Source organism: Mirounga angustirostris, unplaced genomic scaffold (genome assembly GCF_029215605.1).
Source record: "Mirounga angustirostris isolate CCGP_5_RB_7025 unplaced genomic scaffold, mMirAng1.0.hap1 SCAF_8, whole genome shotgun sequence".
Lineage (NCBI taxonomy): Eukaryota > Metazoa > Chordata > Mammalia > Carnivora > Phocidae > Mirounga > Mirounga angustirostris.
Genome location: NW_026991716.1, coordinates 37,785,190 through 37,854,250, shown reverse-complemented (window position 1 = coordinate 37,854,250; position 69,061 = coordinate 37,785,190). Strand labels below are relative to the sequence as shown.

The following is a 69,061-nucleotide window of genomic DNA, read 5'->3' as shown; positions in this document are numbered from 1 at the left end:
TTCCCCTTTCCTTCCCTCCCTCTTCCCGGCCACCACTCTGATCTGCCTTCTCACACCCAGGCCTGAATAAAACAAGCAAAACCAAACAAAAGAATCTGCCATGGTCTTGCCACTCCCTGCTCAAACTTATTTTGTCTAGAGTAAAGAGTCCAAATTTCTGAGTTGGGCAGGTAAGTTTCCACAATCGGACTCCAATCTGGCCTCTCCGGGCCTAATTCTCCCGCCACTTGCCGGCGTGGTCACTCGGAACACTCTGACCCCCTCCTTGGACTCTCCTCGCTCTGGCCTGTGTGCCTCTCAAGCCGCAGCTGAAATGGCAGCCTCCGTGTGACGCGCAGCTCCCTGCTACCCCAGGGAAGTCGTGTATGCCCTTCCTGGGTTCCCAAACTCCAAAAGAGCGTTGTATCTGCTTACGGATCTGCCTTTCTTTGGGTTTTTTGAAGGGAGGGACTGTGTCTTGGTCATCTTGTGCTTCCAGGGCCTAGCTTGGTGCCTTGTGTGTAATAAGTTCTCAATAAACGTCCAGTGTCTGTATGATTGACTGTAGAGAGGCTTCATTATCTGTCTATGCTGCTGGCTCATTAATCACAATTTTATAAGAAGAGCTTTTTATTTTTATTTTTTTTAAGATTTTATTTATTTATTAGAGAGAGAGAGATGGGGAGAGAGAGAGCACAAGCAGGGGGAGCGGCAGAGGGAGAAGCAGGCTTCCCCTGGAGCAGGGAGCCAGACGCGGGGCTCGATCCCAGGACCCCGGGATCATGACCTGAGCCGAAGGCAGACGCTTAACCGACTGAGCCACCCAGGTGCTGCAAGAAGGTCTTTTTAAATAATTGAACCCCTTGGAAGTGTCATAGGAAGGATCTTCCCTATATCAAGGATTGTTGCGGGCAAAAGGAGAAGAATATGCTCTTTTGCATGTTGCCTTATCTTGATTTCTTCTTTTACTTCTTTATGTCTTGGTGTTCTTTCAGCCCCCTGAGGGCAGGGACTGTGCCTGGCTCTTGCTTTCAGTACCGAGCACTGCGCATCGAAGGGCTCAGTAAAGATTTGTCGCTGGACCGTGTGGGCTCTGGTACGGGAGGATAAATGGGCCAGTTTGGGGTGACTCTGGTACGGAGGCAAAATCAGGAAGGCCAGCTGGGCCTGGGTCAGGCTTGGGGGGTGGTGGGGGGTGACAGCGAGGACCAGAGCAGGGGCAGGGAGAGGGCCTCTGGGAACAGCCCGTCACAGCCAAGTGTTCTTTGGGAAGCAGGAAGCAAGCGGAAGATGAGGAAGGAGATGGTGAGAGAAGAGAAAGGGGGTGAGTGGCAGTTGGGGGGGTGGCAAGTGCAATGGGGGGGAGGGCTGAAGTAGGTGGGAAGGCCTCACTCCAGGGGCTGCTCAGCCCCAGCGTGTCCCCCCCCCCCCCCCGCCCACTGCCCTCCTCCGGCTCCCTTGAGGATTTGCAGCTTGCAGGGTGTGTGTGAGAGCCACCCTTGTCCTCAGTGTGCCCAGTCTTCCCTTCTCCCCCTGAGTGGCACCAGGGCCGGGGCCGGGCACAGGCCTGTGCTCTAGGATGGGAAAGGATGGGATCCCCACATGGGAGTTCCACGACTGACTCCCCTCATCCTGATTGTCCTGAGCAGCTGGGCCAGAATCCTGGGGGAGCTAAGGAGTAATGAGGAAGAAGGAGAGTGAGGATCGCCTTGTCTGATGGAGGAGGGAGGGTGCGCTCTCACACACATACTCACTGGGGTATACAGTTTGAGCTTCTTCTGCCCTCTCCCCTGCTTAAAAAGACTCAACAATAGGGCACCTGGGTAGCTCAGTTGGTTAAGCGACTGCCTTCGGCTCAGGTCATGATCCTGGAGTCCCCGGATCGGATCGAGTCCCGCATCGGGCTCCCTGCTCGGCAGGGAGTCTGCTTCTCCCTCTGACCCTCCTCCCTCTCATGTGCTCTCTCTCATTCTCTCTCTCTCAAATAAATAAATAAAATCTTTAAAAAAAAAAAAGACAACAATACACAAAATCATTAGAAAATCAATAAGAAAATCTCTTGGGGTGTCTGGGAGGCTCAGCCGGTTAAGTGTCTGCCTTCAGCTCAGGTCATGATCCCAGGGTCCTGGGATCGAGCCCCGCATCGGGCTCCCTGCTCTGCAGAGAGCCTGCTTCTCCCTCTGCCTGCCACTCCCCCTGCTTGTGCTCCCTGTCTGTCTGTCAATAAATAGATAAAATCTTTAAAAAAAGAAAAAAAGAAAATATTTTCTTGGCATTCCACGCTGTGTCCCCCTCCCCTCCGCCTCTGGGGGTCCGCTCTCTCCCCTTGCTACTAAACTCATTGGAAGAGAGACCACACCTCTGCCTCCATCCCCACTCCACACACTGGCTCCTGAGCTCATCCCTGTCCTTGGAAACTGCTGTCTTAGGTACCAGAGGCCTCCCGTTGCCAAGTCCCGTGGTGGTGGTGGTGGGGTGGGAGTTTCCTGGCCCTGAAGTCCACGGACCCCGCAGCCCCGTCACTGCCTCGGGACTGCCCTCCCTCCTGGCTCTTCCTCCTCCTTGCCCGCTGACCATGTCCACCTCCCTTCACAGCTGTGCGTCTTGCCCTAGCTCCAGATGTGAGCCCCGATGTGCCCCATCAAGGAAGCTCTCTCTTTCTCTCCAGCCCCTCTGCACAGGGGCAGCACGATGTCCTGCTCGCCCCAGCAAGCCCCGTTGAACATTTGACCTCTTCCTTGGCCCCATCTTGAGCCCAGAGGGGTTGCAAGGATGAGTTCTGTGGTACAAGATCCAAACCTTGGGATCATTCTTTTCCGGGTTTGTTTTTAAGTGAAATCTTCCAGCTGAACCAAAGATACAGGGAACACGAGGATGAACTCCTGTGCCCCCACCCCAGCTCAAGAATGAGTTCTTATCAATATACCTGAAGCCCCTTGAGTACGCCTCCCCACTGCATTCCCCACCTGCCCCAGAGAGGGAGTGACCTGGGTTCGTGCTCTCTCAGTCCGACAAATTATTTAAATGTTCGCTACATGTTTGCTATACGTGAAATACGGCATTGTTATGCCTATTTGCAAGCATTATGTAAACGGCAATACTCTGTATCTTTCTTCCACGTACTTTTTCTTCCCTCAAATGTATCCTGCGGATACAAGCAGCTCTTACGTATTCCCTTTCTGTGCAGCATAATGTTCCAATGTGAAAACGTGCCACACTGGGGCGCCTGGGTGGCTCAGTTGGTTAAGCGACTGCCATCGGCTCACGTCGTGATCCTGGAGTCCCAGGATCGAGTCCCGCATCAGGCTCCCTGCTCAGCGGGGAGTCTGCTTCTCCCTCTGACCCTCCTCCCTCTCATGCTCTCTTTCATTCTCTCTCTCTCAAGTAAATAAATAAAATCTTAAAAAAAAAAATTTAGAAAACGTGCCACAGACCTTTAGAATACGCTCAGTGTAGGCCATTCGGGAACTCTCTTCTCTCACACAGGCACCCTGTCTCATCTTGTACTCTGTGGTTGTTCAATGAGCCTCCTGACATTCTCCAAAGCACCCTCCCTATCTGGGACTTGGTCACCTGCCACCCAACAATGCAGGCGGCCACCTGGCCGGCCCCCACCACCCTACCATTTCACCCAGCCTGTTCTCTTCACATCTACTTTCCCTCCAAACCTAACATCCATCTGTCACTGCCTTGCTCTCACCTCTTCCTGGGCTCACTGCCCCATGCCCCTGGCTTGGACCCCACGTACTTGGCCTGTGGGCCCCCCAGCAGCCTGGCTCCCACCTCCCCAGTGTCATCTTCCTGTCCCTCAGCCCCTCATGGTCCCCCCCACCCCTGAACATCCTAACCGGTCCCACCCCTGCCTCCACTCCCTTACTGCCCCACTTGGCAAGCTCTCCTTCTATCTGATCTTTCCTTCCAGGCTCCTCGTCGGCCTCATCGTCTCCACGAGGCCTGCTCTGAACACTGCCGAGGGCCAAGCATGTGGTGTTGGAACCACTTGGAAGCCAAGCCCGCTATGTTTATCTGAACACAAGACTGTCCCCCTCTGGGCGCATGGGTGGCTCAGTCGGTTAAGTGTCTGCCTTCGGCTCAGGTCATGGTCCCAGGGTCCTGGGATCGAGCCCCGCATTGGGCTCCCTGTTCCGTGGGAAGCCTGCTTCTCCTTCTCCCACTCCCCCTGCTTGTGCTCTCGCTCTCTCTCTGACAAATAAATAAAATCTTTAAAAAAAAAAAGGCTGTCCCCCTCTGATGGGAACACCTCAGGGACAAGGGCCGAGCCAGGAAGCCTCTCGGGCAGCCTCAAGAGCACGGCGCTTGTGGGGTCCTAGCGGGCGCCAGCCTGGGTTACATGCTTCCCATCTGCTGTTGCTCTGATTCTCCCCTTCATCCCCTGCCTGGTCAGGGCTCCTCATCGCCGCGTTAGAGATAAGGAAACCCACCGCAGTCCCCTCCCTGAGGCCTCCCCAGTACCAGAGGATGTGAATGCGCTTTGGCAATGACGGTGGCAGGCGGGCGGAGCTGCCAGCAGCCCGCGGGACTCCCTGCCCCTGCCTCTCCCGCCCGGATTCAGCCCTCCGTCCCCGCCGCAGGAACCTTCTCCGAGCACCGCTGAGGCCCCTCTACAGGCCTGAAATGTCTCTCCTCTCCCCCAGCATTTCCCCTCCCTAGCTCCAGCCCCTCCTCCAGGGAGTCCTCCCGGAGCGCTCTGGGCCCCCACCCCATGTGGTCATTGGTCTTGTACACCCAAGACTACATTTTATTAACAGCTATTATGTGCTGTGGGCCTAACACGCGCCACTTTTTTATATATCATTATTCCTCTCAGCAAGCCAGAGATGATCATCCCACCCCAGTCTACAGATGAGGAGACGGAAGCCCAGAGAGGTCAAGACGTTTCCCTAAGCCCCAGAGCTAGCACGTAGCAGAGGGAGGACTTGGGCCCTCGTTGGGCTGACTCCCGCAGGGCCCGAGTTTTCTTCCTCGTAGCCCTGGGCACTCGGCCCATCTCCATCAGTTTCTCAGCCAGAAAACCAGCTCTCTGAGAGCAGAGACACGTCCTGTAGTTCTCTGGTGTCCGCCCGCCCCTACGCACCCCTGTGCTTGGCCCGTTCCTAAGCCCAGGCAAGTGGCCTGATGTAGACGATCTGAGCTCTGGGTTCGAGAGCAGGAGGGGCACTGACCCCTAGCGGGGGGAGAAGCCTCCTACCTAGTCTGGGCCAGAAGCTCCAGGGTGCCCATCCCCCCTCTGCACCCGCCCCCCACCCCCATTAATTTGGCCCATCACCCCCTGCACCCTGGCCCCGGCCCCTCCTGGCTAGGACAGAGCGCCTTTCAGCCCAGGCTGCCACCATGACCTCCTTCTCGGGAGGGGCTGTTTTTCTAAACTTCAGATCCTGAGGTGGAGGCCGACTGCAGGTGCGGAGAGGTCCTGGGCTTGTGTGATGGGATGGCTCTTTGACCACCGCGTGCTGTGTCCCTGCCCTGGGTGTCCACAGCTAATTGCGGGCTGCCAAGCTGGAAGAGACCTCGGGGTGTAAACAGAGCCCGAGTAGCGAGCAGCACGTGTGCGCGCCCGTGTGCGTGTGAGCACAGGCTCAGGTGTGAGCTGGTGTGTGGTCCCTGTGAATTCCCCACCTCAGACAAGGGCCTCTTTGTCTCCGCCGCTCTGACGCTCTGCTCCGTCAGAAGGCCCCCGCTTGCTTATTTTTATAGGGTGTTCCAGCCTTCTCTCTTCAGTTCCCTCTGTCCCACAGTGACGATTCCAAACCCCGACTTACCTCATCCTGCCGAGAGGAGGATGGCCGCTGGGGAGCTCCGAAGCCAGGGCCTTGCCCCCGGCTCTGAGGCACTTTTACCTCAGTTTCCCCATTGGGAGTCTTCAGGAAGGGATGGGGGGAAAAGCCAAGGTAGATAGTGTCGCTACAACGCTAAGACTAAGCCACTGAGCCTCCCTCTTCCGTTTCCCCACCCTAAGCCACAGGTTCCTCATTTAACGCTTTATCTGTTAATCTCTTCAGTTCCTGTGCCTCATCTTCCTCATCTGTAAAGTGGGGATAATGATGGCATCTGACTCAGAGTTGTGAGGATGACATGAAAGATAAAGTGCCTAGAACTGTGTCCACACAAGAAGAGCTCATTAGCTCATTAAATGTTAGCAATGATTACCATCGAACATGTTTATTGAGCCCGTCTGCCCGCTGTACTTGTCTTCAGAGACCACTTCCTTCCAGATCACTCTTCAGCATTTCCCCTGCCTTCTCGAGACCATTTCCGTTCAGGAGGCTTCCTAGGTCACCGTGTTGGAGAGGTCCGGGAAGCCCCCAGGCAGCAGAGGAAACCCGTTTGTGCACTGGGTCCTGGGTTGAAGGGTTGTAGTTCTCACAGGAGGTTGAGTCCCTCCTCCCCTCACCCTCCTCCCCACACCCCACCTCCCCTCCGACCGGCACATAAGCTCAAAGGAGGAGCCCAAGGTCCGCTTTGTCTGTAGCGCCCTCTGCTGGCCGTTGGCAAAAGACCTTGGGCAGGGGAGACCAGTTAATGGTAGAGGGAGAGAACTTTCCAAATGTGAGAAGGGGGACTTCTGTCCCGGGCAGAGCCCAGAGTGCTACCCTCTCAACCCCAAAATATCCGACTTGGAGGAGCCCTCCTTTTTTGCCAGCCTGAGAACAGGTTCAGCGGAGAGCCTCCCTCTCCCCATCAGGGCGGAAAGGCTAAGACCAGGAAAAGCTGCAGCCCGCACTAGCCACCTGCCCCCATCCCCAGGGACAGCAGTAAGAGAGAGAGACGAGACAGTAGGCAGAACTTCTGGACAGCAAAACATGACGAGGGGGCTTAGGGGGTTGGTTCTTATTTAGAGGAAGGTCATGGGACAGGGTCCCCCATGGAACCTGTGAGATCAGTAAGAAAAATGAGTTATGGAGTTGTAAGCCTGGTGCACTCGGAAGGTGGTGGCCCACAGCAGTTTCCTGTTGCTTATATTACAAGACTCCTCTCCTCCTCAGTCAAAGCCCGAGATAGATCCTCACTCCATGTCCGAGTGCACTGACCAGACATTTGCTCTGCCTCTGGGGAAGGAATTAAAAACAAAGACCAAAACCAAAACTCTAGTTGAAGCAGGAGAAACTGAAGTTAGACTGCTGAAAGGACTGTCATGAGAGTGAGGCTGGGTGTCGTCTCTGGTGCAGGAGGGACGTGCGTGAGGCTAGGCTGTAGACCAGAGATCTTCTTCTCCTGGGGCAGAGTAAGGGAACTGGAGCTTGGCAGCAACACCTCTGGATTTGGGGCTTTGGAGCAGGCAGGTGGGTCCCCCAGGGGAAGTGGTGGCAGTGAAATCATAGGTAATTGTTTTATTACATTGCAGGGGATGCCACTGTCCACACAGATGATGTGCAGCTAGCTCTGTAAGGGCCAGCAGCCTCCACACAGGGCAGGGACGGCCAGCCTGTGGGTGGACGCTTGGGGGGTACTCAGGCTCCAGGCTGAGCTCCCCAGGCCTGACCTGGCCGGGCCCTCTGAGATGCTCTGAGGAGAAACCGGGAATTCACCCCAGGCCCGTGCAAGTGTCTGGAGGATTAGGGGGGGAGGGGGTGGGGGAGGTGGCGTGGACAGGGGTGAGGCAGAGAAATGGGAGAGACACAGAAGATAACAGATCCTGATGGAAAGCAGTAGGAAAGGACAAGACAGTTCTGAGACGGAAGTCAGCAAAGACTCCCACTTTCAGGTCCTGCCCCGTTTCCTACCTCACTTACCCCTCCCCAAGTTTGGTTTTTGGAAAGTTCCAGCAGTTTGGTGATTTGGGGGAAGGGTGACTGATTCCAACTGGGCTGCTTTCTCCACACCCACCCCTCTACCTCCTTGCTTCCCCCCAAGGACACACGTTCTTTCTGGGGGCCCCTGCCCCAAGATAGAGGTCTGGGGGCCGTGCCCTTGAGGAGGAAGTGTTTGGAAGGTGCTCGAGGTGCTGGAAGAAGGGAACTGGCAGGTGACGCTGGTGGCTGATGGCCTCTGGACACTGAGGTGGGCGGGGCTCCCCTGTTGGGGCGGGGCCCGGAATTGCCTGGGGATGCAAGGCTGAGGGAGGTGGCAGGACCCACCTTTGGTTTAACAGCTTAGGCTTCCTCCCTTCCTTCTCGCCCCTAACTGTCCAGGGTGCCCCTACCCGCGCATTAGGGTAACCATTTTCTGACCCTGAGCCCAGCAGTACAACACCGACCCCACACTGGGCGGCAGGCGCGCACCCACTGACAGCCCCATCCCCACACGCAGGCGCATACACACGCCCCCATCCACGCAGCCCCCGCTGAAGACAGCGCGATGGGCCCAGAAGGGCACCTGGGCCTGCAGGCAGACACACGTCTTCAGGGGTGGTGGCCCCGCAGAAGGAACCCTCTCCAGCCCTGAAGGAAATCTCCCTGCTGAACACACCCTTGCAGGAAGGGGTGGGGACTGGCAAGAAGGAATTGTGACTTCGGGGAGAAGGCAGAATGACCCAGAGACCTGGTTTGAGAGAAAATACCAGAGAACGTGGGTGACACTGGAAGAGGTGGGTGGGGGGGGGTGTCTGCTCCTGGCCCACTCACGCACTCCCAGAAAGCGCCCCCACGGAGCCCCCACTGTCTGCAGGGGCCTGCTGCCTTCAGCTCCCCAGAGCAATCTTGCCACTTTCGTGTCCTTCCCCCCTCACCTTGGTGACACACGCAGGGCCCGGTGAATAGAGGACGTTTAATATTTCTGTGCTGGTCAAACAGAACACAGGTGGGGAGTACACAGGGGAGGGGGCGGAGGGCCCCCTGCCTCTCAGGAGGGGTGGCTTGTGAAGGGGTGTGTGTGGGGGGGGGAATTCTTGGGTAATAGTCCAAGGAGTCTTCTCAGCAAAGGGGCCTGGCCTGGGGTATCATGAGCATCCAACACACCCAGTCCTTGGCCTAAGTTGGGGTCCCCCATAGGGGGTCTGTGGACTTCTTTTTTTTTTCCAGCTCCTTTGCTGGAATCCACACTCCCAGCATGATGGGGGACTTGGTCCTAGCGAGGGGTCTGGAGAACCCCCAGGAAGCAGCCCAGGGTTGGGACTAGGGCTCGAGGCCCACTGCCCAAGAGGAGAACCCCTTGGGGTGCTGAGGGCAGTGCGCCTCCTTCCGTCTGCCCTTTTTCCTTCCTCCAGGCTGGCCAAGAGCAGAGTGGGGGTGAACAGGGCCGCCCGCCTCTACTGAGTCCCAGGGTCCTCAGGGTGGGTGGAGGAAGGGTGGAGAGAGGGTCTGGGCCACCAACAGACACTGTAAACTTTGGTTTGAAACAATAACTTAAGTGGAGGGAGGGCTTCCAGCCTGGGGCCAGGGTCAGGGAGCAAGGAGGAGCAGGGGGTGCAGGAGGCGACAAAGGAAAAAGCCAACAAAAAGTTTTGGTTTTTGCTTCCGGCATAAGAAAGGTCTTTGGTCATCGGTTTAACTGGGGTGGGGGGGTGGTGGTGGAGAGGGGTCAGGGAGGGGTGCTGAGGGAGGACTACAATGGGGGACCTGTAGGCTGGGGGTGACCTGTCGGGGTCACGGCAACCACCTGCCCCTCAAACCTGGTTTCAGCCTGGCCCTTCCTGTGACAGAGGCAGGATGCTTCCTGGTGGCCCTGGCCGCGCCTCTGACCCCAGCTCCAGCTTCAAGGGCAGCGTGGCTCCCTCCAGCGGCACCCCCCTCCGTTAGTCCACCTGGCACGGACCTCTGTGAGGAGGCCGGCGCTGGGCCTCTTGCTCTGCTCCCGGTTGTGGGGGGCAGCTGAGGAGCACCCAGTGAAGCGGGTAGAGGCCCGGTTCAGCCTGGGTTCTGTCTCAGGTTGAGGGCAGGGGCTGGAGCCGGGCAGCCTGGCTCCCACCGAACCCCCAACAGGGCCACAACTTGTCCCGCCCCAGCTGTGGCCTTTGAGTGGATGTGGCCTTTGAGTGGACGCAGCTGAGGGGGCTGGTTTCTTCTGGGGATGGTCTGAAACTTCAGCTCCGCTGCCCTAGGCCGGGGCAGGGGCGGGAGTTGGGGGCAGCGGGGAGATTTCTTCACAGTACGGAAAAGAAGGTGGAAGGGAGCACAAATTAGGAAAGTGGGGGCCTCTGGCCAGAACACACTGCCAGAGCCAGGTGCGAGGGGCCCTGGGTTTGAGAGGGGTGGCTTAGCCCCGCCTGCGGGTCTCCATGGCGCTGAGGGGCCCTGTAGGGGAGAGCTGGTGGGGGAGGAGGGCCCTGCTGCTGCTGGTGGTTGGGGGGTTGGCGGTATTCAGATGTAGGGGAGGGTCTGAGGAAGGGTCTGGGCCCTCCGTGTCCTCTGCCGGTCCCAGACCAGGGGTTCTGTGTCCCCTCGGGGGCGGGGCCGTCCCCGCCCCCGAGCGTCTGTCAGTCAGGTCACATTGGGAGTTGCTGGCCCAGCCCCCCCATCTGAGTCCTGGAAGTGCCTTGAGGTTTGGGCGGGGCTGAGGAGTGGGGGTAGGTGGGGCCTGGGTTCCGGAGGGAGGGGTCTCACCCCTGCCCAGCCTGCCCCTAGAGGCCCTTAGGACAGTTCCTCTCCCGGCAGCTCCTCCTCCAGGTCCCTGTCTTCTGGAGGCCCCGCGGTGCTGGGGTTGGGGGGGCCCAGGGGAGGGCCCGGCCGCCTGTCTTCCTCCGCCTCGGCCGGCTCCTCTTTCACCTGCACCTGGTGGCTGTGACAGGAGCGATCGTGTGGGCACCCCAGGGGCCTTCCCTGGCCCCCCCAAACATCCAGAATTTGGGGGCACAGTGGGGGCTATTCCCATCTCGCCTCCCCAGGACCGCATCATCCCTGACCCCCTGGGGCCTGACGTCTTGGGTCTGCTCTCCCCAGGAGCTCTCCTCTGACGAAGGGGGAGGTTGGGAAGGGGAGAGGTTGACTCTGGTAGGGGAGGAGACAACAGTGGGAGAGGAGGAAGGAGAAGAGGAAAAGGAAGGAAAGCTGCGGCAAAGAGGGGAATAAAAAGGGGGAAGAGGGAGGAGAATAAGAAGGGAGAGGGGAGAGAGAGAGGTCACTTGTCCTGGGAAGACAGGTGTGTGTGTCTGTTGGGGGGGTGGTAAGAGGGGGATCCCACCTGCAGGGGCATGGGGGGGCACTGGGGGGGGTTCCATGCCGCGTGCTCACCTGTACTGGGGCGGGGAGAGGCGAGGGGGGCTGCTGCTGCCATTGCTGGGGAGTGGCTCCACGGGGGCACCCACTTCGTCGTGGCTGAGGGGCAGGAGGCTGCCGGCGGAGCCAGGGTTCAGCACGCCAGGGCTGCTGAGGAGGGGGAAGCTGCTCTCGGCCAGCGCAGCCTGGAGGGTTGGCCCCGTGAGCTGACGTCCAGGGCATCCCTGCCCCGCCCCCAGCCAGCCCTTGGGGGGGGGGGGGGGGTCTCTGTGCAGACGGCCTTGCCAACAGCACAGCCCTCCAAGGCCAGATCATGACCCTGACCTGCTGCCACCTCCCAGCCTTCCTGGGAGCCTGGACCTGACCTATCCCTTCCCAGGAGGCAGAGGACCCCCAGACTGACAAGAGGGAACGGGACCCCATTGGTTATGCCAGCCTCCCTCCTTGCTCTCTGCCCCGCCTGAACCCAGCCTTGGAAGTCAGAGGTGGGGGCCGAGCCCGGAGCTGGGCTGGGGCAGAGGGCTGGGGTATGGGCCACCCAGAGTGGTCTTCACCCTCCTGCCCCTCCTCTGACAGATGGGCCCTTGGCAGGGGAAAGTGGGGGAAGGTCAGTGTGTGGGGGCAGGGACGCAAGGGGCCAAGACGAAGAGGGCTCCGGTCAGGGTGCACGCACCTGGTAGCTGGCATTAAGTGCTCCATAACTGAGGCCCGAGATCATGTTCTTCACCAGGGTGGGGCTCCTGGAAGACAGAGAAGGCACTGTCTGGTTCCGTCATTCACTTACTCCTCCTTTGCGCCCTGACCCTTACTAGGCCCTGCTCTGTGCCAGGGACTGTTCCATTCCCGATCCTAGGAGGCCAGGGCAGGGTGAACACTGTCTGCTGAATCTTACTCAACCCTCACACTGACAGGGCACGGCCCCTTCACAGCTCCCGTGCTGAGGCTCTCCGGGGCTCTGCAGCAGGGGGAACAGGGATCCCTCCCCACACCTGTCTTCACATCATGCCACCCCAGCGGGTTTTCTCTGCTGTTTCCAGGGTTCGGCAGGTCCAAGCTAGAGCCCTGATAGTCCCACATCTGTAACACCCACACTATCTTGCCATCCTGAATTCTGGGACATCTAACAGCCATGGGCTCAGCTGGTCCCCATATGCGCTCCACACCAAAGGCTTTTCTGCATGGGAAGGTGTTCAGGAGTTGGGTCGGGTAAAGCAATGGCTCAAGGCTGTCCCTCTTCCGTAAGGATTAATCCCCCATCTTCTATTTACAGAGCATCTATGAGAGGTTAAGGAACTGGCCCAAGGTCACACAGCCAGGGAGCAGCAAAGGTGCACTGGAACCCACGTCTTCTAGCTGCCGTCTGCCCATGTCCCAGCTCCGACCACGGCTACTTTGGGTCTCCGTCTCTCTCTGGTCCCAGGCCCTCAGGCTCCTTCCCTCAGTCAGAAATAGGGACAGAAGAAGACATAAATGTCCTCTGTCTGATCACCTATCACTTCCAGATTCTGGGCTCCCCTGGGTTCCTCCATCCCTCTTCTCCCCACCTCACCCCAAAGTGGGAAGGACTGGGTACACAGGGGTGTCCTGGAGACAAATGGTGGGTGCCTCTGCTCAGGGCGGGGCCCACATACCCTGTCATCTTTGGTGGCCTCCGCTTCTGATACTCGCGTTCGTCCACAGTCCACACGGCGCCCTTGACATTCTCCACGCGCACGAAGCACTTGTGCAGGCTGAGGTTGTGCCGCACGGCGTTCTGGGGGTGCAGTGACAGGGCGCATGCTCAGAGGCAGCCTGCTCGGCCCCTTCCCCGCTCTGGCAAGCTCACACAGCAAAGTCCCTGTCCCACAGTCAGTCCCACTGCGTCGCACCTCCCCAGGCCCAAGGCCACGCAGGCTGCCACAGGGAGGAGTCCCCCTGCCTATCTCCTGCCCTGGACCCAGGGACCACCAGGGTCTTCGTTGCCGACAACCCGTTTTATGATCCGCTCCCCTTCTCCCTGCCGTGTTTTGGAAAACTGTCTACCAACTGAACACTATCCAGGTAGGAATCATTTGTTTTCCCGGCAGCACTGATCAGACACAGGTAGCTGTCACTTGGGGCCCCTGGTTGCCATGAGCCCACACTTGGGCCCTGGCCCATCAGCGAGCCTGGGACCTGTTATCTCAGGTGCATTCGGCTTTACAAGTTTTGGAAGTAAATCAGGAACCCTCGCTGCAACATTCTTCAGCCTCTAGGAGTGTGGGAGCCATGGCTTCGAGAAGAGACAGCTTAAGAGCATGAGGTATAGAGCAGGCCTCTCATATATACTTGTTGAAATAAACTGGGAGAAAGAAGAGCACGGGTTTAGTAGCTGTGAGGCAGGAAGAGGAGAGAAAAGAGGGAAAGTCACCTTGTCGCTCCCACCTCCTCCTGGCAGGGTGACTTCAGGAATTGAGGCCATCTGAATTGTAGGACACTTGGGTAAGGAGGGAGGGCTTGGCTCCATCCCCCCCGGGGGGCCTCGATGAGGGCCCGAGTCCACCCACTCCCTCCATGTCCCTCAGTCCTGTCTCTGTACTCTCCTCTCTCAGCTTCACGCCCCTCCCCATCAGCTGTCCCTGTCCCTGTTACCTGTCCTCCCTCAGCCTCCCCCGCCTCGTCCCCATCCTTGTCTCCTCTTTACATTTCTAAACGGGGAAGAAAGCCGGCAGGGCGGGCAGCCCGTGCCCCTGGAGATCCCCTCCTCCTCTCTCCCTTCCAACTCTTGCCACTTGCAACTGGCCCGATTTCATTACCAATTTTAATTTGCCTCTAATTAAATCCTGTGTATTTTTCCGACTCGCTTGCTAATCCACGAGGGAGGCGGGCGGCTGGAGTGGAATCTCTTGGAGCGATAATTACAAAGGGCCTAATCACGCCGGGGCTCCTGCCTTGGAATAAATTTGCCCGCATTACGGGGCTCCGATCCTCCGCTTTGCAAATGAGAATGACCCCAATTTCCGAGGATGGCCTCACCGGGGCTTTTTTCCCTCATTTCGAAGCCTGATTCGTGATGAGAGACTAATTCGTTACGCTGAAACATTAACGGCAATTTAAGGGGTCTGGCGGGGGCTGCGTAAACAAAAGGACGGGCCCACAACATGGGCCCTGGGAGGGGATGGACACAGAGGGAGGGCTGGTGAGGACCATCAGCTTGGCAGATGGCAGCTCTGTCCCCGGATGAACGGCAGCTGGCCTGGCCCATGCTGGCTCCTGAGCCCTTCTGCCCTGGTCCGAAGTGGACAGCATCTCAGGCTGTGGGCCAGAGAGGGTGAAAGAGGGAGGATGGAAAGAGGAGGAGGAGTTGAGGAGAAGAGGGACCTCAAGGGGTAGATAAATGGGTGGATGGTGGAAGGCGAACAGTTGGGTGTAGATAGGGTATATTTCCCAAGAAACATGAAGGAAGCTTGGCTGCAAAAATCCTGACGGTCGAAGTGGACCTCAAGCTGAGACAGATTCTGCTGTGCCACAGGGAGGAAGTCGCAGAAACAGCAGGAGAACGCTGCTCACTAGGGTGGTCACCTGCTCATTCAGCTAGTGTCGCACCGGGACCCACACGAGGTGAGGGGACGTGGAGGTGAAGACCCGGGGGTGAGAGATACACCACTGGGATGACCCTGGCCGGGCGACCACCGAAGGTGGCATGGAAGGCCAAAGGGGCTCAGCTAAACGGGAGGGGCTTTCAGGACGGTCCTTGAGGGGTTTAAGGAAGTCACCCAAACCAGCTCCTCCTGATCTCGAGAAAGGAGGGAACAGGAAAGGAGGGTAGGTGGGTGAGGGACACTCTGCCCCCGAGGAGGAAGCTGTCTTGGAAACAAGGCTGTCTAGTCTCACCCCTACAGGTAGAGAATTAACCTGCGTTATGAACATAAACATTAGATAACAGCTTTAATGATCCTTTATGTTTGTAGAGGACTGTCTCACTTTCTAAAACCTGGTACCCAAACTGGCCCGGAAGGTTGGAGACTGGACCCAGCGCCCCAGCAAGGCCCTGCTGGCTCAGGGAGAGGGCAGGACCAGGCTGGCAGGAAATGACATCACTCACAGCCAATCAGAGTAGCTGCCCCAGCCTCGAAGCCTCTCTCCCCAGGGCGGGGATAGGGAAGGTCGTGGAGCAGTCTCTCCTGCTGTGGTTAGCACGTTTCAGTGCAGAGGAGACTGGGCCCTGTGTAGACCCCACCCAGCCCGGCACTGGTGGGGAGGGGGCCTCAGTGACACTTGTTGAAAGCTGGCCAGGAGGTGGGGGAGCTTGTTTTGCTGCAGTCTCTGAGCTGCCCAGCAGGGGGACTCATGAGCCAGGGATCCAATTAAGGTTCTGAGCTAAGGACTCCTTCCCCCGTGTCTAACCTTCCCCGCAGGGCGCCAACACTCCCTTCTCCTTCCCTCCACCCCCTCCCAATTTAGATATCCCTTTCCACTCTGCTGCACAGACACTAAGATTCTCACCCATCAGACAGACAGACAGACAGACAGACAGACACACACACACACACACACACACACACACACACACACACCCCTCCCCTTCCATCTTGGCTATGGGAAAACAAATGGCTGAGTGCCCCAGTCCACATCTCTGTGTCCCATTTTTTTAGGGTCCCTCCCTTCCTTGCCTCTGGTCCCCTGAGAAAAGTCTATGGCTGAAGGTGTTGAAACGACTAATTGGATGGAGACAATTATCTTCCTGCCGCCATGGCAGAGCTGGGGAGAGGGTGGCAGGCCTGTGGTTATGTCCCAGTGCTCAGTCCACGTGTCCGCGCCTGCACACTGCCCACCCCACCCCCCGGCTGCAGAGCATGCACCTTTAGCCAAGGTACCCAGACCCTTAGGGTCTCTTGAGAATGTAACCCAGGCCTCCCTAACAGGCTCAGGCATTACGGACTTCTGGAGGTCCTACTTCATGGGGCCTATAGGGGAGCACTCCAGGGAAGGGGAGCATTTCTTGCCAGAAAGAAGGCAGCACAAGGCTGGAAAGAAGGAGCTATTAAGGGGCAGTTAGAGAACATTCCATAGCCCATGATGAGAGTGGAGGGGCCCATGGTGCGGCCCAGGCCCTACTGGGGCCATTTCTGCAGAACTGCCCCTCTGAGGGGACTAAATGTGACGCAGCCTTGGTCTCAAGGAGATGTGGAGATGTCTGAGGGTGACTGGGGCCCTTGGCAAGGAGGAAGGAGCATGCCTCACCTTCCAGGTGGCAGTGTTTCTCCGGAAATAGGCGAACATCCTGGTGAACCAGTTATAGATCTCATTCAGGGTCAGCTGCCTGTCAGGGGTTTCCAGAATGGCCTGTGGGCCAGAAAGAATCAGAGGGACCCTCAGTCTGGGCCTTGAAGGGTCACAGGCCTGTGCTCTCTCCCTTCTGCCTGGCCCCCGACTCTCAGCCCTGAGAACAGAGGATGCCCACTACAGAGGCTTGTGGACAGGAGGACTGGTGGGTGTCGTCGATTCCCTGCATGGGGCAGGCTGCTTATGGCCCAGCCAGAGGCTGAAGGAAACACGAGCCTCAAGGGCTATGTATTTGTGCAAGGAGCACATGAACTCCTTCTGGAGGGGAACTGGCGTCAAGGGCCCCCGCCCTGGAAGGAAAATGAAGCAGTATTCTTGGGAGAGAGATATCCATGGGGTGGGGGCTGTTTGCAATTTATCCTGATTTTGGCAAAGGGTGCCCTAAGCATGAGGTGGGGTATGTGTGCATATATAGGGATATGTATGAGGATGTGTGTGCCTACCTGGGAGGTCAGAGCAAGAGGACATCTGTGCAAATGCCTGTTCATATGAATATTAGTGAGCGTTAAGGACGTGAGGGAGGGAACAGAGGAGAGTTTGTGTGTGTGTGTGTGTGTGTGTGAGAGAGAGAGAGAGAGAGAGAGAGAGAGAGAGGGTTGGCGGGGAGGGAGGAAAGGAGGGGCAGGCGGGTAGGTGGCAGCCAACTGAGAGTGACCGTAAGTCTATCAGAAAATAGTCTCCCAGGAGCATTCGTACATGGGAATGAGAGAATGAATGACACAGTGGGTCAGCAAAACCAGCGTGTGTGCCCTCAGAGGGACGCCCGCACAAGCAGCGCACGGACTCAGACGGAGCCTGGGCCAGAGGCCGTCCAGCCGGGAAGGAAAGCCCTTGTGCCCATGGGAGAGGACAGGTGTGGGAGGGGAAGTCTCTCTTCCGGCCCCAGGACCCTCATGGAGGCTGGGACACTGAGGTGGGGGTGCAGCCTGGGTGCCCTTCCCACCCCCTCTGTCTACCTTCCATGCCCACCTGGCGGATGAGGGAGGCGTAGGTGAAGGGGGGCCTGACGTCGGCGTTTTTGTAGAACTCATGATTCTGGGCCAGCTCTGTGGGAGAGAGGCAGAGGATGAGGTGGCCGGACCGGGGGGTCCAGCTTGGGGGGAGGGGATGACCCTCCTGGCAGTCCTTACCTGAGGAGATGGGGGAGCAGAACTTGTCACTGCTCCTCCGGCGGGCGGGGCCCCCGCTGTGCAGGGAGGCAGAGCTGAGGCCAGGGGGCCGTAGGGGGGTGACAGGGGCAGCGGCCGAGGTGGGGGGGTGCACGAGACCATCTGGGAATGAGTCTGCTGCAGAGACGGTCACCTTGGAGAATGAGGAGCCGGGTACCGGGTTCAGCTGTGAGCAACGGGGAGGGTGCTGAGACCAGCGCCAAGGGTGGGAGTCCCAGGGGTTCTGGGAGGGCCACAGGGAGGGGAGAGTCACTCACTGGCTGGCTGAAGGGCTTGGGCTCGGAGGGCCGCATGTGCAGGTGGGCCATCATGGCCTGTAGCCTCTCACTCTCCTTGGCGAGCTGTGGAGAGGCGGGATGTGGGCAGGGGCTAAGCCCCCGAGGGGTCCAGTCCTCTTCCTCCTCCACATCCCACCTCTCCCCCACCAGACACCCAAGAAAACCCCTCTTCCCACCACCCCTCTCCTCCACACATCAGCATCTGGCTTCCTCTGTCCCCTGCTCCTAGAAGGCCTCAGCTCTGCTCTGCCCCCTCCTACCCTTAAGGCCAGGGCCTGGGGTTGCCGGCTCCGTGAAGCCCTCCCCACTTCTCCTCCAGACCGTGCGTCCCAGGCTCGAGCTCAGCTTGCTGAGCTACAGGTCAGGGGCCCCCTTGCTAACAACACATGCTTTTTCTCCCCATCGAAGGCAGAGGCTGTGGCTGAACAACACCCAAGTTCAGTGGCACTTGTGTGTGAGAGGGTCCTCGTGCAATGAATGGAAACACAGGAATGGATGAATGATTCATTCACCCCCATTCATAAATTCAATAGGTCTTTCACAACTACCCTCTCATGGCAGGGCGCTCTGCTAGGTGCCAGAGGGAAATGCCAGACTATCCTGAGTACTACGTGCTACAGGGTGTAGACTCGGGAGCCAGACAGCGGAGGTTCTGATCCTGGCTCTGCCGCCCACTAGGGTGAGTGAGCAGAAGCAAGTCACTTCGCCTCTCTGGGCCTCAGTTTTCCGTATCTGTAAAGTGGGGATGAGAATAGTACCTGCCATATACCGTTGTTTAGGACTCCTGGAATTCTATAGGTAAAGTATTTAAGTCAGCACCAAGTAAGTGCTCCGTACGTTAGCTGTTGGTATTTTTATGGTTTTTATATGGATGCTGCTCTTCTGGACCTCCCAGCAGATACACCCCAGCCTTGGTTTGCTCCTGAGAATCTAACTGCAATCACCTCACAACCTTGGGACTTAGGAGCAAGAAAGCATAAGATGGCCCATCCTCAAGACCCTCTCAACCCCTCCTGGAAAGTCAGTGCTGAGGGTGGGGCAGGGCCTGGCGTTCCCCACATCCCTCCCGAGCACCCTCAGAGCCGCACCTGGATCTCCAGCTGCTGTACCACCTGCATCTGTACCCGGCACTGGGCTGTGCTCCGGTCATCCAGGGCGTGCTCTGTGTTGAGGTGTCTTCGGGGCAGGAGGGGGCAGAGAAGAGAGTTGGCCCTACTTTGTCTGCAGCCACCACCCTCCCATCCCGCCCACAGCCTGGAAAGCAGACAGACCAAGAGATACAAAGGGAAAGAGGTGGGGGGAAAAAACAAAACAAAACAAAAAAACCGGGGCAATGGGGCAACGAAGGAAGCTGCCTTCTCATCAGCCTCCTTTGATGTCTTTGCTAAAATCCCAGCTACAGAGAGATCTAATTGCAAATGAACTAATTAAGTAAACCTCTGACGAAGCGTGAAAACAATTTGTTTGACCCTGATGCTGCAAGGGTCTGGGAGACAGCAGAGTTAATCAGTCAGTGACAGAGCCTGGCACGGCTGTGGCAGCTGGCCGCCTCCCGCCCTGCCTGTCCACCAGCCTATGGCCTGTCACTCGGCCATCAGTCTCCCGGGCTGAGTCTGGGGGAAGCCGGGGAGGGCAGCGGGGGTGTCCTCTCCTGCTCCTCACACCCCTACCCTGAGGGGCTCTAACAGCCTGGGGACGGAGTTTATGAAGCCTGCAGGTCCCTGCAAATATAGATGGGGGGGGATCGGGGAGCTGGTGGGGCCAGGGAAGGAGCTAGGCTAGGCGCCCCAGGGGTGAGGACAGCAGGACAGCTGGTGGCTGAAGGACCAAACAGAGGCAAGCTAGGTGGCCGGCTGCGGAGGTGAGGGGCCCTGTGGAAAGGCTGCTGGGGAGGGGAAATGGAGAGTGGGGGCAACACTTACTTGATAAACTGGCCCAGGTCTTCACACAGGGTCTCACAGCCTGGCCACTTACACTCTCCGTGTCCGTAGAGGGGGTGGGAGCCTGGCGTCTCCTCGTGGGAGGAGCTAGGAGAGCAAGAGGGAGGCAGTGGTCAGGGACCGTGAAGACCCCAACAGCCCTGGGGCCCGTTCGGCTTGGTTCCCCTGCTGGTGATGTTTCTGTCCCTAATATGGGTTTCCCAGAGGCTGAAAACAATTCTGTGTGCCCTGGGAGAGGGGTAAACTTCCGGGTTCCCGAGCTCCGCCTCCCCCCCCCCCCCCGCCATCCCTCACCACGGGTGCCATCCCTCGGGGTCCCGGGGTGCCCCTGGGCAGGTCTGCAGTGCCCTCTCCCCGCCTAGGCTTCGCACCTGTCTCTCCGAGGTGTGAGCACAGTGGGCTGTCCGTTGGGCAGGGTGTGGTGGGAGAGGGGGGGTGAGACTTTGGGGGGGGCGGCAAACGAGGTAGCGGTGGTGGCTGAGCCGGTGAGGTCCAGCCCCTCCTGCTTGACGCTGTCCTCGGCGGGCTGCCCGGGGGCACCCTCGCCCTTCCACAGCTGGGGCAGGTCCGTCGGGCACACGGCTGCTGTGGGAGAGAGAGGCAGGAGGCTTGCGGGGCCTCAGGAACCCACGGGGCCTCCCAGCTGGCCGCGGGGGGGGGGGGGGGCGGGGAAGGGGGAGGGGGCTGCAGGCCGGGTCTGGGCTGGCGGGGGTGGGGGGTGGGGGGTGCACTCACCTTGCGGGAGGGTCTGGAGGGGCCCTGAGGCTTGGCTGGGCTGCAGGCTGACCAGCCCCTGTCTCTGCAGGTTGAGCAGGTGCTGCTGCTGCAACTGTTGCATTTGCAGGAGCTGCTGCTGGAAGGCCAGCTGCTTGTTCCCCAGTGCCTGGTGGGGGGCCCGAGGGGGCGGGCAGAGAGGGGTGCCATCAGCCTCGGGCACGCCCTCTGGCCCCCACCCTGCAGCCACCCCCTCCCAGGGCCTGTCAGCCCCCGGAGCTGTCGTGGTGGTGTCCCCGGCTGCAGCCTCTCTGCTCCCGGCCCAGCTTCCATAGGGCTGCATGCCTCCTCGCAGTAAACACACGCACGCACGCACGCACGCCCGCGCCCGCGCGCACGCACGCCCGCGCCCGCGCGCAAACACACACAGCGGACCCAGACGCTCAGCACGACGCCCTCCTGCTCCCGCCCCCCTCCTTCCGCTGCCTCAGCTCCCCGCACCGCAGCTGTGCTCGCCTGGAAAGGAGGGGGGCTCTCATCACAATGATCGATGAGCCTGTCAGACTCCGGGGGCCACTCCCGCCTGGCAGGCACCCTTCCCACATGCCTGGGTGCCCCCCTTCTGCGCTGAGGAGGGGGCCTACCCCCTCCAGCTCCTCTCCTCTCCTGCTTCTTAGATACAGGGAATCAAAGAGTCTGACGGGACCTTAAAAGATCAGCATCAGCTGGTCATCGGGACCCAGGCCCGGGGGAGAGTCACAGCTCTCCTGTTCAGGCGCACACTTGCTCACTTGCTCGCTGTAGGTCTGGAGCTCTGCTCTCTCCCTGTCTCCCCCCTTCCCACACCATTCAGTTCTTCACACAGGCACTGACAAGTCAGCCCGTCAGCAAGTCTTTTCTGAGCCCCAGGAGCCAAGCCTGTCCTGGGTGCTCGGGAGGCAGGGACGTTGCTGGCTGCCTGCCTGCCCTGGGGGTGGGGGGTGGGGGGCTGGCTATTCAATAAAGCCAGCCTAGAGATAATGCAGGGAATGCAACAATGACAAGACCTTGAGGGGGAGGCTGAGGGCGTTGGGAAATGACTGGGCGTCAGCAGGGCAGTCTTCTGGGAAGAGGCAACTCAGGACTTGGCTGTGGTTTGGCCAGCAGAAGGGAGGCACGTGTCTGGGACATGGAGGGGGAGCCCAGGGCCCTGGTATGGAAGCTCAGGAGGCACTGTGGCCCAGGTGAGGCCGGGGATGTAGGCTGGGGAGTTCTCTGGAGGGGAAGGGCAGGATATTACAAGAAGTGGCAGAGGTTGGGGCAGGGTTGGGGGGAGCAGTGCAAATGGTTTGCTGAGGGACTAGCAAACAGCGGGGGCGGGGGAAGGGCGCTGAGGTGCTAAGTCAGGCAAGTGGGCAGGAAAGGGCCAGACAAGGCAGCTGGTCATGAGCAAGGGCCACCAGATGCCCGTTCTCATTAATCCGACAACACGAGGCAAGGAGAGAAGGACAGAGTGGGGATGAGGGCACAGAGAACTGTGTGCTGCGCCCCCCCCCCCCCCGCCCCGGTTCCCATTCCCCCCCTACCCCATGATTCCCTCCCAGCACTTCCTGATCTGTCTTCTATTCCCACAAGGCAATTCTCTCCTGGCCACTGTGGGACGCCCAGCCTCTGGCCAGGAGAGGACTGGGGCAGCGGTCCTTTGAGGGGGCACATCAGGCCTGTCCAAGCCCCTTACCTCTTTGGGTTGCTGCTTCCCAGCCTGCTGTTGGGTGAGGAGCTGTAAGTGGAGCTGCTCTTGCTGCTTCTTATAGTATTCCTGCAGCTGGGTGGGAGGTGGAGAGGGGCGAGGAGGGGGAGTGGGTTACCGTGTGCCGGTGACTGCGGACCCCAGAACAACCCAAGCCCTGTCGTTATGGGGCTCCTGGAGGCAGAAGTAGGGAAGTCTCACTGGGGTGGTGAAAGAGATACCCTGCGGGGAGATGCCTGCTCTCCTCAGTCTGCTCTGAGGGTCCCCAGTAGGGCCTGGATGGGGAAGGAGTGGAGAAGGGAGAGGGGGCTTCACCCCACAGCTCTGAGCCCTCTCCTGCCTCTCTTTGGGTCTCCTGAATACATCACGACGAGGTGCCAGGAGGTTCCAGTGCTTTGCCCTTCCCTGGGGTTCTGGATACAGAGGTGGGGCCGGCAAGAGGGGGAGCATGGGGGTGCTGCTGTGGAAGAGGCCTGACCCCTGACCTTTCCCCAGCTGCCCTGGAGGAATGCAGATCAGTCCAGCCCGAGCCGTCTCTCAGGTTTCTGCCCCTCAGGTATCTGCCCGTCTCTCAGGTTTCTGCCCGGGCTTTGGCCAGCAGGGATGTTGGCAGTAAACAAGGTGGGAGATGGGAGGCCAGGGCCTCCCCTGTCCCACCCTCCCCTCTCCGACCTTCCAGCTGCCCTGGGGCCAGACTCACCTGCTGCAGCATGAGCGCCTGTTGCTGCTGGAGCAAGGCCTGCAGCTGTGGGGGCGACAGGATCTGCTGCATCTGTTGGGGGGTAAGCATCTGCGGCGACATCATGGCCACCGACACGGGCACCTGTGGGATTGGGCCCCATTAGCCTGCTCCCCACGCTCCCACCCACAGCATGGCAGTGTGGACCGGAGGGAGACGGCATGGGTTCAAATTCTAGCTCTGCCACCTACGAGCTGTGTGTCTTTGGACAAGTGATTTACCGCCCTGTTCTCCATGTCCTTGTCTCTGAAGGGAAGTAGCGCAGCGCCCACTTCTTAGGGTTCTCGTGAGGCTTAATGAATGGATACTGAGAACAGAGCCGGGTACACAGCAGGTGCCCATGAGGGTGGGCTGTTACGGCAGGAGGCACTTTCTCCAGAGCACCAAGAACAGACCCCAGTGACACCAGTCGGTAGAACCCATATCCACGCCTTGCAGGCTTTCTCCCCCAGCGATGGGGACGGGCCACACCTAGCCATCCCCAGCTCTTGCTTGGTCCGTTCCGAGAGCCCTATCTCTGAGGCGGGCCTGGCCGGAGGGCAGTCTGCGGCCCACATGGCATGAGGACCTGGGCTTTGGCTCTGATCCCATACACGTCACATACTGCGGCACAGCTGTCTGGAGGGCACACACAGAGGCCAGAGCTGACCCAGCGAGTGCCCGCCTGGGTGTATATAGGTTTAGTCAAGCCAAAGCGGGCTGGAAAAGAACACCAGGCAGGGAGTCAGGCGGCAGGCTGCTACTCCGAGCTCTGGACCGAATTTGCTGTGAGCCCTCCAGGGAAGTCACTTGCTGTCTCTGGGGTGTCGGTTTCCTCAAAGCCTAAACCAGGCACTGAACTACGAGAGAGATGATGCCTTCTGGCAGGAACATGCAGGATTCTCAGAGTGGAGCAGCTCTCTATCCCCTGCCCTGGCTTAGGCCTCTGGAGGAGGCTCAGAGAACCTAGCTACCAGCAAAAGGTTCCTGGAAAAGCAAGAACATCATTCTTTTTTCTGTCCCACCTCCCCGAAATCCCCGGGCTTTGGGCGCTCATAGCCAGGGAGGCCCCAGTTGCAACACTGTCTTGTCCCCCTGTTTTGGCAGGACAGGTGCCCTGATGGGGCTCGGAGCCTGGCTTGTCTCATCTCCCCTCCCACTGCCAAGCCCTAGAAGTGCCCCCCGCCCCCCCTTCCCACACAGCAGGCACTCACTGAGTGTTTGCTCCGCTGAGCTGAAATACCTTCCCCAGCAGATCAGAGGCCCCTCTGTCAGCCCAGGGGTGGGGAGGGAGGGGTTCAGGCAGCCTAGTCAGGGAGGAGTATCCTGCAGGGACTTGTCCTGGGCAGGATGTGACAGGTTATATCCTCAAGGGACTTGTGGCCCCTGTCACCTCTCCCTAGCCTCATGGGTTCTTGGGCAGGGGAGGAGGAGCTGGTGCCCTTCCAGATCCCTGCCAGGGGCAGGACTCAGCCTCAAGCCACCAGTTAGGGAATCCCCTGGCAGAAGAGCAGCTGGGGAAGTGTAGCGGACCCAGGGACATCGGGGGAAGTCCCAGTGCCCCCAATTCTTCTTACGCCCCACCCCGATAACTCGTGGCTGAGCCCCAGCCCTGGGCTTTTTTCCTTTATCCCAGCCAGCTCTGTGCCAACAGCCCTGGGAGGGGCATGCCCTAGCTCTTTAGCAGTGAACGCTCTGTGTGAATGAAGGCTCCCAGGGGCCCCTAATGAGGAACCTTAAGTGGCAGGGTTGGGATTCAAGCCCGGGTCTGTGAACTCCATGGCTCCTGGTGGTTTCCCTGTCTACACTGCCTTCCCTACCTCAGAGCAGATCTTGAGGAAGGTTAGGAAGCGTGGGTGGAAACTGAATTATCCAGGGAGCGGAGGGGTCGAGGAGGCTGGAGATCCAAAGGCCAAGCTCCCTTTTTACAACTGTATCTGGAAGAGACTCAGGAAAGCCAGGCCGTAGGGGTCTTCTGGTCCTCACTCTCGGAGGGGCCTGGGTGAGGGGGCAGACAGTGGCACAGACCCACACCCCTTGCGGAGCCAGCCTGTTTCCCTTGCTGGGTGCCCCTGAGACTGGGAGGCAAGGCTCAGCCGTCCTTTCTGTCCTCCTCCTCCTGTGGGGGTGCCCATCATGGTGGCACAGAGCTCAGAGTCCTGGATTTCTGAGTCAGGTGACTGACCTAGGTTCACAGGGACTATTCTTTGAAATCAGCCTGCCTCACCTTTTCCTCCCAGACCACTAATTGCTAATTACATGCCTTTAGGCACTTGGCTAAATTTCAGAGCAAATGGGGGTGGGTCTAATCGTGGTTATTGTTTTACAGATGAGAAAACTGAGACCTAGAGAACTTAAATAACCTGGTGTGTCCCCAAAGGGACAGTGGGAATAGGGGTAAATGAAAGTGATTTGTAGACCATTAAATTCTATGCAAGTGTAGAGAAAACTTCTTTGTAAAACATTCTGGGTTTTCCTCTTTTCTTTTCTCCTCCTTTCCCTCTCCTGCCTCCATGACTTCTCCAACCCAAGAAGGCACCGCATGGCCAGCCGGGGTCCCTGAGGACCAGCGCCCAGGGCCTGTCCTTCTCATCCTGGGAGGACTGAACTAGAGATGGACACAGCCCAGGCAGGGAGACAGACCAGACACCCGGGGATCTTTCCAGCCATAGGGCTGTGAGTCACGGTGAGTGGCATGCAAAAAAGGATGTGGCATTTCCTTCCTTGGGGCTTTCCTACTTGGATACGGGGGAATGGAAGAGATGACCTTGGAAGGCCTCCCTGGCCCCCGCCATTCCTGCCAATTGGCCGAACAGCTGGCCGGAGAGGCGGCTGCAGAGATACAGACGGATTACCTTGTGTGTACTTGTCCACCGGGGCCCAGGGGGTCAAGAAAGGTCAGGGAGGTGGCTGCCGCATGCTGGGCTCCTGAGCTGGCTGACCCCATCCCCCCATGCCCCTTAGGGTTCTGAGAACTGAGTTGGAGCTCCCCTGGTGTCCCCGCTGACCCCTCTAGGATGTGCCAGGATAGACACTGTCAGCTTGTCAGCTCAGCAAGGCCTGTGAGTCACTGTCTGGAGAGTGGCCAAGGCAGCTAAATGCTTACTAAAGGCAGTGTGAGCCATGGGCTGAATGCCCACAGCTGCCTCCAGGCCCTCCCTCAGGGACCCTGCCCAGGCCCCTGGGTCCTCCACCCACCATGAGTACAGTGTTCTGGGCTGGGTGGCAGCTTACAGAGAGGAAGCTTGTCCGGGGGCTGAGGGTGGGGAGGCTGAGCACCGCACGGATGCAATTTGGTGCCAGAATCAAGGACCCAGACTCAAACTCTGAAGTGGGCTTTAGGGTCCTGGCTCAAGTGGGGAGACAGGCTAGAGCTTGGTTTAGGTTAAACTCCCTTGTAGAAGACCAGAAGGAAGTCCTCAGACTAGTTCTGGGCTGGGGCTGCAGCAAGAAAGAAGTGAGGGGGCACCAAGACGAACTACCAGAAATTCTGGAAGGGTCAGCCTCAGGGGCGCTGAGAAGATGCTATGGAAGCTGGGCAGAGCTAAGGGCCCTGGCCCTAGCCACCATCCCTTCCGCCCCCTAAAACTCCCAGCTACCTTTGCTGCCTTCGGTAACTGACCTCTCCCTGCCTGGGGCACAGGCCTGGGCACAAACTAGGCCATCTCCCGGCTGGAGCTGGAGACTAACATGGTTCTAGAAACTTCTGAAACTGGCTCCAGGAGAGGGGTGGTGAACACAGTTGGGAGGCGAGGCAGTCAATCCTGCCTTGCATTGGGGAGCAGAGCAGTGTCATGTGGGGGCCACCAGAATTAAGTGGCCATCTATCTTTCTTCATTAACCACTTCATTCACAGAGAAGCAATTTGTAGGCCCTGGGCCCCACTCAGGGACAGAAGCTCCACCTCCTTAGAGACTGTGAACCAAAGATGGGGATAAGAGGCAAGGAAGGTATCCATGGTTGGAAGAGGAAGAGGGTCAACAGTTGGAGCACCAGGCTCCTGGGGAAGTTCAGACATGGCCCCATGAACCCCATCTCCCTGAACCCAGAGCATCATCTGGCCGGGGCTCTGCACCTGGGGACTACTGGTGTCACTGCTGTGCACAGTGTAGGCATTCAAGTCTAAATTCTGGAGCTAGTTGTTTGGGGTCAAATCCTGGCTCTGTCCCTTATTAGCTGTGTGTCTCTGGACAAGTGACCTAACCTATCTGGGCCAAGGTCTCCTCATCTGCAAGATGAGGGTAATAATAGCATCGCTAGACCCCACAAGATTGTGAGGATAAAGGGAGACAAATGACACTTGTAAAGCACTTAACGTCTGCCCCATGGTAAGCACTCTGTAAATGCTGTTAGTTTCATTAGTACTGAGCAAGTATTTGATGAATGGATGAATCAGTCAATGATTCGAGGAGGAAGCAAGGAGAGAGGAGGCCTGAGAAAAGGATCATTTGCTCTGTCTCTCTAACCAAAACCTCTGCCTCTTACTCTAAGCCATCCAGGGCTGATCTCATTTTGGGTGAGGGACTCTCCTGAGGAAGATTCCATAGCCTCCCTCCCCTTCTCAATTATTTCAGATTTCCTACCCCTCATAGCCAGCTGTAAAGTCCTTCTTGATGCCTGACCTGAGTCCCTCCAACTACCATCAAGCTCCTGCCCTCCTGCCTTGGGTCAGCAGGCCCTCTCTTGCTGGGGGAACAGGAATGCTGCTCCCTGCTCTTAGAAGGGGGTGTGAGGCCGGGCCCAGGGTGAGGACGACTCAGAGCAGTAGCCTAAGGGCCATTTCAGACCCAGGGGAGATGGGGGCGTGGGGGGATCCCTAATTCCAAGAGGCCCAGTCCTGACACCACATGGGCACGAGAACCTTCTACACCTTTCCAGCATGAGAACTTTCTCTTCTTCCAATTATTAACCTTCTGGACTGGGTTCTCACTTCTCCACCCAGACCACTACCCATTTTGGTCCAACTCCTCCTCCTTGAGGGCTGTCTCAATAGGTTCAAGACTTCTAAAAGAGGTCCACTGCTCGGGCCCCACATCCGTCAGTCACCTTGAACTTCTTCAAACCATTTTCCAAACATTAAGCTTGTTTGACACAAGACTCAGATACTCCTCAGAGTCTGGAATCTGCCACTCCCCCGCCCCACCCCAGGACAAAGCCTAGTCCTGGGTCCTTCTCGGAGCACCCAGCACCTCATCCCTGGTGTCCTCTTCACTTCCCTCCTTCCTTCAGCACCCCACCCCCACAAACTCCAGAGCTTCTCGCTCAGGATCGGGCTCACCCTTCCTCCCCTAGATAAACTTCCTTTCAAAGCCCTGCTTAATCCTCTCCCCAATTCCAAGCCTCCCCTGCTGCTGTGGGGAGGGGTGGGGGAGCGAGGAAGGAGGGCTGCATGGCTCAGGGGGAGGGGAGCTGGCTGCCCGGATCGTGACCCACCCGACTCAGACCGCAATTCTCCCAAGTTCTTTGTGACACAAAAGGTAAACAGAAGGCCCGGCTTCCCCACCCCCCCACCTCCCACAGATCTCCCCTCCCCCCAGCCAGCCAGATGGGCCGGCAAGCTGGGGGAAGGGAAAGGGGGAAAGAAGGGCAGATTGTGCAAAGGAAAACAAAAGAGACAGAGAGACACCAAGAGACAGGAAACTGGGGGAGACAGAGAGAGTTGGTGGGTGAGAGGTGGGGAGGGGGCATGTGGTGACCTCAGCATCTAAGAGCGAGCCCAGGAGAGAGGGACAGACCAAGTGACCCACTGGGATGGAGAAACAGAAACCTGAGAAGGGACGGGGACCCAGAGGGCAGAGCCAGGGAAGGGAAGCAAGCGGGAGGTACCCAGAGAGGGCGAGAGCTGAACGCAGACACAAACTCTGAGCCACACACACAAAGAGGCTGAGCACAGGAAGGCTTGGGCGATCAGGTGGAGACAAGAGAAAGTGAAGTTTCTTCACTGCACCCCTGCACTGACTGCATTTGCTTCTGGAAAGCTGCCTACTTTGTGGCACTGGGGACTGGCCAGAGCCATCCTCCAGCGGGCCCGTCCCCGGGGCCAAGACCACGCTCCCCACCCGGCCTCCCCTGCCCCCTCCTCACCTGCACGGCAGAGGCCGACTGCTTGCTGTCATTGTTGCCTGGGGAGCTCAGGCCAGAGGCCTGCTGCAGCAGGAACTGCCTGGCCACCTGGAGAGCCTGCAAGAGAGGGGCCCGGTCAGCTGTCAGCGCAGGGCCTACCTGCTCCAACAATGGCCTGAACAGCCCGGAGGAGGCAGGGGGCCATTAGGGGACAGTGCAGCATCCAGGTTTTAGGGAGAGTCTGGGGGCAGTAAGGCGGAGGAGGCCAGGCTAAGGTGGAAGGTCTCAGGGGTGAGTGAGAGGGTCACAGGGTCCACTTGGACTTGGCAGTACGCCTAAATGTAGGAGTCCCTGAGAGGAGCTGCCAGGGTGTGGGGATAAGAGCCTACAGGGGCCTCACTCTGGGACCTGAGAGGTTTTGTTGGGACTTAATGGGGGCAGCAAATGGAAGGGGCAGTGGCTACAAAAGGATCCCAGGGGAAAGTACAGCAGATGGGACTCCAGGTACTAATACTAGGTACTACTTGCTGAGCATCTACTATGCGTCAAGCCCTTTACACACAAGATCTCATCGACTCCTTCCTGTGAGGCTGTGAGGTAGGGGTTATCAGTTTCATTCTACAGCTGAGGAAACAGTCTCCAGGAAGTAAAGTAACCTGCCCAGGATCACACAGCCAGGAGGTGTCAGAGAGAGGATCTGAGCCCAGGAAGCCTCGGCGGGGTGGCTGGTCTGGAAGCAAAGGGAGTAGCATTCACTTGGAGTCACTGCTCCCAGCTGAGGGGGATAAGGGGGGAGTGTCAGGGTCTGAGCACTGTGTGACTTTCTGAGTCTAGGGATCTGGGTGCAGGGCCTCATGGTACGGGGGAATTCGGTCAAGTCCTCAAGGATGTGTCTGAACCTCCAGTGAGTAACTCCGACCTCACTGTGGTGGTCTGGGCTCAGAGGCCCCAGTGGCTTGGACTGGACTGGGAGTCAGCAGGGTCGTAGCAGTGGGAGGCGTGTGGAGTTTGTAGGGGGAGCAGCTCCAGCCCATCCGTGAGCCTGTAAGGTGAGCAGTGAGAGGTCTGGTGGGAGAGTGGGGGGTCAGGGAGGGAGGCCCAGGAAGTTCTCTGTAAGAACGGCCAAGCCCTCCATTGCCCCACTCTGGGTCAGTGTGGGGTTCAGAGGCAGGGGATGTGGGGACCTGAACTGAATCCACATTCCAGGAGCACAAAACCTGTGTTCCCCCATGTTCCGCCAAGATCTCCTTTGGCACCCCAGGCAGTTGTGTCCAGGCCTCTGGCAGGGCACTCTGGCATCAGATGGGCCTGGGTTTGAATCCCAGTTGTGCTGCTGACCAGCAGTATGACCTTGGGCACGTTATGCTCTCCCTGTGCTTCAGTCTCTTCTGCAAACCCGGAACACTATCCATCTCTGAAACACCAGGGGGACGAAAGGACCCAAGCTTGGCACCAAGGTGGCATCGAGAAGTGTCCATTCCTTTCCCTTCTTGGGAATGTGGGTTCTCTCCATGGGCTCAGCCAGCCGGTGGCCAGCACGGCCTCCTGCCCAGTGTACCTGTGTAATGAAGCGTGCTCATTGCGGCTCCCTCACCTCTGTACACACACACACACACACACACACACACACACTCGTGTTTGTCCTCACGTGGACTTCTGTTCTCTGACCTCAGCACAAGCACCAACAAGGCAAAACCGTGTGCAGTGCAACATGGATGCACTCATATGGTCACCACCCTGCAAGTACTCACGAGTGCCCACTGCATGTACACATGCCCTTCGAAGCCCATTCTTCATTGTTATTGAATAGCTGAGCCGCCCCCAGCCTTGCATCTAGCTTCCCTTAGCGTGGTCTCCAAATACTCCCTGGTGTATCTGCGGGCATGTGGCCCCCAGAAGACCTGGAGCTCACATGAGCGTGCCCCTCACCAGCCCCCCAGATCCTAGGCCTTCCCCAGCCCCTCTTTCTTGCCCTGAACAAGTGGCCTGGGGTTTCTTCTCCAAGATTCACTTCAGAAAGTAGAAATCTGACCTCTGTGTCAAAAGGCTCTGAGAAGCTATGGCAAGGGGGAGAGGCAGTGAGGGAAGGAAGGGAGGTGGCCATGTGGTCATCAGGAAGGAGCCCCTGCCTCTAGGTGCTTGAGTGACCCCCTCCGGGTCTAATGAGTTGGACATATGCTCCTTGTCCTCCAAAGGTGGAGGTGTGGGGTAAAGAGGTAGGGGGCCAGAGGTCAGGGGGAGAACTGGGGGGAAGAGAAAGGCTTGGAGAAGCTGGCCAGCCCAGGTGACCCAGGGGTGGGGTTTCCAGGGGAAGTTGGGGGGAGGGGCCCGGGGAGCTGGATTCACTCCCCTCAGACTTTCTTACTTTGTGGTCCCCTGGAGCACGAAATTACAAGATTTACAGGAACAAATGACGGGCCTTATAGTCTTAATCTGTGACGGATCCTTTACTCACCCGCCTGCCCTCCTCCCACTCTGGGCCTTACCTCCCCAGCAGGCCAAGTGACAGAGAGCCCAGCCAAGGCCAGACCCTCCTGGGACGGCCCCCACTCACTTCTTCCTTCCCGTTACTGAGCGCCTGCTGTGTGCCAGGGGCTGTGCTGGCTGCTGAGACACACACACACGCACACACACACACACCCCCACACCCCCACACCCCCCCGGTCTGCCCCAGGGTCCCTCAGAGCCGGAGCGCAGGCGAGCACCGGGCCGCAGAGCCCAGAGAAGTTGGCGGCGCTGGCTGCCCCTGACCGGAGTCCTGAGGGGCGAGGTCCTCTGGTGGACCAGTGGGCCAGGCGGCTGAAGTGTGTTCCCGGCACAGCGACCCGCACTGCACAGAGGAGTGAAATGGCCCAGCAAGTCCAGAAGTTTCAAGTTTCAAGACCTTGAAACTATTCCCAGGCTGGCAGCAGGAGAAGCTGGAGGAGCCCACAGGGGCCTACAGGCACTTCATTCCTTCATTTGTTCACTTACTCACATGTACGGCCGCCCACCATGCACAGGCCCTGTGCTTAGAGGCGACGGGGAGGTGACAGTGGACAACCCAAGGTCATTTTGTGTCATTTGCTTAAAGCTCAGCCCTGACCCAATTTAGAGTGGTTTGGGTACCACTGAAAAATCATGCTGTGGGTGCCCAGGAGTAAGGGTGATGGGCAGACCCTGGACCTGGAGTCCAAGCTCCCCTCCCTGGATGGCCTGGACATGACCCTGTCCCAGCATACTCCAGTGCTGCTCCATTCCCCACTCCACACCATTGTCCACACATCCAGACCCATGGCTGGGGACAGCACTCTGGGAGCGAGGGGGTCCCTCTGGCCCAGGCTGCCCTCCTCCAGGGTGGGTCACCCAAGGGATCCAGTAGGTCGGAGACTTCCTGAAGCCCCACCTGAGTCCTGTCCACCACTCCAACACACCAGGCCTCATCTACGCCAGCTGCTGGCCCTGGGGCCTGATTACATCACCAGCCTGCCCACTGCTGAGAGACATGGGTGATGGTGGCCCCCACCCCGACAGAGCTAGCCCCACTTTCTCTGATGATGCTGATCAGGTCACAGCCCCCTTGAAAACACAGATGTTGTCAAATGCATCTGTGAGCCCCCTCCCCAGCCAGCAGCAGACAGCAGACTCATTTGTGCAATGCACTTTGGTCTACGCTGAATAGGGGAGGCAGGCCAGGTGGACAGAGTTCAAGAGCTGGTGTTTGTATAGGGCTACATCTTGTTGAAGCTTCACCACCTTGAGTGAGGCAGGGCCCGTGTCATGGTCTCCATCTTCTAGACAAGGAAACTGAGACCCCAGGTCCCATGGGCAGGAAATGGAGTGGACACCTCTGACTGCCCAGCCCCCCTGACCCCCTGCGGGGCCTTCAGGAGCTTGTGCATGGTCCCTCGAGGCCTGTGACTCTGCTCTCCCCTGAGCCTGAGTGCTTTCGGCTGTCTAGGGGTGAAGGGCAGGTAAGGGTGGTGCAGGCAGGCAGACAAGACCAAGACAGGAATCTTCAGAAAGCTGAGCTCAATGTCCTTTCCCTGAGGGCCAGAGACACCCAAATACAGCCTGGGGTGGGAAAAGGCATTTAGTATCCCACACCAAGGAGAAGCCATCAAGGAAACCCTAGGAGGAGGGAGGGAATGGGGGTGGGGGCTCGGGGCAGAATGGCAAACTGGGAGTCATCAGGCCTCTTAAATCCCCTTTCTCTACCCCTTGGACTCAAAACCTCATCTCCAGCTCTGTGGTTTGGGGGATAAGGTCCAGTTTTCCTTCAAAGGAGGCAGTACGAGGCCATTCAGTTCATGGACCCCGGTCAGAGATCTGGATCCAAGTCCTGGCTCCACCATATACTGTGTGACCTTGGGTAAGGTACCTCTCTGAGCCTCAGCTTCTTCCTCTGCGAAGTAGAGGAAGCCCTTGGTTCCCAGGGCTGTTGTGAAGAGTATAGGAGGCTCGTGGAGTACTTAGCACAGTGCCTGGCACTCAGTAGGTCTGGAATGGACACCAACTTTTGTCTTTACTATTAATCTGCCACCTTCCCTGGCAGCTCCCAGTTTTGTCCAGTGCCACCTGGCAGGACACGCTCATCAAACCCTCCCCTCCCCCTCCCCTCCCCTCCCCCTCCAGCCCAAGAACTGTTTTGCTAATGAAGGCGAACTCTCCTCCCCCCGTCGTCCATTCAGAAGTCATTAGCAGGATCTCCACAATTAGGAACAAATGGCTTATAACGGATGGCATCCAGGGAGGGCGGGATGGAGGGGAATGAAGCCAGAGCTTGGAGGGCAACAGGGGCTGCTATGAAAAGAAAAACAAGTCTTGGAGCAGGAGGGTCTCTCGTCGTTGGCAGGATGAGACCACACCCTCATTTCTGTCTCTGAGAATTCAGGGGGGAGGGACCGGCATCCTCTTGATGGAGGCCAGGTGCAGGGCTGTTTACTGGCCCTTTCTGCAGGCTGAGGATCGCAAGGGCGGGGATGTGGTGCTCAGAGACTTGAGCTTGAAAGGGCTGAACTCTGAGAAGGAGCGGCAGAATCCCAAAGACCTGGTGAGCTGGAAGTGTTGGAGGGCATCTAGTCTTGTGTTTTCTAAATTGCTGGTCATGATCTAATGGCGGGTAATAATAGCAATTTAGTGGGTCAAAAAAATAGGAACACACACAAAAGAAAGCATCAGAGTTATTAGGTAAGCATAAGCACTGTTTCATGAAACCGTGTGTTAGGGCTCCAAGTAAAATGTGTCTCTTCGGGTGGATCTTAAGCTAAATGGTTTGTGAAATGTAGCTTTAGTTCACTTCATAGATGTGGAAATGATACAGAGAGGGACAGTGACCCGCCCAAAGTCACACAGTAGCAGAGGCAGAAGCTGAATCCCCTGGGCCTGACATGGGCTCTGTGCAGGGAAGAGGAGCCATGAGCGGCCGGGCAAGATGGAAGACCTTCTGGCAAATTCTGGTTTAATGTGGACTGTGGGGAGGGGCAGCCAAAATGAAATCCAAACTTCTTTTGTCTGCATCTAGCTAATTTTGGCAACTGAGATAGAAATTGTCTTGATAATTTCAACTGGGCCTGGCTAGATTTAGGGGAAGGGGCACAGGAGGGCAATTGGGGAGGTGGTGGTTAGCCTATCCCAAAGCTGAAAAGAGCCCCAGGAAAGCCCATCACCTGTCCCCGCCCCCCCCCCTTACCCACAGCCATAGTGTGACTCTCTATTCATTTATCAATAATGCAGCGAGGATTTGTGAAGCCCCACAGGGCACTTGCACCATCCTAGCCTCTGGGGACGCCGAGTGTTTGCTTTAACAGGGATCAAGCTCTAACGGGATGAACGAGACCCGAAAACAAAGACAAGCAGGCTAAGAAGAGATGGTGGTTAGCGTTACACCAAGCGTTACCCGGAGGACGGCTGGCTGCCTACTTAAGTTGTGGGGCCAGGGAAGGCCTCTCTGAGGAGACATTTAGGGTGAGGAGGGAACTCTTTCAGGGGACAGTATTCACGGTGGACAAAAGAGCTGGTGCAAGGGCCCTGAGGTGGGACTAAGCTTGGAGCATTATGAACCACCAAGGCCAGAGTGGCTAAGCTGAGTAGCCTGGGAGGAAGTCCCAGAGGCGAGCAGGAGCCAGATCACACAGGGACAAGGGTTTTCATTCTAGATTTCATTCTCTGCTTAAGAAAGAATTGCTGGAGGATTTTAAGCAGGCAGTGATATAATTAATCTCTGAGGGTAGATGCCTAACCCACAGCTAGTAAACAGCAGGTGCCTAATAAGGACTTGTTGATTTGAATTAAACAGGAAACACTTCTCCGTCCACTGCTTGAAATGCAACTCCTCTGAGGCCTGAGAGTGGAGGGAAGGGGCCCAGGGAGAAGGATCAGAGGTCAGTGGCCCCAACCACTAAAGGTACTGACCTGGGGAGATCCAAGTTCTCGACTAGCTAGGCTGTCCTCCAGCAGAGACATAAAAAATGAAATGACACAGAAAAGGGGGGCAAGGAGGATGGGGGAGAGGAGACCATAGAACCCCCAAAGTGATTCTACACCTTTTTCCCTTGCAAAAAAAAAAAAAAAAAAAAAGCTTTTTGGAAAGGCTGTAAATTTTTTTTACACCAACCTCGTAAAAATGACATCGCCGCATTCTCAAATTAGAACCATTAAAATGAAAACCAGCAACGCACTGATACAGGCAGGCCCACGTGGGTGGGAGACTCAGAGCCTGGGTGCACAGCTGGGTTTCAGGCCCCCTTCCCCTCCAGGTCCCCAGCACCTCCTGGGGAGGGCCTCACCCTACTGAAAGAAAAGGGAGGAGTCCAGAAGGTGTGAGACCAGAGAGGAAGAGTAGAGTCTGGGGGCATGAGTCCCAAGGAGAAACGAGCCCCTGACCTGAGGACCAAAGACCACTGTTGACAGTGTGTGTGAGGTGGGGGTGTGTGTGCTAATTCACTCCAGAAGCCTCCCCTTCCCACCCCATCCCCCTAAGTAGCTTGGGCAGAGGAGGGCCAGACACGGGAGGAAAACAAAAATGTCTTCCATTCTTCTTTTCCTCCATGCCCTGACATCCCCCCCATCTCTTAGAGGGGGTGAGTTAAAAGCCCATTAATGTGCAGAGCCCCCCAACCCCTTTGAATGTCCTCACAGGATGTGAACAGGATGGGATTTGGCCCCGGTTGTCACAGCAACTGCGGTGGGAGTGCCCAGACGCTAGGCAACCCTCCTGTGACCCTCCCTGACCTGTCACCCCCGAAACCTGAGGACAATGGAAGTGCAGGCTCTGGAGGCCCAGGATGCCTTTCAGTGTGGCCGCCAGCAGCCCTGCTAGCCCCCATCCGGCCTGGCCCAGCCCTCTGGCCCCAAGACTGGCTCTCCTGGGCCAGAGCAGCCAAGTCCTGTCCCCCAGGCCTCTCTAGGCCCGCCACCTCCCACACTCGTCCCGGCCCTCACTGCTCCCCATCAGAGCCCAAAGGGTTTCTGCGCAGTCCCTAGGGAACCCCCCCCCGGGGGGGGGTACATTTCATCCAGGTGAAATCAGATTAGGATAAAATGCGAGGCCAACCTTCAAAGAAAAAACCCATCAGAGGGAAAACAGGGGAGGAAGGAGCAATGAGGAAGGAGACTTTGCTCAGTGAAGGAAGGGGATGGGTGGGTGGGTAGCCGGCATGTCTGCTGGGTCCAGGGTATTCTTTAATAGCAGCTGGGGATCATCAACCCCAGCTGGCCTACGGGGAGCCCGGTGTAAATAAGATTCAGTGCATGTTTGCTGAATGAATGCGCGCTCCAAGGCCTACTGCACCGTGAGCCTTCTTTTCCTGTAAAGGGGTGAGAGACTGGAGACCCGGCGAAAGCCCGAAGGACAGCGTGGAGGCAGTGGGGCTCAGCAATCAGGGGCTTGAGAGGAGGGAGCCAGAAGCAGGGGGTCTTGGCTGCTGAGGGGGCAGCCAGCTGGGGACCCTCTCTCTAGTCAGACGGGGCCTGGCTGCCAAGCCATGTCACCCCCCACCCCCACCCCCAGCCTCTGTTTGAACAAGCTCCCGGCCTGCTGTTGCATGGAAACGGGTGCTTGCTCTTGTTCCAAAGTGATGCAGCCTCCCTCTTCGGCACTGTTTGTTTCAGCCTCAAGTCCTGTCACTGGTCTGACTTCTGACTTGCCCTGTTTATCTCCCTCCTCTCTGTCAACTCATTACTCCCAAAGGCCAAGCCTGCATTTCCAGGGCTTGTTTACCCAGAGTGGAGGGACAGAGACCAGCAGACGGACGGAAAGAGGGAGAGGGGCTTGGAGGCCCAAGGAGGCCCAAGGAGGAGGAATGGGAGCAGTGCACAGCCTGCACACCTGCCCCCAACCTCCCTCCTCTAGAGTGGTGACGTAGGGCCTGCGGGCAGTGTTGCTTTCCACTGCTTTCGTTTGTCTAAGGGCTTTTAGGGCTGGGAATGGAGTGCTCTCCCACACTCACCAGTGAGCGTTTATTTAGCACCTACTACGTTCCAGGCCTCACTCCCTCCATTTCCCACAGGGAACTGTGTGACAAGGGAGGGTAGTGGCCAAAACAAGGCTGTGCGGAGCTCCAGTCCAGGAACCGGGAGACCTGAGGTCACCAAGCCCAGTCAGTGACCCCTCATCTGCAGAATGGGAATAATAACACCCACTTCCCAGGGCTGGCCAGGTGATTAAGTGACCCGTGTATGAGAAAGACCCAAAGCACCAAACTGAGACAAGGTTATTTGTTTGTTTGTCCTCGAAGGACTTTCTGATTGGGGCTGAGGGGAGGAAGGAGGAACCCACCGGGCCAGGCTTTCTTTTCTACAGTTAACCTACCCCGCAAATAGTAAGGAACATTTGTCGTTGAGGGTACTGGAAAATGTTACCCCTGAAGTTTTCCCCCAAAGCCTGGCTCATAGACTGGGGCTGGAAGGACGGGCCACAGACTTTCCTGTTAATTGAAAAACTTATCATTTTAATTTTGCGGGGTTCTTTCATAGTTTGGAGCCAACAGGACCTTTTTTAAATCTCAAATATTTTCCTTGGCTCCAGGCACCAGGCCTAGAGTGAGACCAAATGGGTAAAACAGCCCTCCGCCTGCCTCCAAATCTCCACCCCAGTTTATTTGTGAAACAGATATAGGATTTTCCAGGCCTTTGGGATATTCCCCAAAACAAACAGGAATAACTAGAATGTGGAATATAGACGGCAAAACATGGCTTGTGTGCAATGCAGAGCGAAGAAACCCGATCAGTACAGAAAGTTCTGTCTCTCCCCACCCCACACATCTCCCAGTTATACAGATATCTATGTTCACTCTGCAGTTGAATTGTTTAAAAGACACTTTCCAGTGTCAGTAGTTCTCCCCACCCCGTCCCATCCCCCACCACATTCACAATCTTTCCTAGCCCGGTGTGCACAGAGGTGGGGGAAGGGAAGAGGTGGTTATAAAAAACGGGTGGCCTTGGAGACTTCTGGTGGGGTGTGTCTTGTTATTATTTTCATAAAGGGTAGAATTTGGCCCTTTGACCTTCTGTCCCCGGTAGATGTCACAAACTCTGTGGGTCTCCTCCCCAGAGATCCTGCCTTTTGGGAAGGCTTGGGAGATGCCAGCAAACTCCCAAGGGCTATCTCCCCAGGGAAAGGTGACAGGTCTCCACAGTCCGTAAGAGGAAGTGATTTCTAAAGTCCTCGATTCTGTCAGCATCCACATGGGCCATTCGGTGTGTGAAGAGACTTCACGCTCAAATTGCACCTGATCCTAAAAAGCCCATACTTTAGGAATCGGGGAGACCAAGGCTCAGGGAGGCTCCAGGACTTGGCCAAGGTTGCACTGCTGGTTAAGGGGCTGGCTGAGACTTAACCTGGGTTGGTTCAGTTTCTGTGTTGGTGGTGGCTGACCAACTCCGGGCAGGGCGCTGGGCTTCGGACGGTGCTGCTCGGAGTCTGACCTCCTGCTCTGCAGGGTGTGGTGGGAAAGGGCCCTATAAGGGGCTATGGATCAGGGGAGGAGCCCCAGGGTGAGCCTGGGAGAGAACATGAGGGCAAGATGGGTATACACATCTGTGCACATTTGAGGCAGGGGTGGGGGCGTGCGTGGGGATGCATGCAGGACCTGACTGTTCCGCATTCTCAATACAGCCCCCAAGGGGTAGTGCCACCAGCGAGCGTGGGGAGCAGTCAAATAAGAGGAGGAGAATCCCAAGGCCAGGGCTGGCTGGGCCGGTTCTCCTGAACTTGTCAAGCATGTGATTCTCCCTTTTTCCAGGGGTGGGGCCGTGGGGCCAGAACCTGGGGCCCCTGCTCTGTCATCACCCAACCAGGCTCCCCACCCCGGGGCCTCTCAAACTTCAGCGGCTGGTCTTGAACTCCTGAACTCTGCAGCTTAGGGTGGAATGATGGAGGGGAGAAAAGAGGAGGAGGAGGCAGACAGGGATTCCCAGTCTGACCCCTAAAAATGGAGGCCTGTCATCACCTCCTGCTCTTGGCCTTTTCCTAGCTGCTTTGGACTCTGGTGCCTAGAAGTTTAATTTCTTCACAGCTTGGATTAGGGGCCCAGGCAGAGATGGCGGCGGGGAATATTTTACAATACAAATAAAGTGAAGATACCCCTGTATACACAGCCCCTTCCTCCAAAGAACATGCACCCTAGAGAGTGGTCTCCCTGTCGCAACCCTGTTAATTTAGCCAGTGTGCAGGAGGAGAGCCCAGGCCACCACCCACCTCAGACACACACTCTCAAGCCTACTGCCCGGGGTGTCTCCTTTTGTGGGCATTTCTGAGGCTGTTCCAAGCTCCCCGACCTCTGGGCCTCCTGGGTCCCACTTGTCTCTCCTGGGAGCACGGCTCCCCGCCCCCCTTAGGTGGCCACTGGAATGGGAGGGCGCAGAGGGCGTCCCTGGAGGCTGGACCTTTTCAAGAGGGTTAAAAGTGAGGCTGCTTGGCAGGAAGCCAGTGACCCGCCTTGCCAGGAAGAGAGTGGGACGAGGCCCGGCGGCCCCTCTCCTCCTCTCCTCCTCCGGGATGCTGGGGAGGGGCGCCCGCTCCTACCTGTTGCTGCTGGAAGTGCAGCAGCTCCGCGGGGCTCATCTCGCCGTTGCTGTCTGCTCCGGCCGCCGAGTCCCTGCCCGTGCCGCCGCCACCAGCGCCCGCTGCCCCGGCCCCGCCGCCGCCGCCATCCGCCTGCCCAGAAATGCTGCCCACGCCGTTCTGACCAGAGGGAGCCGACCTGATTGTCTCCGAGGCGGATTCCACCATCATGTCGCTCTAGCGGGACCTGGAGGGGGGAGGAGAGACATGGGGGAGGGGCTGAGGCTCAAGTCTGGACGCAGCCTCCCCGGGGCAGCCACCGAAGCCCCCGCCCCACCAACAAAAAGCCCCTCAACCCCCAAACAACACACCACCACCGCTTAACACCCCCATGCTCCCCCCAATCCCGTCTTAGGGTATCTCTTCCTCCTCAACTTCCTGGAAGCGGCTCCTGGGACCCCTCTTGGGCTGTGGGCCCCCTCCCAATGTCATCCTCTCCCTAGGCTCGGGGGAAGGGGCAGGTCCTCCCCCACATTTCCTGGACTTCCAGGGGACCTTGGCAGGGAAGGGGAGGAGGTGATATCTTCACCCCTGCCCCTGGGGAGGGTGGGGCGGGAAACCCGTGTTGGCCTCTCCCTCCAGGCTAGGGCCCTGGGGAAGCTAGGGTCCGGCTAGGCTATCAACCTGCTAGGATATCGAAGCGCAGAGGAGCTATTCACTGGGACCAACCATATTGCTGAGCCCCACCCCCACCAGTAATGACCTGTGTGTGTGTTCCCCATAGATAGAGACTTCCCCCAGGGCAGGGCCTCCTTATAGGGTCTCCTTCCCCAGGACCCAGAAAGGCTCTAATCCACATTCGTTCCACAAATGCGGTTGCCCTTTGCTCAGCACCTACTGGGAGCCCCTCAGCTGGGTCTGGAGCTGCCGGTGAAGGCAGCCAATGGTCCCACTCCTCTGCCCTGCCATTCTAAAGCCCTCAGCCCAGCACCTGGCCAAAAGCAGACACTCCATAATATTTACTGTTTCTATAAGTACCATGATGCCTTCTCATAAGGATGGTGCGAGGTAGTCATTATCATCCTGATTTTACAGATGGAAAAACTGAGGGTCCAGAGAGTTCAGGGCAAAGAGTCAAGGCCTGAATCCTGTGCCCTCCCTCCCTCCCCCAGCTGCTTCTCCAGTGGTGGAAACACTCCCAGAAAGAGAGGGTATGTTTGGAACGGTCAAAGGTAGCCAGGAGAAGGCCTGAGCTTCCTTCTACCACTCAAGGAGGTTCCAACATCTGCTATGCAGGGGTGCAGTTGTGGGGTGTGTGTATACAGGGCTGCTCTCTAAGTCTGGAGTGTCCCCAGTCCCCAGCTATCCCCAAAGCCAGAGCCCCTTGAGAGGAACACGGACTGCAGTCAAAAGGGACCTGGTTGGTACCCACCACTGATCTTTGACATGTGTCTTAAACTCCCTAAACTTCAGGGCGCCTAGCTGGTTCAGTCAGAAGAGCATGTGACCTTTGATCTCTGGGTAGTGAGTATGAGCCTCATGTTGGGTACAGAGATTACTTAAATAAATTAACTTAAAAAAAAAACAACCACCTTCCCTAAACTTTAGTTTCCTTGTCTGTAGAAGCAATTAATCTTAGCCTCTTGGAGTCCTGTGAGGAGTAAATAAAACAGCACACGTAAAACCACCTTGCATCACGTAAGCTCCAATCCACCCCTTCTCCACCTGCCCTATTCGTAAGGGTGAAGACTCTGAGGCTCCGAGAGGCCCAAGACTTGGCCCAGATCACACAGAGATCGAGGGACCTACGGAAGCCAGCCAGTGTTCGTTCGTTCTTCCCTTCTTGATCCCCTTTTGGCCTAGGCAGACCCAGGACTGCAGGGTCTCCCAATAGGCAGTTGATGAGCAGATCAGAGAGGTGCTGGGAGAGACTGGATTATTTCCCTAGTTCCTTCCCCAAGGTGGTTGCTCCCAAGAGCATCTCCCTCTTGCCCGGAAATTCTCTCCCTTCACTCTGGAAGAACTCTCTTCCCTCCCTTGGCTGTGCCACTTGCTGTTTTTGTCCCTGCTGGAAGCAGAGTTGGGAGGAGTGTGAGGGCCTGGGGGCTTGTAAAGGGGACAGAGAGGTGTTAAGGGTCCATGGGCAGCCCACCGGTCACGTGTGCTCCTGTGCCCCTCTCCCTCTGTGACCCCAGGTGTCTTTGTCCTAATGGCTTGATCTGTGTGGCCCCCTGGGCAACCCTATGCTGCTAGGGTGTCCCGTGTTTGTGCGTTTCTGTGTGTTTCCAAGGGCTTGTCCCCCAGCTGCCGCTCCCACTCCTGAGTTCTGAGAGGAGGTGGGCCAGGGCGAGGGTGAGGTTGGGGGCGATGGTTCGGAAGAGATTGAGCACTTGGGCCCAGGCCTTAATGGCCGTGTCAGCCCGAGGGCCAGTGGCTGCCAAATGATGGATGGGGTGGGCGCCATCCTCCACCCGTCAGAGCACAGGGCCCCAACCCCCTCCTCTGAGCCACCCAACCCGATCCCCGCCAGCAGCCTACAGAGCACCTTCCCCCACTCAGGCTGGGGCCCCAGCTACACATAAGGGGGATGGGGAGACAGCAGGGGCCCACTCCGCTCCCTCTCCCCCAACCCTGGCCCTGCTGGGGGTGGAGAGCAGCTGCCTGTCTTGATTCCAAGTCTAGCTTCTCTAAGATCTGAGAACTCCTGGGCCCCAGGGGGACAAAGACCAGAGCCTCAGGGGTATGTGTGTGTGCACCGGAGAAAGGAAAAAGAACCCAGCAGTTACTTCCCTGAGGTAAGGGACGGTGCCCCCCTTCCAACACTCACACACACACCATAAAGTTGTAGATCAGACAGCAAGTTTGGAAAAAGGGAGAAGAAAGGAAGGAGGCTGCAAACAGAGGTGTCCCTTTCTTTTCTGTCTTTTTATGGGGGGGGGTACAGAGAGACACCCAGTGAACAACATAATTGCTGCAATGTGGTGTGTAATAATAGCTATTCAAGGGCCGATCATTCATATTAAACAGGGTGAAGCAAGCCTCTCATTTGCATGCTTGAGATTATATGCATTTGAAAAGTCATTTCCGCAGGGTGTATGAATGGCATTAATTCCCATGTGGCATGCTCTGCCCTCTCCTGGGGCTTTCACCTCCTTCCTCGCTCCCACCCGCCCCCCAACACGCATCCAAACCTGCACGTGGTTCCAGGCATCTCCACACCCTCACCTTCTCTGCCCTGGGACACCTGCCCTCTGAGGATGAGCATACCAGCAGCCTCACGCCTCCTGCCCATCTCTCCCCTGGGTGTTGCGATAGAAACTGGGGTGTTCTCTGCCCTGTGGGTGCTCAGGCTCTGGGGGCCAGGGCAGCTGGGCCCCGGGGTGGAGTGCTGGAGGCAGGCCTTGCTAGCAGTGCCCTGAGAACCTGGACCCTGGCTAGGAGAAGGCAGAAGCCTGAGCTCAGCCACAACCAGCTGTGAATCCTCTGCCTTCCTCCTTGGGGCCTCAGTTTCCCCATTTCTACATGGAGAGGTGGTCCTGGGGGTCTTTTCTGAGTTGGAAAGCTCCAGGAGTAAAACTCCCTAGTCCCAGCATGTGCACATGAAGCCACAGCATTCTAGTGGCCGGTGGGAGCCACCAAGGGCCCATCTGAGTCACGGCTGTGGTCCCTTGCCCAAAGGGCTCCACCTAATGTGGACCTGAGCTGCCTCCTCTGGGACTGGGGTGGGGGGGCACCCTCCAAGAGACCCCTCCTCCCTTCACTCCTGCCCCCACCCCCACTCCTGCAGAAGAGGAGAGCTCGGGGAAGGAGACCATCTGGTTTCAAGTGCCAGCTGTGTGACCTTGGGCAAGTCACTGCCCCTTGCCCAAGTCACCTGGTTGGTCTTCCTTCATACAGCACGTCAGGAGGGGGCAATTAGGTCTTTCTAGGATTCGCTAAAATTGAGGCCCTCATCCCACACCCACCCCAGCCTTCCCTGACCCCTCTTCTACCACGTGTTGGGGACAGGGGCAAGTGACTGGGGCCGAATTGTTTTAGGTGGTCTAGGATTTCTCTCCGGGGCTCTAGTCCCGCCTTTAGGCAGGTCCCCAGTCTCCCATCTCTCAGGGAACCCCTGGCCGGGAGCCAGGGCACCTCAGAGCCTTGGGCTAGGCCCCGAAGCTCCCGCAGACGCCTTCAGAAGAAAGGAAGGAAGCTGGGTCAAAGCCGCAGCCTCCTCTTCCGCTCTGGGGGAGGCTGCGGGCCGCTGGGGGCACCCACTTCCCCTGAGGCTCCTGGCCCTTCGAAGAACCCTGGCGGGCATGCCACAGGGGACGCCTCCTTGTAACTTTCCTGGTCTGCTTGGTCCCCTCCCAGGCCGGAAGTGACGGGTTCTACCCACCTTGGGGCTAAAAGGAGAACCCAAGGGCTAGGGTGTTTTGGGTGAGAGGAAGAGGGGCCGGGAGCCTCACACGCGGAGAAACCTCTGTGCCTTTTCCGCGGGCACATATGGTGCAGGGAGTATTAATTACCGTAGCTTTTTAATTAACAATCGCTTAATCTGAGCCGTAACATTTGCCACGACACCCTGCGCCTCGCCGTGAACCCGCGCCGCCCGCCCTGCCAACTCATCAATTAATTTTTATTGACGTTTTCTTCCCCAAACAGGCACAATACCAGGGTTTTCCAATTAACACCTCCGCGATCTCTAATTAGTGCAATTAACAGACTGATGGATGCCCGGAGTTTACCCGCGAGGGAGGGGGGAAGGGGCGGGGGAGCCCCCAGCGCACACGTGCACGTGCCGCAGCTGGACAGTGCTGCACCCCCAGCTCTAACCAGAGCAAGGCCGTGGGGGCGTGGCCACAGGTAACCCGTACCCGCGGCAATGGTGGTGGTTTGGGTTGAAACAAGTAGTCACAGGTTCCAGCCCTCCACAAACCCACAATCTAGTCGGGGAGAGAGCTGAGAGCCTGAGCCTGGAAGTCGGGAAACCTGGCATGTGGCCCCCGGTCTATCACCACCTTGCTGGGGGACTTGGGCCAACCAAGTTCATTACCCCCTTTTCTCCTCTGTATAATGGGGGAAACTAGACTAGATGTAGCCATCTATTTACAGTGTATACCCCTGTCGACTTCCAAGAAAGATCAGGAAGCCGACTACAATAAAAGACAGATGAAGCTTCTTAAAATATATCACGGGGTAGTAGGAAGGAAGAACGAAATGGGCCAAAACCTTAAGCCAGACGATCTCAAACTTGAATGCATCAGAATGCCCTTGGAGGGCTTGTCAGAACACAGACTCCTGGGCCCCAGGCCCAGAGTTTCTAATTCAATAGGTCTGGAGTGCCCCCTGAGAATCCTTATTTCTAAAAAGTTCCCAAGTGATGTTGGTGCTGCTCGTCCAAGACCACAGGGTCTCCCTAGTGATGGCCACTGACTTTACGAACTGCCTGGTGGGCAAAATGAGACAATCCATCTCCAAGGCCATTTATTCATTCAACATGGATTTAGTGCCTGATTAAGACAAACACTGACAGGGAGGTGGGGGGCGGTGCCTGACTGGCTTGGTTGGTAGAGCATGCAACTTGTGATCTCGGGGTGGTGAGTTCAAGCCCCACGATGGGCATAGAGCTTACTTTAAAAAAAAAAAAGAGAGAGAGAGAGGAAAAAAAGAAAAAAGGAAAAAAAAAAAAAGACAAACTCTGAGAATCTATCTTGCAGGACACTGGAATCTGGTCCCTGCCCTCTGCAGGTTCCCAAATCTTGAACAAACAGTGCAGCAGTGCCCTAGATGCTTTGAGGGTAATTTGTAATAATGGGGATCCTATTCGCCCCTACCCCTTTTTACTGGGTAAATCTGGCATTTGTCTTTTTGAAAATTTAGCCACTAGTAGAGTTTTGGCCATGAACGAAGTCATTCTTCTCTCTCCTCCAGTGGATGGCCAAGAGCATACAGCACTAGCAATGACCCTTCATCCATTCACTGGTTCCCCAGATACTTAAGCATCTACAGTGTGCCAGGCTCTGTGTATGCAGACCTGAGCAGAACAGGGCACAGGCCCTGCTCTGCTGGAGCTCATGGTTCCCATGAGGGGAGGCAGATGATCAATAAGGACACAAATATATAGATAAGCTCACATAAAGTAGGTTCCATCAAATGTGAGTACAGGGAAAAAACAGGGGACTCTAACTTAAACAGGGGCGGCGGGGGAGGGGAGTGCAGGGAAGGCCTTCTTTTCTTGGAAATGGCATTTATGCTCAGAAATGAAAGGTGAGTAGGTGTTGGCCAGGTGAAGTATACACTGAATGCAGGGGAAACAGCATAGGCAAGGGCCCTTACTTTGTAAGAGAGGTTGCCAGTTTCAGACTTTTCCAGAGCTAGAAGTCTTTGAAATGGACACATTGCTAGATTCCATAAAAACACTTGGGTACCACATAGAGCATGAAGACGCCTTATATTTCCTATTTTCTTTCCCTATCTTTCTAGCTGTCCTGCTATCAGATCTTACTTGTGTCAGGGACATAAAGCAGAGGGCTTTTCAAAGCAATAAGCACTGACATTACAAGTAACTGAAGAATGCTTCCCAATCCATCATGCAAAGGCCTGGGGATCCCCTTCCCTCATTCAGCTCAGGCCCCAAAGGCCTACGGGCTCAGGCTGCCAGAAGAGGTGAGGGTTCGGGCAGTAGCCACTTCTGGCCTTGGCCCTCCTTAGCGAGCCACTCATTTGCCATCCTACCTGCTGACCAATTTCTGGTCTCTTATTATCTTTGTATGGAGAGCACTGAGCAGTGAGGTCACCAGTCTGAGCCTAAGTGTCCTTATTTGTCATTTGGGGCTAATACCAATAAATCTTCCTTTCAGGGTTGCTGTGATAGCAAATAAAATCCACTACATGAAGAAGCCACTCAGAGAAGGCTATAATTATGGGGGCCCAGAAAGTCCTGTTACAACTCAACTCTGAGTGGGCTAGGGTTTAGGATCCTATCCCCTTATCACAGCCCTGGGTTCAGCATTTGAGGAAAGTGAGGCAGGGCCCATGGGTTAGAATGTCTCTGTAGCTCCAAAATGGGTCCCCAAACCAGAGCAGGGTGATGTGAGCCACGTCACTACCTGGCTTTCTGATTAGGCCAACAGTGTCTTTCCCCAAGAAGATGGGGCTCTCTTGAGTTCCAGAAAAAGCTTAATCCCTCTCCAAGCCCACGTCGTCCCGTACTTTGGGACTCTCCTTTGTGGGGGTCAGAGGCGGGGACCCTAGGCTTCCCTCTGTACTCCAATTTCTGCCCGAGATTCTCCCTAAATGACACACTGGCAGCCATAGGCCCCAATGTTAGGGGCCATTCAAGACCTCTCAGCACGAAACTTCAGGGCCTGAGGAACTTAGTTCAAATGGCAGGGTGAGGACCTGCCTCTCTAAAAGGTGGCAGCAGGGGCGCCTAGGTGGCTCAGTGGGTGAAGCATCTCCCTTCGGCTCAGGTCATGATCTCAGGGTTCGGAGATCAAGCCCCGCATAGCATGGGGGGGGGGGTCCCTGCTCAGCGGGGAGCCTGCTTCTCCCTCTGCCCCTCCCCCTGCTCCTGCTCTCTCGCTGCACGTGCACACACGTGCTCTCTCAAATAAAGCAAATCTTTAAAAATAAATAAAGGTGGCAACGAGCCTCTGACTTGGAAGGTGAACCACCATCCTGTGCTGCTTCAGGTTCTCTCCCGAGTTTCAAATAACTTTATTTTTTAATCTTAAAAGTAACAGACACCTCGGTAGAAAATTTTGAAGAGGAAAAAAAAAAGTGTAAAGAAAAAAGCTGTACCCGTAACTGTGCCACCCAGAGAGCTAGGCTTTTGGGATCCACCCCTTCTAGTCAGTTCATTTTCACTCTCTTTGGCATATAAACATTTAAAAAGTGAAACTGGGGTCATAATCTGTACATGGTTTGAATTTTCCTATTTTTCCACTCACCACTTACTATCATAACCATTTCCACATGACATCAAATATTTTAAGCAACAGTTTTTAGGGGTCACATAGTTGCTCGAATGGGCTGCATGTTCCAGAATTTATTTAGCCAATCCCCTAGAGTTGGACATCCAGACTATTACCTATTTTTTTTTTTCTAGGATGCTGCAATAAACACCCTTATGCGAACAGAATACTCGACCTTTCTAACTATTTGCTTACGATACATGTTTAGGTGGAACTGTGTATTTTTAAGGCTGTTAATACATTTATTCCCTAATTGACATCCATGAAATTTGTACCAATTTTATCCTCCCTTTGGCAATGCACCCATATCCTGGAGGACTCACAAACCCCTTCACCTTTTTAGCATTTTCCCTCCATTCTCCTCAGGTCTGTTTCCAGAAGATTCTCAGATCCTGCATAAGGCATTCAAAAAGCAACACTTGGGTGAGTTTACAGGGCACACAGCCGGCTGGTGGCCCTCTGCCTGCAACTAATACTGAACACAGTAGGTACTGGGATCTGGGCAGATGGAGGGAACAAAACACAGCCCTTGCTTTTGGGGGGCTTACACATTAGAAGAGAAAGAGAGACACCCACGCAAACACAGCGTTAAGAAAAATACCCAATACCTAGGCTGCACCCGGCATCAAATTGGACTCTGGGGAGTAGGACCCAGGCATGGATAATTTTAAAAATCTTGCCCATTCTAAACTTCAAATGCAGGGGATGCCTGGGTGGCTCAGTCGGTTAAGTGTCTGCCTTCATCTCAGGTCACGATCCCAGGGTCCTGGGCTCCAGCCCTGCATCAGGCTCCCTGCTCAGTAGGGAGTCTGCTTCTCCTTCTGCCTCTGCCTTTCCTCCCACTTGAGTGTTCTCTCAAAAAAAAAATCTTAAACATCAATTGCAGCCAGGATTGAGAACCTCCGCTCTATACAGACACACAGCTTTACAAATGTTACATTAAATTGACACTGGGGCGCTGGCTATGGGTGCCTAGAGGGAATGGGGATACTCTGGGAAGGCTCTTCCGGTGGGAGGTGACTTCTAAGCTGAGTCAGGAGTCCCAAGGAAGGGAAGCCTGGGCACACAAATTTGTGACTGTATTTTATTTTAATAACAGCCATCCCACTCACAGTCCTCGAAAACCCTTTCCCATGCCCTGTCCCCTCCCTTCTTCTGCACACAACCTGGAATTCCTTTGACAGATGAAGAAGGAACCACACTTTGAAGATGCCTACTGACTTGACAAGGTCACCTGGCTGCTAGGAGGCTGAGCCCAACTGAAACCCTACAGCTCTTCTGACTCCCAAATCAGTGCTCTTCTCCTGAACCCCACCTCAGAGGTGGCAAGGCCTGGAGGGCGGTCACTTTGGAATCTCCCTGGAATCTGAACCTTTCCTCACCACTACCCACCCCCCCTCACCCAGTGTACTTTCTACCGGCCCTGGCCCTGAAATGCTCCCACCAGGCTCTAGCAAGGTGGCCTCCCTCAACACTCCTTCCTAGAACCATACCAAGAGGAAGAATTAACAATAAAAAAAAAAGAAAGAAAGAAAGAAAAAAGAAAGAGAACCAAAGATCCCACTCCATCTCATTAAGAAAGTAAACATAAGAGCCATCTAAGTGTCTAATTAAGCTTCTAATTAGTCCCTGCTTGTTACTAATGCAAATTAGATTACTCCGCTTAACTACAGCATGTCCACAACACCCTTGTTAATTGCGGCCTTTTGAAATTAAATTACTCCCTAATTAGCATATCAAAGCCATTGATTTGGAGCTGGGAAAGATGAGGGCAAGAGAAGCCGAATGCCAAGTTTGGTTAATCAGAGATGGCTAATTAAATAGTGACGTCTTACGTGGGGGGGCCCCCCGCTGGTTAAGGGGTGGGGGCGACTCATCCAGGGCCTGAGTGGCCATCTGGAGCCTGGTTCTGGTAGTGCCCTTGGCACCAGGGGGCTCCCGTGAGCAAAGGAGGGGCTCCAGCCAGCCTGGGACAGACCACTGGGTCTGGCCCTTCCTGGGGCCCCTGACTGCTTCACACCCAACCTGCCCCTGACCGGCCCTGGGCCGTCTCTCTTTTTCCCCTGATGATGTTCAGGTGTGGCATTTACAGGGATCTCGGGTACCAACTCAAGGGGCATCCAGAACACATCCACATCCAAATACGCAAGATTCAGCATCCTTCCCCATCTTTCTCTGTTCCAAAATAAGTTCCAGAAAGGTGACTTATGCCCAGTTCTTCTCTTGTCGCCACCTGAGGTTTCATTCTTGGGAGAAAGTCTCTCCCCTCCTCCACAAAAAATACATAAGTTTGGGGGATAGGTAAGAGGGTGATGATGACTTTCATAGAGGGGCTCACCTGGGCAGGGATGGGCTGCTTTCAGGTTAGAACGGGCTCCTGGAGACACAAGACCCGAAAGTCCCCTCCATGGTCAAAAAACAGGAAAATTATCCCCCACTATCAGTTTCGAACAGTTGTGTGGGAATTCGACTGGGGTCAGGGTGTCCTTAAAGGTCTTCTCTGAGCTCTAGGAAAGACCTCGCAGATTCTCTCAGACCACCCCGCTTTCCCCAGCTCTTCCTTGGAGAATACTGAGGACAGGTGAAATCTCCAAGACAGAATTACTACCCAAAATGCCCTCAGGGGCTAGGCTGGTCGCCTAGGAGGCCAGGTGAGAAGTGCGGGGCATTCAATCCCAGTCTGTCCTTACCACACGCGGAAATTCAGGCTGATTGTTGACAGGGTTTGGGGTTTTCAAAAGAAGCCAAAGTGGGGATATTTGTGTGAAATGTACCCTTGTAATAAGCTTTGTGTGGGTCAACAAAACTCTGAAGGGGTGAAGTTGGTCAACTTGTGACCTCAGCCGTTATGGCCAGCATTCCAGAGAAGCAGGTTCCAGTTAGCTGTGTGACCCCGGGCAAGTTACATTACCTCTCCAGGCCTGGGTCCCTCACCCATCAATTGAGAATAATACAGATCATCGCCTGGAGAATCTCCCAGGGCTTTTGTGAGGATCAGGACAAGGGAAGGGAAGGTATGTGAAATGGCAAGGCACAGCCCCTCAGTCAGGGTCTGGTGACCACTTAGTTGTACCCTGTACTGGCCACAACCCCCTCCCAGACTGGGATGTCTTCTAGAACCTTCCTCCTCCCTCTCTCATTTACCTTCTTGTTCCTGCGGATGCCTGACTTAGCTCTTGGGCAGCTAGGAGGTACCACACATCTGTGCCCTCTCTCCCTTCATTGAGCAGATCAGCCCCAGCAGGGCAACAGCTCCTAACTGCCTCTTCTAAAAAAGATGAAACTTTCACAAGGACAAAATCCGGATGGCTGACAGGCCCTAGCCCGGCCCTCCAGTGTCCCCTCCTCCAACTAGGGTGTGTGTCTAGTGGGGGAGGCTCCTTGCAGTCTCTCCCTAGCCCTCCCTCCCTCAGGCCTCCTCTCCAAGTTTCTCACCAGCAGCCCCTGGAGTACACAGGGTCAGGGTCAGGGCCAAATTCCCCAAGGGTGAGGTTCTGTTGATTTTCGGAGGGATGGAACAGGGCCCAGGGGAGAGGAACCCCTGCCCCGCCCCCCTCCTCAGCTCAGGGTGAATCCCAGGCAGCACCCCGTCCATGGATGGGTACCCATCTGAGCCAAACCAGGCAAAAGGGTTCACAGCGGTGGTTTTATTTTAGAAAATAAGTGGAATTAAAGGCAAGGCAGAAACAGAGAAATGGGGAGGGGGTGAGGTTGTCCCGATATGAGGGGGAGGGCAGAACAGTGACACACAAGGGCCAAGCCGCCGCCCGCCTCGCTGAGCTCGCTCTCCCAACGAGATTCAATTAATTGATAACAAGAGGCATCAAATTAATTTCTGGAGGATGTGAGATTCTGATGAAGGGAAATCTCGTCGATGGAGATCGGGCAGGAGGGGGCGGGCAGCACCCCCTTTTAATCAGGCTCCGCCGCCTAATTGAGAAGGAGGAACCTTGCCCGGACCGCCGGCCGCCTGCCCCGCACTCCACAGCGCCCCTTTCGGGAAGGAGCGACGGAGGCAGGAGGCTCCGGCCGCGGTGAACAAAGGGGGAGCACGCTGAGACCTTCCGCTTCTCTTCTCGCCTGATGCCCAACCCGCAGCTTTGGCCAGGGCAGGCCCGGGAGAAGTGACTGTGGGTGTTCCCAAGTCAGCTGTGCAGCTAGGAAAACCGAGGCCCAGAGAGAAGTGGGCCATGCCTGAGGTCTTACAGGGGGTTAGGAAGTGGGTAGCAGCATGCGTAGGGGTGACTCTCGTCAGTGAATCCTGACCTTGTTTACCACCCAGACCTGCTAAGTCATCCCCAAGTGAGAGGAGTGCAGCACGCGGGGAGTAGGCGGCCCTCCCGCTGGCTAAAAGACCAGCAGTCCCCTCTTCCAATATTCCCTAGACCCCCAGGCACTGGGCAGAGTGGGTCCCAAGCCCCAGGCTCCTTCTTGGTGCTCTGGTCCCAGGGCTGCGTCCCAGAGCTCAGAGATGAAGGGGCTTCCTGCAACTTGCACGGATGCGCTCGCGGAGGCTTGGGGAAATGCTGGCGAGGCGAGCAACCCCGGGCAAGTGCGCTGAGCTGGGAGGGAAGACCAGTAGCCCTGGCTCTCGGGGGGAAATCCCAGAGGTTTCCTAAAGGAGGGGTTCTCCCAGGTGGACCAACTCTGCATCCTTAACAAGACCCGACCTTCGCAAGCGCCTCCTGCCCCGATCCAGTGATGCGGAAGCCTTGAGAAGATAGGGAGCTTCTCCACGCTCAGGGCTTTGCTCCCTAAACGCTTACAGCTGCAGCCACTCCCCGGGTCTCCCGCAAATCCCGCCATTCAATCTCTCCCCAAAATTCTCCCCAGCTGCGCACGCCCTTCCTCGCAGGGTGTGGATGCACATCTGGCCAGGGAACCCCTGAAGGAAAGGAGGAAGTACACCCCAACCTTTTGGGGACCAATTTCTTTCAGCCTGGGTCTCCCGGAAGTGTGGGCTCCAGAGCTGCAGAACCCCATCCGAGGGAGCTCATCCGGCTGAGGAACCCAGAATGGGAGCCCATTCGCCCACCCAGCCCCCAGTTTCCCTTCACACAGCACAGACCTCCTGAGGGCTCTCCCAGGCCAGCAGAGGCATCCTGTCGCCCACCCCCTCCCCCGGGGAGCTTCAGGACCAGAGCCCTGCTTCCAGTCCCCAGTCCCTATCTGAAAGATCAGTCCTGCGGCGCTTGCTCCATTTCTGATTTTCCAAGTGGCAATCGAGTCACCTCTTATTAAACCTCTTCCCCTCAACCCTTGTGTTTGCCACTGCACAGTATGCATGCCACAGTGTTTGTGGAATGGAGAGCAGTCCTCCTCCTGGTCTCCATTCCGTGAGTCACCCTGCCCTTAAGTCGCCATCCTCTGTCCCTCCTTTGCTGCCGGTGGGAATTCTAGGTAACTTCCACCTGCTGACCCTGACTACCTCGAACAAACGCCAAAGGGTCGCCAGTCCACACACTCCACTCTTACTGTGTGAGGAAAACCCACCATCTTGTTCCCCTGCCCTATATGCATGGTAGCCCAGGTCAGGTTCCATCGGAATCAGCTTGGAGTGGCAGAGAAAATGCCCTTTACCTCTGTCCAGTACCACCAGTGAGCCCAATGGCCTTCAGGTCCCAGCTCTGGAGGCTCCAGTTGGGCAGAGGATTGGGACCTGTGAGGTCAGCAGAGCTACTGGGATTCCAGGCACAGGCTGCATGGCTCTGGCCAGGGTGGGGAGAAGGTGCAGGGCTGCACTGGAGTGAGGGACAGCCTGGCAAAGACCTGGAAAGGAGGAGGCCTGGGACGGGGATCAAGGGAAGGGAGGACATCCGTCAGGCCCAGGCCTGGATGGACCCCTCAAGGCACAGGACACTTTGACTCGTGCGCTTTCTGTGCTGGGAGCTCTGGATTTCTAGCTCAGGCAGGTGTGCCCTGAGTCCAGGCTCCATAAGCCCCATCCCCCCATGCCATCTCAAGAGACCACTGCATGGGCCGCCACAAGGCTTGGTAAAGGGTTCCTGCTGTGATCCTAGCATGGTGGGACTGGGTGAAGAAGGGGTGCATTCCCATGGAGAATCCAGGAAGGCAATGCTGAAAAAGCCAGGAACTTTAGGCCAAAGGCAGGTATTTTTTTTTTTCTTCTTTGAGATGATCCATCCACAGGTAGGTCCCGAATTGATCTAAGACTGGTGGCCAAAATTGTCTTCCATAAGACTGTGTAGGCTAGGGTTCCAAACCCCAGAGGTCTCCCTTCTGGAGGTGGTGCCAGCCATTTTCCTCCTCTACACTCTGGGGAATTATCCCTCGCATTTTTATTTGTCTTCATGAGCACCTTAAAAGGGTGGTGTGTGTGTGGGGGGGTGGGTAACATATGACTGCATTGTTCCAGGGTTAAGTGCAGGTGGAAAATGCCAGATTCTGAACGTAGACCCTCCCTTAAAGGGAAGGCAGGAGGAAAAAAACACAGCCTTCTCACCTCAGGGCAGAGGGGCAGCCCAGGCCTGAGTCTGTAAAGGAGCGAGGGGGGAGTTGACAAGCCCTCCCATCCCCTCCTTTCTCCCTTCCCCACAGCAGAGACTCAAGCCCTACTGGTTGCACTGGGAGTTAGGAGCCCCACATTTTAGCCCCGGCTCTACCACTGACTAGCTGTGTAACCTCAGACAAGTTGCTTCCTCTCTCTGGGCTTCATTTCCACAGCTCGTGAAATGGAGGTTAAAACATAAGCATTTCCAGTATTCAGTCCAACGTGTGTCTTGGCCGTGCTGGGAATCTAGTAATAAAAACCACCCCTTGGTCAGCACTGCCAAGTGCCAGGCACCATGCTAGGTACTTTACATTCAACTCCCAAACAGACTCTCTAAGGTGGGTATTATTGACCCACTTTACACAGAGGAAAACTGAGGTTCCAAGAGCTTCATTAAGTTCCCCAGGGTCCCGTAACAGCTGGCGGGTTCCAAAGCCTTTTCCACCCTGACCCATGTTCTGCCCTGGGCAGGCCCCAGTTCCTTGCCCCGGGCTCCAGAGTTCTGGAACCAAGTCCAAGGAAACCATTTCAGCCAGTAGAATCCTGTCAAAAGTAGTACCTGCCTGGCCTTGGTTCTGGAGAAGCTGGGAGAGTTGTAAGAGCATGATGGGACACTGTGTGGAGCTCCTTGGGTAGAAGAAATTCTTATTTAGCACAATTTGGGCTACTAGGAAAGTAAAGTCATTGTGCTGGGGATAGACGTGGAGGGGCTTGCATTTCAGCTGGAAAGACAGGCAAACCACCAAGGCAGTGGCACAGGGAAGGGTTAGGATGTCGGGAAAGAGGGTGCAGCCAGGCCAGGTATAGTGGAGCTGGGGGGGGGTTCTTTTTGAGATGACCCTTCCTTCCCTTTGCAGCACACATTTCTCCTCTGAAACAGACACCCTGCTCCCACTCTCCTCTCCCTGATGTGACACCTTGTCTGTCTCTCCTACCCGGGCAATAGGAGGATCAGAGAACAGTCCCCAGCCTTCTTGCTTGGGCTCTCTAGTACCCAGCCTGGGACCTGCCCAGACAGAGTAGGGGCTCAGCAAACACTTGGGGAATTACTGGATTGAAGGAAGCCCCCCCCCATGTCCCCCTGCCTTCTCCCCCCTAAGGAAGAGGTGTGTTTGGAGTAGGGGCCCAGCAGGATATGAACATTCCTGGCAAAAAGGGACCTACCTGCCAGCAGTCAGAAAGGAAGTTTCTAGCCAAAGGCAGAGGAAAGGGGGTGAGGGTATCAGTGTCTAGGTGTGAGAAGGGTACCTACACAGAAAGGGACAGGGGCAGGTCCTCTTGCAAGTTGGGTCCAACCTGCCCTACCCCTGGCATTTCCCAGCATTGGTGTCAGGCCTTTCTCTCCCCAGGGCTCAGGGGTTCCCCAACTCCATAACTCCTGGGAAACCTGCCCAGGACTGGGAGAAGGATAGAAAACTCCACCCAGACACTCAACGTAGCTTAGTGCCAAGAGAAAAGGTTCCCATGGTCTTCCCCAACTCAGTGCTAAGGCTGGGACCAGAGTAAGGTGGTGGGCCGAGGGTCTGGGAGAAGAGATTCCCATCTTGCTGGGGTCCTGGGTATGTTTGGGGGACCCCCACAGCACCACCTCCTTCCCATGCTACCTTGCCCAGCTGACAAGAGTCGGAGCAATACCAGATAGGGAGTCCCCCCCACGCCCCCAGGCACATCCCTGCTTTTGAGAGGCTCAGATCTAAAGCAGCCAGAAAAAGCAAGCCGTCCAGGTGCCTACAACAGTCCTGAGGCCCTCTCTCCAGCCTGCCAGGTGACAAAGAATCCCAGAACCCAGGCAAGACAAAGTTTCTCAAGTTTAAAACAAAACAAAACAAAACAAAACAAGCCTGCAGACTTCCCGTTCCCCGAAGCAATTTTCTGCAGGTTTGTGTGGGGACTGTCTAGGGCAGGGGCTGTCTGAAGCGAGGGTCTCTCTTTCGGGCAGCTGAGACACGGCCATCCCTGCCCTTCCGGCCCCTGTGACCACCCGCTGGCTCACCAGGAGAGTCAGGGGCTTGAAATGCCCAGAGCCGGAAGCGTTCAGTCCAGGTTCTCTGCTGAAAGTGAGAGTCTGGGTTCAAATTCTCGGTGTTCCAGTCTGGGTTACCCACTGCGCTCTCCGGTGGGGTTAGGTTAGACCCTCCCTCGGCTACAGACAGTACAGACGGTCCCGCTGCTCCTTATTTCTGCGTGGGAGATGGCGGCACCCTGGCCAGTCTCCGGCTCCAACCCCTGCTGCCCTTCAAGCTTCACTCCCGGGGCCCTCAATCCCAGACCCAACACAGTTCGCCCTGGGACAATCCAGGCGGTGCTTGAAAACGGGGCATGAAGATGCCGAAGTTCAAGTAAAAACCCGCATTGGCCAAAATGTTCCTGGGCTTTCTCAGGAACCGCAGGGATGACAGCTTCAGACTCGGGTTTGCTCTTTCATTCCCCCAACGGAACCCCTGCTCCAGGCTCTGCGGCCAATCTGCAGGGAGACCCGGTGCTGGGGTGCGAGACACACGGCCATCTCCAGACGCCTTCAAGCCCAGGCGCCGAGGGAGCGAGGCAATCCGTCCGGCGGGGGTTGGCAAGAGGAGCCGGAGTGCAAAGGGATGAGCCTGGCGCTCTATAGGCTCAGGGTCTCCGCGTTCCCATATCATCTTCCCCCCAACCTAGAGGGTCCGGGAGGGATGCGGCCGTGTTCACGAGGTCGCCCCAGTTGTAGGAAGGCATCCACAGCCGTTAGGGCCTCTGTCTCAGAATCCGCGTCCCGCGAAATCACACGGTCCTTTGCCGGGGAGGCCGGGACCCCGGGTCGCTCAGGGCGCCCCGCATTCTAGCGCCACAGGCTTTGCCCGGGCTCAGCCCCAAGTTAGTTTGGCGTTGACGCGGAGCGCGAGGCCGGAGCGCCGCCGGGGTGACTGCCGGTCAGAGAGGCGTCCGTGGGGGGGGGCTGTCCAGAGGAGACACTGGGGTCGGCAATCTGAGGGAGGGTCCTGCTTGGTCACTTGGGAACCCTCTTCCCTGGGGGCCTCGGAACCCTGCTGCCGCCCTCCCCTTCCCCCCAACAGGGTGAGGCGGGTGGGGGTGGGGGTGGCTCGTCCTAAACGGGGTGAATAAAGGTATCCGCCGGGTCCGTCCCCCGCCCTCCAGCACAGGCGCACAAAATCACAGGGGCCGTTTCCAGACGCTCTCAAGTCCCCAAGAAGTTTTCCACTCTATCTCCGAGCTGGCCGAGCCACGGGGGAACGGGGCTGACTGGCCCCGGAACCTCCAAGGTGCGACCTCAGCAAAACAAGTCCCCTTCTCACCCGAGGCGACGCGGCGGGTGCGACCGCGATCCCCCCCACCCCCCCATCTGCCTCCGGCGCGTCTCGGGGAATCCTGGACAGACTGGGGTTGGGTTGGGGGAGCTCGCGCCACCACTTCCCTCCCCAGCTCAGGAAAGTCCGGGCCGGGAATTACTCTTTGTTTGACTCGGGCGGGGGGCGGGGGGGTCGCGCCCCCTTACACCCCACTCCCAGCGGCCAGGCCGGGAGGGGGCGGGGCCCAGATTCTGGGGGAAGGGCGGGCCTCAGTAGCCTTTCCAGCCCCCCCCAACCGCCGACCTCCGGCTGCCCCCACCTCCCGCCTCCCCGCCGCAGCCCCCACCTGTTCCAAAGGCGGCTCTGGGCCGCGGGGGCCCAGGCCGGGGGCGGGGTGTGGTGGCGGCGCGGGGTCAGGGCGCCGCAGCCGGCCCCGGCTGGAACAAAGTGCGCCGGCCTGGGCCCGGCTCCTCCCGGCGCCCGGCGCGTCTCCGGCGGGCAGTTTGCAAACACAAAGTGAGCCAGTGAGCGGGCGAGAGAGTGCGCGAGCTAGGGAGTTGGTCTGGTCGCCGGCCCAGCCCCCACCCGCGTCCCCGGGCTCGGCCCGCCACCTACCTGTCCGGCCCGGCCGCTCCGTGCGGGCTCCGGCCCGTCAGCCCGCGCGGGGCATGGGGCTCGCTCGGGTCGCAGCCCCGGCCCGCCGCCGCCCGCTGGGGCTGCCCCTCCGCGCCGCCCGGCGCCGCGCAGCTCCCGGGCGTCCTCCCTCCGCGCCGCGCCGCGCCGGCCGCCGCGCGCCCTAGCCCCGCCGGGGCATCGCACTTCGTGGGCAGCTCGGCTCGCTCCGGCGGTGCTCCTCCTTCTCGGTCCTCCCGCGACGCTTGTTCGCTCGCTCCGGCTCCGGGGCTCCGGGACCCCGGCGTCCCCGCCCCCGGCCCAGCCCTGGTTCCGGCCCGGGCTCCTCCCCGCCGCGCCGCCGCCGCCTGCGCCGCGCCCTCCTCGCGGGCTGGGGGCTCCGTCCCGGCCGCCGGTCGCGCTGTCCGGTCCGCAGGGGCGGCCGGCTCCGGACTCCGAGGGGCTGCGACTGAGCCCGGGCTGCGAGTGGCTGCGAGCGGGCGGCGCGCGGGCGGGGCGGGAGGGGGCGGGGGACGCGGGGTGGAGGGGGAAGGAGGGAGCGCGCGGAGAGCCGGGGAGGAGGGAGCGAGCGAGCGAGCGGTGGAGGGAGGGGAGACCAACTTCTAGCGCTACCATAATTCGCCTAAAGCAGGTGCAGCCGCTTTCACCCGGCCAGGCCGCCGCGGCGAGCGAGAGAAGACCACGTGGACCGAACTTTAGGGGAAGGAAAGTGGGGACTTGGGGAGAAGACACGGGGCTGCGGACCTGAGAAAGGCGGGAGGTGGAGAGACCCCAGGGATTCTCCCTGCCCCCGCGAATCCTGTGGCGCGCTTTGCAAACCCCAGCTTTTCCCTGGAGTCTGGAGGTACGGCCGAGCCCTGCTCCCACACGGTTCATTGGTTCCCGGCGGGCTGCGCTCGGCGCGGGGAGTGGCCGGGGGCCCTGATCCCGGAGCCGGTGTGCGGCCCGAGTCCTTCCTTGCCTCCCTCCTGCTCCGCACTGCGTGGGGACCTGGGGGTGAGCTTTCTGAACCGGGGTGGGGGAGGTGGGGAGGCGCCTTCTGGGCATTGTGAACGTTCACCCCGGGCGCGCGCTGACTCCCTTACCGGAAGGGGAATTTCCCAGAAAGTGCTCTGCGAACCGGTGAAGAAGGGGCCCACAGCCGGATACACGCGGGCAAAGCGAAGTGCAAAGTCGAGGCAATTATCCGGACAAATTGGATTGCAAACAAAACTGTGTCTTTGCCTGGGAGCTGGGAGGGATAATGGTGGTGGCGGTGACAGTGGCGTGGGTTGGGGCGGGGGCGGGGGTGGGGGGGTCCGGATGGGGGAGTCCGGATGGGGAAAGGCCCGAGTTCCAAGGCGGAGGGGTATGCTGGTGGCAGACGCCCGACTCAGACACCCGTGGAAACCTGAATAAAACCTCCACTCACAAAACGTCTCCTGTTTGTCTCTGTGTGTTGCGGGTGGGGAGAGCTGAAGGACACCCCAGATATCTTCCAGGAACGCCCATGACTAAGGGAGGGCCCTGCTGTGGGAGGAGGGCAGGAAGGCAGTGGCTCTTGAAGGCTTTCCTGGTCCAGATCACCTGAGGCAGGTGGAGACAGGGCAGACACACTGATGCCCCTGTGGAGTGTGAGCTGGGGTTGCTTAGGGTGAGTCAGTCCTGTCGCCTGGCGAGAAAGGAGGCTCCTTTTGGGGTTGCTTTTCATCAATTATCCCATCCCTTTTCTGCAGGTATAGTCTGAAGTGGTTATAAGGTTAGTGATACCCCGTCCATGTCCAGACCCTATATTTTTGCCCTACTGGGTAGGTGTGACAGGGACCCTTCAGTATCTAGGTGGGAAATTGTAGGGAGGAGGATTCTAAGTGTCATTTATGTGACTCTCCACAGTGTCCTTCCCAGTGCAGTAATAGCAGTCGCAATAAGGAATAACAATAGCTAATGTTCAAGTCCAAGGGTAGGCCAGGCAGAGGCCTTATTATTATTATCTTTAAAGATTTTATTTATTCATTTGACAGAGAGAGAGAGAGCATAAGCTTGGGGAGCAGCAGGCGAGGGAGAGGGAGAAGCAGGGTCCCCACTGGGCAGGGAGCCCGATGCAGCACTCGATCCAGGGCTCGATCCCAGGATCCTGGGGATCATGACCTGAGCCGAAGGCAGAGGCTTAACGACTGAGTTACCCAGATGCCCCAAGGCAGAGGCCTTATTTCATCTTCACAATAACCCGATGAGCTGGATAGTACCATTATCTCTATTTTACAGAAGAGAAAGCTGAGGCACGGAAAGATTAAGCCACTTGCCCAGGCTTACAGAGCTGGTAAGTGCTGAAGCAGGATTCTGACCAGAGCCACTTCAGTGAGGACGGGGAAGAACCACTTGGAGGCTTCTAAAGCAGCACTGGCTTGTGGCTTACCTGAGGAGGAGTGCAGTCTGGGAGAAAGGAGGCCTTTGGTAATGTGATCCAGTTTAGCTTCCATGGAGAATCAGTTCTGGTGGGAGTCGGGGTGTGTGGACAGGTCTGGGCCTGGCCTGGAGTTGGCCAGTCCTTGTCTAAGCCCAGCTGGGCCGTGGCCATGCCCCTCAGGCCTCCTGCGCATCCTTTCTGCAGAGGCTCAGGGTGGACTTTCAGTACAAAAGAAGGGATTTTGGCAGAGGAGAGGTGGAACGGGCTTGTCCACCTCTTTTCTGGCTGACTCTCAGCCCCACCAAGTCCTTTCCCCATCACCTTCCTGCAGCAGCCCTCCGCACCTCCCACGGGGGCTCCCTTGCCCAAAAGGGGTTCCCTGGGAAATGCTTTGGCTTTCATTTCAGGTTACTGGTCATCTCCAGGCCAGCTCAGTTTCCAGTGCCCTGTGAGTCACAGTGGGGAGCACAAGGGAGGCAAGAGACCCTGTCTTATCCTCACCTAAAGGGCATTTTGGTGAGGAAAACAAGGCCTCATCAAAGAAAGGTACCAAACAATCACCCCAAAATCAACACAGCCAGTCCAAAGCTCTTCCTTCTGGTACAAGAGCTCTGTGAGAAGGCTTAAGAGGAGCCCTTGGCTCCCGAGGTGGAGTGACCTGGAATAGGCAGGAGGGTCCCCTTCTATCCTTATTCCTTCAAAGGGGCCAGGGGCATTGACTATGGCAAGAATGAGGGCCCATGGCTTAGCCCTGCTGGGGAGGCTGTAGTCAAAAGCACAGGGGCTGGCATGAGGTGACCTTGGGTTGAACTTCAGCCTCTGTCATTTACCAGCAGTGTGACCTGGGCAAGTTACATGATGTCTGAGCCTTAGTTTCCTTATCCACAACACTAGGAGAATGGGTCCTTAGGTGGCTGGCAGGAAAAACCGTGGGCAAATCATTTAGCTTTCCAGAAATGCTCCAATTCTCTTTTGTAAGCCCTGGTTTCCTCACCTGAAAATGAGGACTACTGACCTCACAAAAAACACAAACCATACACACAACTGCAGTTGATACTTATTAAACGCTTGCTGTGCGCCGGCCACTCGACTCTCACGTACTTTTGTGCTTTATCGCCCCAGACGTGGTGGCTCTTCTCGTTTTCTAAGTGGGGAACTTGAGGCTCAGAGAGGTCAGCCAACTTGCCCCAGGTCACACAGCTGGGAGCAAGGTGTGCTCACAGGTCTTCCTGCTCCGAGCAGAAGCCCCTCCCCAGGGTCAGCTGCCTCTCTGTGGTAGGGGTGAAGTGGGCTAGGGGGTGAGCTTATTCCTCATTCCAGGCCTGGCACTCGGGGGTGGGGGTGGGGGTGTATCCAAAAACATTAGTCTCCTTAATCCCACAGTCCCAACACATCTAGGTTCAGATGGTTTATGTTTCCATTCATCTGACAGTTTGAGTCTTACTTTTTTTCCCCCTCAAAACCTTTTTTTTAGCCTTATTAAGGATTAAAACGTTCCAGCATAACACAGCAGCTCCACTCCTAAAACATATATGTGTTCACAAAAAGACATACACTAGAATGTTCTCCGCAGCACCATGCACAATAGCCATCAGCCGTGCAATAAGCGAACAAATCATGGTATTCTCATATATGGCTAGTACTTGGCAATGAGAACGAACCAACCATTGCCATGCACAGCAACATGGAGAAATCTCACACACAGAGTGCTGAGCATAAACACATCACACAAGAGAAAGCACCCAGTAAGATTCCATTTCTCTGAAATTCAAAAACTGGTTCCAGCATTGGAACTCAGGAGAGAAGGGGCATGACTGGGAGAGTGTATGAGGGGGCTCCTGGGGGGTCTGGGAATGTTCTGAGTTTTTGAATTCAGGAGTTGGTTGCAAGGGTGTGTTCCCTTTGTGAAAATTAATTGAGCTGCTGTATACTTCTAACTGGTGTGCCTTTCCTCATGCTTAAAACTAAAAAGCATTGGGGCGCCTGAGTGCCTCAGATGGTTAAGCGTCTGCCTTCGGCTCGGGTCCTGATCCTGGGGTCCTGGGATCGAGCCCCACATTGGGCTCCTGGCTCGGCGGGGAGCCTGCTTCTCCCTCTCCCTCTGTCTCACCCCCTGCTCATGCTCTCTCTCTGTGTCTGTGTCTCAAATGAATAAATACAATCTTAAAAAAAAAAAAAAAAAAACTAAAAAGCATCAACATTGTTGCTGATATAGTTGAGGACCTCTCAGTATCCCTTTCACTTTCTTCAACCTTCCCTGGCCAGAGGTAGCCAGTTTCTTGCAGCTCTTGGTAGCCCTCCCAAGAAAGGTTTATATTATTAATCGTTCAGTGTTGCTTGGGTAACTTGAAATTTTAAATAGAAGGTATCTTTCTGCTCTTTGCTTTTACTTTTTGTTCTTGGTGTTTATTTCATGCTGGGGAGATTAATTTAAGTTTGCTACATGTATCTCTAGGTCAATCATTGAAAAGGCTGGTGGAGAGCATTCCACTGTATCAGCGTGCCCCAGTTTCTTTGCCCAGTCTCCCGGTGATGGACAGCTGGGTTGTTTCCGACCTTTGGCCATTGTGGTCGCACTGCAGTGGGCTTCCTTCTGTGTGCACCTCCCCTCCCCATCCCACCCCAGGCCTTCTGTTTCTCTCTCCTCCTTTGCCCTCTGCTCAATCAAGTTGTCCCCCTGTCCCCCTGTGGTTCCTCCACTCTGGAATCTCCTCCCCTCCCCATTTCCCAGCTGCTCCTCCCCACCCTGCTTCCCAGTCTTTCTGACTCAGAAAGACCAGGGGTCGGTGCTGGCTGGAGGTGGGGGAGGGATGGAAGGGGGCAGCCTTTTCCTTGGCCACAAAGGCCCCTGTTCCCCAAGATAAATGATGATTTAAACAAAGAAATATTTCATTAAGGGTTGATATCTTAATGAACTGTGCCAGGAATCCTCAAGACACTCTCTAGATGCCCCCCTTTTCAGGGAGGCTGCTAGCCCTGGGGGGAAGCTTATCAGGTTACCATATTGCCCCGAGTAGAGGACCATGCACTGTGGGAGCTATTCTAGGGGGCTGTGGGGTGGAAGGCACTCAGGACTGGGGGTGGGGCCCAGTTGCTCTGCTTGGTGCCAGGCTGGCTGGGTGCCTGGGCCCTGGGAGATATCTGCAGGGTCCCCTGCAGTCATTTTTAGGGACTCAGAGACTCAGGCCTGGTCCATGGGGTGGCAGGCATGGTACTCTAGGCTAATTGGTGGAAAATCAGTCATTAAGGATCAGGAAATGAACAATAACTTGACAAGCAACGGACAATTTTACATCAATTAGAACACAGTGTCTTTGGGTCAAGTGAGAGCTCTCTGTGGAGGGATTTCGATGAAGGGAGATAGCAGGACACACACCCAAGGATGGGGGCGGGGGGAGAGCGCACCCAGTGCTCTTCCCCCTCCTCTGTGCAGGGCACCCAGCCTTCCGTGGAAGAGGAGTTGTGCCTGGGGACGAGGAAAAGCCAAGGAGCAGGCACAGAGGAAAGAACCCCTTCTCCCTTCATCCTTCGGGAGCTGCCCCATGATTTCCTTCCTTGTGAAGATGCTGGGATTTTAATACCAATTCTGGTACTTTCTAGCCTGAATTCCGAAGCAAGGGGCTCAGGGCTGCAGGACCGAGCAAGAAAGGAGGGTCTGGTGGAGAGGTGGGGAGGAAGAGAAGTCCCACGGGCTTCTCCTCAGTGTCAGCACAGGGTAGACTGGAGCTGGGTGGTTGTTCCTTGATGACCTACAGGCCCGCTGACACCCCCTTCCCTCTCCTCTCTGGCACTCCTGTGGATGTTACAAGGTGTTGTTGGCTAACTTTTATTTAATAAGCACCTTCAAACACATTCTATTGTGTTAACTGTTTAATCATTTATGCCTCATCCCTCCAACGACATAATACGCTGAGGTCAGCGGCCGACAATTGTAGTTGTTTTGGAATTTCCTGTTGCGCCCCTCTCAGTGTATTTGGCATAGTAGCTGCACAGTAAATGCTTGTTGATTTGATTTTTATTATGCTTTGATACTTTAGAGCAGAGTTTAAAAAAAAAAAAAGCCTGACACACCTCAGAGCAAGTTGGTGCCCTGAAGGTATCAGCTGGGGGTTGTAGAACCTGGGCAGGAACAGCAGAGCTTGGGGGCAAGGGAGGTGGGGGCGGGACTTGGATAGAAAATGGAACTAGGTGGCTCTCTCTCTCTCTCTCTCCCTGGGGGCCATCCCCTCCTCCCAGAGGGCTGTGCTCCCATTCTCCTCACTCCTCCCAGCTCCCTTCTTCTTGGTCCCTGGGAATGGATGCCTTCCGAACTCTGTGCTGAGCAAGGGAAGCATTCCTTCCCTGGGGAACTTTGAAGGCCTAGGGTTTGGGGTCTCAGTTGCTGGCACTGGAGGGTGAGATGAGATGTGGAGGAGCAAAGTCAAAGCCAAGGTAGCCTCACACTGGAAATAGCTAACACCTGGGAGGCATCTTATACCAGGCACTGCTCACATGTATCTCTGATCCCCACAGTGGTCCTAATGCGGTTTCTTTTCTTTCTTTCTTTCTTTCTTTCTTTCTTTCTTTCTTTCTTTCTTTCTTTCTTTCTTTCTTTCTTTCTTTCTCTCTTTGTTTCTTTGTTTCTTTGTTTCTTCCTTCCTTCCTTCTTTCCTTCCTTCCTTTCTTTCTCTCTTTCTTCCTTCCTTCCTCCTTCCCTCTTTTTCTCTCTTCGTTTCTCTCCCCTTCCTTCCTTCCTTCCTCCCTCCCTCCCTCCCTCCCTCCCTCCCTCCCTTCCTTCCTTCCTTCCTTCCTTCCTTCCTTCCTTCCTTCCTTCCTTCCTTCCTTTCCTAGGAGAAGGCACCATCCCAAAAGGCAGAGGCAATGGATGTAGTATGGACATAAGGGGAGATGATAAGAGAGAGTTTTTATATGTTCATTATTGTCTGTGGTGTCTGGCTGGGCCCATGGAGTGGGCGTCCCACATTTTCCTGTGGCTTTCATACTGTTCCAAATCACATTCCATGCCAGGCCTGGGCTCCAGGGCCCACTTCCTTCCTGGTCCTTTTGCACCCCCTCTGCTTTCTGGCCTTCTCTTCTCCAGTCCCTTCTTCTCTTGATCCCTGGCCCTCCCGTCCCCAAGACCTCCCTTATGGTTGTTAGGCAACAGGAAGTCTCTGAAGCCAGGCATCAGAAGGCTGGAGTGAGGCTGGATCTCAATTAGCGATGAATCAACTGCGCATCAAGCACTGTGTTAAGCATTCTTCATGTGTGACCTCATTTTGCCTCCTAACAGCTCCCTGAGATGATGCAACAGATGCTGTTGGTGCCCTGTTCCTATGCCCCCTCCCCCTGACCACTTCCACTCCCAAGGCTTCCAATCGCCAGCACCTACTTATCTGTCCTTGCCTGAGAGGGCTCCCTCTGGGTGTCAAAGCCCACTTTACCACTGTGTGGGAGGCCAGAAGTGTGGGGGCACTCACAGTTTTCGGGGAGAGCTCTCCACCCATAAAGTGTGGGATTGGTGTATAAATACCACCACTCCCTCATCCCTCTGGTGGTGTGTGTTGTGTGTGCATGCCCGGGGAGAGCCCACCCTAGGAGCTGGTGTGATAGCATAGACTTTGTTGCCTTCCTTCCCTTCCGTGTCTTAATTCTTCACTTCTCTACTGGTGTTTCCTTTACCTCCTAAATCAACCATGTGTACTAGAATAGTTGTTTCAGGGCCTACTTCTGGGGGAACCCAGCCGAAGTCAGGTGGGTACTGTTATTTTTTTTTAATTTGCATTTCCGTCATTAGGAGTAGTAGTATACAGCTTTCATAGGTACAAGGGCCAATTCCACCCCCCATTTAAAAAAAAATGAAGTCTAGTTGACACACAACATGACATTAGTTTCAGGCGTACAACACAGTGATTCCGCAAGTCTGTACATTATGCTGCGCTCACAAGTGTAGCAACCATCTGGCACCATAGGATACTCTTACAATACCCTTGACTCTATTCCCTATGCTGTGTCTTTCATCCCTGTGACTTATTCCTTCCATACCTGGAAGCCTGTGTTCCCTTCACCCCATTTGTTCCAGGCTCCTCCTCCCATCCTCAACTATCGGTTTGTTCTCTGTATATATGGGTCTGTTTCTCTTTCTTTGTTTGCTCATTTGTTTTTTTGATTCCACATATAAGTGAAATCATATGGGATTTGTCTTTCTCGGTCTGACTTAAGTGGGTACTGTTATTGTCCTCACTTTACAAGTGGCAAGCCCACAGCTCAATGAAACTCATACACAGTTCCACAGTTACAAAAGCAAAGTACCTGTGTTCACACCCTGGCTTGGTACCCATCAAGTGTCCACTTCATTGCTCTACCATATGGCTTCTTGAGGGCCCTTGCCCCCTGCCCCCAGAAGTCTGGTTCAAGGCCATTCTCCTTGGTTTCTTGCCTTGAGAGATAAGGGGTGAAGAGCAGGTTGTAAGTGGGGAGTGTTTCCAGGCCACCCAGCCCTCCCTACCTCCCTGTGGGTCACTGCCGTCCATCAGAGCCAGTCCCTGGGTCGCAGATGGAAAGAGAAGCGATGAACACCTACAGGGCTGGATGACTGGAAAGAAGTGAAAGCCAACTGGAGTGCTAGAAAAGGAGAGGGCTGAGCCAGGGGTTCCAGGAGAGGTGTTCAGGCTGAGGGAGTCTTTCTAAGCCTCTGCAGTATTCAAGGGGCCGTGAGCAATGTCCCTGTCCACAGGGTCCCCTATAAACACAGGAGAAGCTGAGATGAGGAGCTAGGAAAGAATCCCTCCACCCCCGCCCCTGGAAAGGATATTTTGATAGTGAAGTTTGCTCAGTCTCAGAATGGGAATACCCCTGCTGAGAACCTCAGGATCAGGGCACAAATTAGCCTGCCTCTTTATGAGTGTGGAGGTGGGCACTGTGCCTGGGGCGGGGATGACCTGAATTCCCCCCTGCCCGCCTCCGTCCCAAGACAAAAGTTACCTGGAGGGAGCATCTTGAAATGTTCTATGTGTTTGGTTTTTGTGACAAGGGTAGATTCTCCCAGAAGCAGACTCTGAGACCAAGATCCAAGCACAAGTGGTCTGTTTGGGAAATGGTCCCAGGAAACACCTGTTGAGGAATGGGACAGAAGGAAGACTGGAAACACATGGGAACACTCCCTCCATTGGCTGGAACCTTGGGAAGACATATGAGATAGGCCTCAGGGCATCCATACCACGGGGCAGGGAAGCTGGGGTACTTAGCTACTCACACCCCCACCCTTTGCAATCGGTTCAGGGCTGCTTCCAGGCGCATTGACTCTCCAGCACTTCCAGCATGCCCGAGCTGGAGCCGAGGGTGTTCCATGGCCAGGAAGACCCTCTAGCAAAGAGCAGGTATTGGCAGGGAGCAGCCTTGTCCATCTAGAGGTATGTCCCAGAGATAACGGGCAGGGTGCCTGCACATGGCACACTCTGCCCTCTGTTCTCCTCCTTGACTTTTCCTTTCCATGTGCCTTTGCGAGCTCGTGTCGTTTCCCACCACCCCCCTCTTAAATGCTTGGTGTGGTTTTCAAGGCTTCAGCCTTGACCCACTGCTCTCCTCAAGCTACATGTCCTCTTGGACAATCCCACCCACTCTCGTGGTTTTAACCACATCTGTGGGTTGGTGGCTCCGAGGACTGTTGCTATATTGGACCTCACTCCCACCCCCGTGTCTGTGAGCCAGTGATGGCCTATTCAACACGTCCCAGACTCAAATCGTCATCTGTATCCAAAAACATGCCTCAGCTTTGCATGTTCCCTTCAGTGGTGGCATCATGATCCACCCCATCCCTCTAGAAACTAGGAGTCACCCCCTTGATTCTCCCTATCCCTTCCTTTTCACGTTGAATCAGTCACCAAGTCCTCTGGATGTGACTTCCAGAATATTCTTAGAGTCATTCCCTCCTCCCCATTCCCCACTCCTGGTGGTCTGGACCCTCATCATCTTTTCCCTGGGGTATCCCAGTAGGCTCCTCATTGCCTCCCCACCTCCAACCCCATCTCCTTCCTGCACCTCCCTGCAGCAATGGTCAAAAGTTCTATCTTAAGGGCCAACCTGAACTTGTCATGCCTTGCTTAAGACCCATCTCCACAGGGCAAAAATCAAGCACGTTGGCCTGGTACACAAGTTTTCCTTTCTTGAACTTCCGATTCTATCCCTGGCCACTCCCAGCTCTGCCACTTGGGACTTGTGGCCTGTGCTGTGCTCCTTCCTCTTGTGTCCTGCTCTCCGCTTGGAATACCTTTTCTTCTTTCTGCTTTCATGGCTGACTCTAAGACCCAGCTTAGATG

General features: G+C 56.4%; 1 protein-coding gene across 6 annotated transcripts; it reads right to left on the bottom strand.

Annotated features, from left to right (window-relative positions):
- Window positions 1-8,542: 8,542 nt before the first annotated feature.
- On the bottom strand, window positions 8,543-58,881 carry FOXP4 (forkhead box P4). Of its 6 annotated transcripts, none has more exons than XM_045866873.3 (17): window positions 58,361-58,881; window positions 40,011-40,236; window positions 29,027-29,122; window positions 22,925-23,047; window positions 22,213-22,299; window positions 20,517-20,664; window positions 20,153-20,363; window positions 19,764-19,868; window positions 18,930-19,017; window positions 17,821-17,904; window positions 17,525-17,696; window positions 17,364-17,440; window positions 16,293-16,394; window positions 12,722-12,843; window positions 11,764-11,830; window positions 11,106-11,275; window positions 8,543-10,653 (listed from the first exon to the last, which is right to left on the bottom strand). In XM_045866873.3, exons 2-17 carry the CDS (start codon window positions 40,218-40,220, stop codon window positions 10,506-10,508), a joined length of 2,010 nt encoding a protein of 669 aa, XP_045722829.1. In that variant the 5' UTR covers window positions 40,221-40,236; window positions 58,361-58,881; the 3' UTR covers window positions 8,543-10,505. The 6 variants fall into 6 exon arrangements, with proteins under 6 accessions (XP_045722829.1, XP_045722827.1, XP_064453657.1 ...); XM_045866871.3 differs by having other exon boundaries at window positions 8,544-10,653; window positions 17,525-17,729; window positions 58,361-58,879; XM_064597587.1 differs by having other exon boundaries at window positions 8,544-10,653; window positions 17,525-17,729; window positions 20,153-20,366; window positions 22,925-22,996; window positions 58,361-58,878.
- Between the last annotated feature and the right edge of the window lie 10,180 nt (window positions 58,882-69,061).

Excerpts from the sequence above, each read along its gene's own strand:
- FOXP4 (XM_045866870.3), bottom strand. The coding sequence starts at position 40,220 with ATGATGGTGGAATCCGCCTCGGAGACAATCAGGTCGGCTCCCTCTGGT. Across the intron at positions 17,905-18,929 it reads TACAGCAGCTGGAGATCCAG|CTCGCCAAGGAGAGTGAGAG; the intron begins GTGCGGCTCTGA and ends GCCTCTCCACAG. Across the intron at positions 11,831-12,721 it reads AGGCCACCAAAGATGACAGG|GAGCCCCACCCTGGTGAAGA; the intron begins GTATGTGGGCCC and ends TCTGTCTTCCAG.